This window comes from Desmodus rotundus, chromosome 6 (genome assembly GCF_022682495.2).
Source record: "Desmodus rotundus isolate HL8 chromosome 6, HLdesRot8A.1, whole genome shotgun sequence".
Classification (NCBI taxonomy): Eukaryota; Metazoa; Chordata; class Mammalia; order Chiroptera; family Phyllostomidae; genus Desmodus; species Desmodus rotundus.
The window spans coordinates 74,841,263-74,904,714 of record NC_071392.1 but is presented as its reverse complement, the minus strand read 5'-3'; the positions used below and the strand labels follow the sequence as shown (position 1 = coordinate 74,904,714).

Sequence of the window (63,452 nt, the reverse complement as noted above, 5' to 3'; positions counted from 1 at the left end):
CAGGCATTTCTCACTGGTGTCCTAGTGGCTGTAGCGCCCCAGCATCAGAGTGGCTTTGTGTCATGGAAGGAGTGCTTGCTGTTTGCCTTTGACCACACTCAGCTCCTCTCTGCCATCTCTTCCTCACCCTACTCCCTGCCAGCCGCTCATTCACTTTTCCCGTAAAGGGTTCTTGGGTTCACATACACACCCCCTGACAAAGCAGTCCAAGCCTCATATACCCCCAGTCAATCTCTCTCATTCTCGCCCCACCCGCCCACCCCAGGCACACACGCGTGCACACACACACACTCACACTCACAGCCTTTTCTGTCTGGAAGCGCTGAATGGGGCTGGTGAGATGGAGGGTAGGTTGGGGAACACAGGTTGTTGTTCACCAGCTCCAACACTTTTTCCAAAGAATTATCTTTGACTTTATAAAGAGGCTGAGACTTTGGTGAGACGTTTCCCCCTTTGTCTCATAACTGAGCCCTTACCTAAAACAGGTTTTCCAGAGGAGTCGAGGTAATCCTGATGCATACTTACACCCTTCGGTTCCAATTCTTAGTACTGTAGAGAAATGGGAGACAAACAGCTTCATTTATTCAATTTCTGTAAAGCATTTCATTGCATACGTACAATGTGTTAGGTCCTGGGGCCAGAGAGGTGAACAAGGTGATGCTAGCCCCGAATTTAAAAAGTTGAAGGTCCTTTGGGGAAGACAGACAGTAAAGAGTTACTCTTAAAATCATTACAATAGAACAAGTAACTAATAACGGTTGTGAAAAGTGCTAAGAACAAGATGTGTAGAATGATATAAGAAGGTTTGGTTTGCAAGCGGGAGTGGAGCCAGAGGGATGGGGTTTTGGAGAGGCTGGCTGAGAACAACCCAGGCCCCTCGCACTTCCTTTCCTGGCTCCTGCACAGTGATGGATGAGAGAGAGGCCAGTAGTTTATTTCCCCTGGCAGCCGCTTTGCTGGTGTGGTGCAGGGTACCGCGACTCCTGCTATTTAATAAAGAACGCTGCATGTGTCCTGGGTAGATGGATGAGCAAATATTCCTGATCGAAGAACCATGTGGTGTTCCTGATATGAATGGACAGGAGGGGATGGGGCCGAGGCTGAGTCTGGGAGACTGGGATGGGGAGTCAGGTCTGAAATTTGGGAATTGTAAAGCACATCAGCTGCGTTGTTATCCTCCCTTAGGGCACAAAATTCCTCCACACTGTGGGTGGCTGCTGCCCCCTGATGGGCACAGGGACACAATATCATTTTGTCCTGTTTGGGTCCTAAGTACTTAAAAGGTAGCATTGTAGGGGGTGTCCTAAAGGAATGTTGGATCAGCCTTCTCTGGGTTCTTTTCCTGGTGCACACCGCAGCCAGGGCTGGGAAGTCCTCCCCGTAGCTGGGGCCCTGAAGCTTGTGATGAAATCTCTGGGGATGGAATTTTGATTGCTAAAGAGGTGAGGGGGCAGGAGAGGAGGAGAAAAAAACGGAGGAATGTGGACTTTCAACCCATCTTTATTTGAATGACCCATCCCATTTCCTTTGTCTATTTCTCTCTCTTTATCCTGGATGGGATTAACCCTATAGCCTTAAAATTTTGTTTGGTATTTCAATACTTTTTCTCCTGAGATATGTGTTTCAAAACATCTGTGGCATTTTCTTTTAAGTATATATTTATTACTTACTTGGAGCTAGGGCTTCATAAATCTGATGTTGTGTTCTCCCTTTCCCCCCATTACTGTCAACCACTCATCCATCCACCCAGGGTTTATTGAAAGTAAATGGGGAAATTTACTTTCCACAGTACCATTCATATCTTTTGAATTTTCACTACCATGTGTTCAGGTTATACTATTAAAAAGTACTTATTAAAAAACACACTGGCACTTCTTCAACTGGATGTTCTGCAGGGTGCTGGCGTCTTACACACAGGTCAGTTTCTGAGCCCAATGGGACAGCAAATATTCTCTGTGTTTCAGGATCCAGGAGCACCCAGATCTACTGACCAATGAGATCCCCTTAGCTTGTGTCTGTTTGATAAGCTGACCTGAGAGATCTTCCCCTCTCTCTGGGAGGACCTAGGTTATAGGTGTCTGTCTACTCTCACTGACTGTATTCTCCCTGAGGGCAGGGACCCTGTCCTTTGTTTTTCTCACCAGTTTTATCACTAGTGCCTGGCACATAGTAAGAGCTCAGTAAAGATATATTGAAAGAACGATGGCGTACAATCTTTTTCTATGTGTACCTTAACAGCTGTAATTTGCGAACCATTATAAGCAGTGTATAGTTATCTGTTACAGTGTGACAGATGTCTCACATTCTCTGAGAACATGCGAATTATTTGATGTTTGTGATGTACTTGTGCCTATGTGCATTCTGGATGCATTTTATATACGTAATCTGGGAGTCTGTGGTGGCACTTCACAAACTAATATTTATTTATATGTCAGATCCTGGGTTAGGTCGCGAGCAAAAACGACTTCTGCCTTCACTGGTAAACTTGGGAGCAATGTCCTGGAAATGAGATTTTTAAGCTGGGTAAAACGTAGCGCTGCCCTGGCGGGAGGCGAGTGGAGGTGGGAGGAGCGGTACTTGGACAAGGGGTGGAGCCCGGTTCAAGAAGCTCCGCCCCTGGTGTCACTTTTTTTTTTTTTTAAATTCCGGAACGTTTTTTCCCTCCCACCACGTTTTCCTACGGACTCTTTTGAGTAAAGTGCAACTTCCGGAACCTCCGGGCTGCTTCGCGTGGTCCCTGTCTTGAATCCAGCTCGTGGGTTTGCGTGCGTCTGTCCGGTGCGTTCGCGGCCCCGCGAGCTTGTTTCCCGGCTTGATGGCCGGGCTGACCCTGTTTGTGGGCCGCCTGCCTCCTTCGGCCCGCACTGAGCAGCTGGAGGAGCTGTTCAGTCAGGTGGGGCCGGTGAAGCAGTGCTTCGTGGTCACCGAGAAAGGTAGGGGGCGGGGTGGGGGAGGATAGGTCTGGGTTTCTGGGAGCGGGATGGAGGGGGGCCCTCGCGAGAACACCCTCCCAAAGTCCAGCGTACGGGAATTCTTTACCTGCTCTTAAGAGAAGGGTGTGGAAATTGAGTTTCTTTTACAAACTGACTCTGCCCTAAATGAGTCCATAGGGGTCTTCTGTTTCTGAATGTCAAAGCGCTTTCGGTTTATGATGCACGCTCACATACGAGATCTTAGTGGTAACTGAAAATAGCAGCCTTTGCAGTAAAACCTCGGCAAGATGTACTGAGAGTCAGCTGATTGCCAGGTACGGTGCTGAGTGCCACACGCATCTCATAATTTTCTCAGCATTCTTGTTAGGTGAGAGTCTTAACCCCATTTTACAGACGAGGAATCTAGAGCTTAGGGAAATTTGGTAACCTTAGCTTTAAAGTTTGTACAGCTAGTAAGTAGCAGACCCAGAATTTGATCACCAGACCCGGAGTTCTTAATGTTGTTATTCATTTTCTCAGTTATTTATAAATATTTATTGAATGCCTACTATGTGCCAGGCACTGTTGTAAGGCCCTGGGGATACAGAAGTGCACAAAACCAAACACCTTGCTCTTATTTATGTATTAGAGACGGTGAAGACAAGCAATAAATAAACAAAATTTGTAGTAATAATGGTGGTAAATACTAAGGGGGAAAATAAGCCAGGGAAGAAGGATAGGGAGTGTGCGCGTGCGGGCTCATATGTGTTGGGGGTATGTATAAGGTGTGCAGAGTAGCATCTGTTACAGACAGAGTAGCCAGGGAAGGCCTAGAGGTGAGATGGTGAACATGTACCTTTTAGTGGGGAGGAACAGTCTAGGCAGAGGAAACTTAAAGCTCAACGATACTCCCTTGGCTGGTGTGGCTCAGTGGATTGAGCGCCCGCCTGTGAACCAAAGGGTTGCTGGTTCAATTTCCAGTCGGGGCCCATGCCTGGACTGTGGGCCAGGCCCCCATAGGGGATGGGTGGGAGGGAACCACACATTGATATTTCTCTCCATCTTTCTCCCTTCCTCTCTCTCAAAAAATAAATAAAATCTTTAAAAAAGATAGCTCAAGGATACTGGGTGATGGAAGTGAAGTGAGTGAAAGGAAGAGAAATAGGAGATAAATCTGGGTATCAGATCATGCAGGACCTTATAGGCCGTTGCGAGGACTTTGGCTTTTACTCTGAGGAATGGGAAACTACTGGTTTTGAGCAGGGAGTGGTAAGTGCAATCTGGCTTTCATTTTGAAACATGCTGTCAGGCTGTTGTGTTGAGAGTGGGCTGTGGAAAATAGGACAGAAACAGGGAGACCTCTTGCAATAAATAATCCAGGTGAGAGATGATGGTGTTGAACCAGGATAGTAGCAAAGGGTGGTAAAAAAGTGATTGGAATATGGGTATTTTGAAGTTAAAACAGGATTTGCTGATGGGTCAGATGTGGGGTAGGAGAAAAAAAGGAGTCAGAGTCAAGTGTGAGTCCCAGGTTCCTGGGCCACTGGGAGATATTTACCGATTTGCGGGATACTGCTGTACGCTTCACATTCTGTTTGATGCTCATCACATCACTGAGGGAGGGGTGGCATGTATTAGAGTGAGGATGAATTGTAAGGGTTTTAATTGTAGAAGCATTCCTTCCTCTTACCTAGACTTCAAGGCACCTGATACTTGAGATAGGCACCTGATGTTACCCAGAACATGCCTACATTTAGTTCCCTTCTAAGTCACCAGGCTGTCTCTCTAGGTGGCCTTTGCCTTTCAGCAGAACAGCCAGTGGGCCCTGGCATCCTGTGTCCCCCCCCCCATGGTGTCTGAGGATGTGAGTAGGCAGACTAACAGTGTGCCAACCATCAGTCCATCCTTAGCGTCTATCTTGTTAGTAACAGAAGTTAGGGTAGGATTGTTGACATGGCTGTGATTGCTGTGTGAGCCATAGCACCTTCCTGGTCCTTTGTCATTTTAGGTGTAGATATGGCTGAATGAGAGAATGAGAGTGCAATATAGCAATTTTTCTTAAATTGCAGATTACCCATTAGTGAGTCTTGAAAGGAATTTTTAAATGAAGTAGGGATATACCCATATATGGTAAAGCATAAGTACTCATAAAATTTTTTTTGGTTTTATGTAAAGAATATATATGTGGCCTGGGTTCCACCATGAGTTACGTTCATTAGAGTGGGCTGTCAAAACAATTTAAGAATCACTACAACAGGAGAATTGTGTTTCAGGAAAGAACAGGCTGCTGCGTGGGAGTTCTTCTTTGGGTCCTCAGAATATAGGCTATGTGTAACCTTGCCTTTCCTACCTTGTGTATGTGGTCTGGATCTTTAAAGAAACTCTTACCCTGGCTGTTGTCCTTAGTTTGGCTCAAATAAACTCATAAAAATTAAAAAAAAAAAAAAAAAAAGAAAGAAACCATACTTTTCTGTCCAGACAGACTGAATGCACTGGAAAGAGCGCTGCACCTAGTGGGCTGGGAGGGAGGGTGTGGGATGAAGTCTTACTCTGTATTGGTGACTTGGGCACGCCGCTCAACCTCTTTAAGATGGGAACAATTTCACAGAATTGTGGTGAGGATGCAAGTAAATGTGTGGGTGCTTTGCGCAGACATACACAACGTCAGGCATTTATTGTGAGTGCAGGTTTTGGTTTTGGCGCCAGACCCCTTTGTGTTTCGGCTGCTTTGTTTTGGTCGCACTGATCAGAAAGGGCCCTGATTTTTCTCGGTCTTATTTTGTGAGAGGTGAGAGGGCAGGCTTTTGTGAGAAATTGTTCCCAGAGAAAAGAAACCGGTTTCCAGATCACAGTATACTTTCCTAGTTCCAAGTGTCAACTTTAGGGTTAGGTGAGCCAGTGTCTTGTGTCTCAGGGCTTGTAACTGAAGCAGGTTCAAGTGTAGTTGAAAAAGAAGCAGGACATGTGAGCTGTGTTTCTTCTTTGAGTAGTAAACAGACTACTTGGTCCATCTTTTTCCTTTTTGATACAGTAAATTACTTAAAATTTTACTACCCAAAAATGTTAAATTAAAAACATACCAGAAAAGGCAAAGGTAGGTTACAGTTTTCATTTTGCAACTATTCATTTGCTTGGTCCTAATATTCTTCCTTGTGGCAATTATATTGGTGGAGTCCCATGGAAAGAGCATGAGGCTGGTAATGAGGAATTAATTCAGATGCTAATACCCTGGGGGACATTCACCAATTCACTGTCTTCTATGTCAAATTATTCATTTGGAAAGAAGGGATCATAGTATTTCCTTCCCTTACCTTGGTGTGTTCTGAAGATAAGGTGAGATAAGAGATTTATAGCTGCTTTGGAAAGGTTGAATTTGATATTGGTCACTAAGGGTTGGTAGTAATGGTATCTACAGGCTCCCAAAGCACTGTTTATTGTTTGAGGTTCTTTTGTCAGGGCCTCACTCCACCATCATTGCCAATCTGTTGCAAGGAAGAGCTGCATCATTACGTGTCATTTTCAAAGCCACCAAACTTACTGTTCCTACCCTCTCTCATGATGGTCCCTTATACTTGATGTTGAGTTCTTCTTCAGGGCGTAATTTTCATCATGGATCTCCATAATCTTGAGATTGTCAGGGAAGGCGGACGAGGAGGAGTCATCAGTGAAGACACCAGATTAGAAGAGGAAGCTTAACAAGTTCTGAGCAAAGTGGCCAAGGGGCCACTGATGTCAGCCTGTTTCTCTCCCTCCTGAGGATTTTGGCATACTGATGCCGGGCAGTGTATCTGCTACTTGAGGGCTTTGAGAATGGACCTGGGTAGGGCTCTTGGCTGACGATTCTCTCCCCCCCAACCCCCTTACTGCTCAGGGAGTAAGGCATGTCGAGGCTTTGGCTACGTCACGTTTTCTATGCCGGAAGACGTTCAGAGAGCCCTCAAGGAGGTTACCACCTTTGAGGGCAGCAAGATCAACGTGAGCGTTGCCAAGAAAAAGCTGAGGAACAAGTCCAAGGACAAGGGAGGAAAGGGTGAGTTTCCAGTAAACAGAGGGGGTTTTCTCCCTGGGTGAGGAGGAGGTGGAAAGGTGTGCGGTGGAGGTGGAGGGAGCATCTACATTTAAAGCTTCCTGAATTTGCTTTTGATATCCAAAATCATCTATTTTGTTACTCATTTTAGTCTTTTATTTACGTGTAAGTCTGGAAAATCTGGTGGTCCTGGGGGTTGCCGTACTGAACCCTGTGGTAAATGCCATCTGTTGCTGGTAGCTTTTTTCCTGTGATGTTCTGGGCCTAGAGGTGGGTGGTTTTGGAGCACAGCCTCAGTCCATTCTCTCTTGTTTTTCTAGAAAATTCAGAGTCCCCAAAGAAGGAGCAGAAGCCTAAAAAAGCCAAAGTGGCAGATAAGAAAGCCAGATTGATTATTCGGAATCTGAGCTTTAAGGTGAGTGACAGAGAAGAGTAACGCTGCCTGTTCTCAGAGCCTGTTCTCAGAGGGTGGAACTCCTCGCGAGGGTGGTGGATTGGACGGAATGCGTTTTGGGAATGAAGCTGAGTCTTGCTGAATGCAGAAAATGGGCCTGTGTACAGAAGAACGTATTGAGACAGTAAGAGAGCATGCCTTCTTGAGAAAGGATGGGAAGAAAAGCTCCCTGATATCTGTCCTTGCTTCGTAGCTACAAAGGAAGATGTCTTCTATTTGGAAATGTTTGTCCTAGTTTCAAAAGTTAAAAAAGGAGTAAGAATATTCAGGTTGTTATTAACAAACTAACTTAGTAATTAGTGTTTCATGTTTATTTGCTGGGATAATTTCTTTTTCTTTCTTTACTTTTGGCCTCAGTGTTCAGAAGATGACTTGAAGACAATATTTGCTCAGTATGGAGCTGTCCTAGAAGTTAACATCCCTAGGAAGCCAGGTACTAGCAGACCTTCATTTGGTGTGGGTTAGATTAATATTATTTAACATAGTGTTTTTTCCCCCATACCACCCTTGAACTAAGCACCTAGAACTAGAACCATAGTTGGCTGAAGGTGGGCAAAGGGAGGGGAGAATGGGGGACATCTGTAGTAGTGTCAACAATAAAAAATTTAAAAGCAAAGAGCTAGAAACGTGAGCCCCAGATGACGTATATATATAAAGTACTAGGCACAGTGCCTGACAAGTAATAAAAACTCATGTAATAGTGCTGGTGGCATTTTTAGTTAGGTATTTTTAGTTTAGGTTTCCCCAATGGTATTTTTAGTTAGATCAGAACTAGTTTTAGAAGACAAGTTACAGTTTGAGAAAGTGCACTGCTCTCTTTCTGCACTGCTCTCTTGAGCCCAAGACAGCGTACACTCAGCAGGGGGACATAGGCTTTGGCTTGGAGGCTGGCTGGTTGGCAGGATTTGGGCCATCTTGCTGCCCTGGGTTGCTGTAATTTCCTTCTTAGGTCTGTTGGCTCCCCACCTGCTGCTTCTAACATCTTTGCACATTTGCACACAGATGGAAAGATGCGTGGTTTTGCTTTTGTTCAGTTCAAAAACCTCCTAGAAGCAGGAAAAGCTCTCAAAAGTATGAACATGAAAGAGATAAAGGGTAAGTTTTCTATGCCCATACCATTGACCGAGGTATTTCTGGTGTTTGGGTGAATTAGCACAGTAACCCACTTTCTGCATTTTCAAAAGGCATTTGCATTGTTTAGGGTCTCACTGCTAATATAGAAGCTATTTTGGTGAAATATTCCTAATACTTGATCTAGGGTTAAACTCAAAACAGCTCATGTCATCATTCTCTCTTTATTTGGTGATGAGTGTTCTTTTAAATCCCTAATGAAAAATTATCCCAGAAATAATCACTGATAGATGTGGGTGCTGTCTAGGGCATGTGGGGTTTGCAGGGTTTTAAGCATCATTCAGCATCCGCGGGCAGTTAAACTGACAATGAGGCTACTGTGGGTATTGATTTACCAGGTACTAAAGAAGGGGCTGGCACAGAGACGGTCTAACCTCTGAGAGTGGTGCAATTATTTTAGTGTGCCTGTTTTGCCTCTTGCTAGTCTAACTGGAAACTTGTTGATCTAACTGGAAGCATTGTTCTAATTATTTTTCAAAATTCTATCTTATCCCAGGTGTGATGGCTGTGTAGAAAGGCAAAGTTTCTGTTCATTGATAAAAAGGTTAAGATTTAAAAAGAATAGACAGCTACTTGCAGTTTAATTTTTTAAAATTTTTATTTATTTTTAGAGAGAGGGAAGGGGAGGGAGGGAGGATGACAGGGAGAGAAACATCAATGTGTGAGAGATATATCCATCCGTTGCCTCTCACACGCCCCCATCTGGGGACCTGGTCCACAACCCAGGCATGTGCCCTGACTGGGAATCGAACCAGTGACCTTTTGGTTTGTAGGCCAGCACTCAGTCCACTGAGTCACACCAGCCAGGACTCACAGTTCTGTTTTAGGACCACCATCTTCTGAATTGGCAGGATAATTTTTTCCTTTTGTTCTTTACTGTCTCTTTGATGAATAAGAAGTCATTTACAGAAAATAGAAATGTTGAAAAGATGTTACTTTTCTGTCTAACAGGGCGGACGATAGCTGTGGATTGGGCCGTGGCAAAAGATAAATATAAAAATACACAGTCTGCCTCTGCCCCAGGTAAGATGGGGTGCTGGGTAGGAGGGGTTGTATGTTTTGGGGTGAGTTCAGAAAAGACTCTAAAAGTGTAAGTGAACCTCCCTATCAGTGACAATATTGGGCTGGAGGTACCAAAAGCATAAGAATACCCCCCCCCCCCCCCCAAAATGAGACTGAGGAGTAAGAAAAACTTTGAATTCCTACTGGCTCAGAAACCCTGAGCTCTTTGTCATTTCATATAGTCCCATTGGTGTCTGGTCCCAAACCATAGTGTAAGCCCACTCCTGAGTGTGGACGTGAGTGAGGAGTCGTCTGAGTTCACTGTTCCCCCTAGTTGCTCTCCTTTCTCAGCCTTTCATAATAAGGAACAATGGAACGTTAAGAATAGGGAAACTTAAAGCTTGCATTTTATTTAGCAAACAGTTGGCTTTAGGATACCAGGGGCTCAGAGAACAGAACTCGCCGAGATTAAAGTTCATGGCTGGGCTCCAGAGTGTGCATTGTGCTGGCTGTCATGTGGGACAGTAGGCTGTGTGTGGAGACTCAGTTGCTACTTCTCTCGTTCTGAGCCAGGTCACCTTCAGGCCTTTGATGAACGAATGGGACAGACTCCAAAGGAATCTCAGTGATGCGGGGCTTTTGTTACTGTTTTTTTTTTTCTTTCTTCATATTTTCTTTTATTCTATACAGTAAGAAAAATACATGAGATTCATATAAAACTAAAGAAACTAGGAATTTGATGGTATTAGTTACTGTTGTTAAAATAACCTTATTTTACATACTGAGTTAATTCCTAACTTTCTTTACCTCCCTGTGCAGGTGAGGAGAATAGACCTGAACCTAAACATCAGAAATTAGGTAAAGAGAATGGCAGGGAAGAAGAGGGTAGGGGAGAAGAGGATGGTGATGATGATGGTCATATGGAAGAAGAAGAGGATGATGATGAGGAGGAGGATGATGATGATGGTGATGAAGAGGAGGAGAAGAATAAAGAATCAAAGGTGGCCAAGCCTGTGCAAATTCAGAAGAGGTAAGCAACTCGGCTTGTTCTGAGACAACAGAGGAAGATTCAGGACTGTCTCCAAGGGGAAAAATGCCTTCTCCTGCCCCCATCGTTGCAAAATTGCCCTGTGTCGGGAAGTGGGATAGCCCCTTCTGTCCTCCAGGTCCTCAGCTCTGAACGTGCCATTGCAGAGCCGCCAAGAGAGCAGCGCCCGCAGAAAGCAGTGAGGAGGACCAGTCCGATGAGGACAGCGACCTGGAAGGTGGTGCTAGCGGAGAGGAGCTGGCTCAGAGCGATACGGACACTGAAGGGCAGGAGGATGGAGGTTTGCCTGCGCTCTTTGAGTTAACACTGCGGAATCCGCAGCACCGCAGCACCCTGAGGTGTTCTGTCAAGTGGAATGCCAAAGACAAAAACTTTGTATTCTTTCTAAAGAGTGTTTTGTTTTGTTTTTAAAATGAGTTTGGAGTGCAGTTTGAGGGTCAAGATTCCTAGGGAATTTAAAATGTAGCTTATGCTGAGGCACTGCCTCTCTGTCTTCAATATCCAAGTTGAATATCCAATATTCAATATTATTGGATATTCAACTTGGATATTGAGCACTGGATAAACGGGATATTGCATCTAAGATGAAGGTGGATTTTAAACAATTCTTTTGAGCTGAGATGGGGATAAAGGACCTCTTGGGGCAAACCTATTGCTTGCTACGTTTATCAAGAACGTTGAGTAAACTTAACGCATTTATTGAGGGAGCAAGGTCATTACAGAATGAGGAGTGGCCGATGGCTGGTCCTTTAGTGTGTCTAGACGGAGGTTTTTATTTACTTTACCAGGTCTCTCCTTTCTGCTCCTTTTCTGTAAATCTGGCGTGTTGGTCGGCCCATATAAGAAATCTGAAGAAATAAGCTTTTTCCATGAGGAGAGAGTGCTAGATACCTTAGAATCAAAGACACTTTTATACTGAAGGGACTGTGAGACTGTGCATTCTACAGCCAGATTCAGCTGTCTGTTATTGTTCTTTCCCTTGAAAAACTTACAGGAATAGTACATAATAATGAGAGAACGTTAATAAAAAATGCACCATAGAAGAGTATAATATAGAAAGTAAAAGTTCCTCACTAATCTCCCAAGGTCCCCCAAAGTCACTACTGTTGTTTCTTTTGTGTCTTTCCAGAAAGTTTCTGCGTGTATTTAAGCATGTATGTCTTTTCTTAAAAACAAATAGTGAGTCTCCCTTATGGCTAGATCCCCAGCCACTTAGGGCCCCTCCCCAGAGATGACCATTGCTATATGTTTCTGTTGTATCTAAAGGCCATTAATACCTTTAAGGGTAAACATACACACACCATATAGTTATATTATGTTTATGAATTTATGTTATTATTTTCCTTCTCAAGTGTCCTATATTTTTTTTTAATCCTCACCCAAGGACATTTTTCATTGCTTTAGAGAGAGGGCCAGAAGGGGGCGGGGGAGAGAGACGGAGAGAGAGAAAAACATCAATATGAGAGATAAACAGCGATTAGTTGCCTTTCGTATGTGTCCTGAGTCGGGATATACCCTCAACCTCTCAGTCTACAGGACGATGCTCCAGCCAACTGAGCCACACCGGCCAGGGCTGTCCTATGCTTTTTTAATATATATATATATATATATGTATATATAAAATATATATTATTTTTTTTTAATTTATTTATTTATTTTTAGAGAGAGGGGAAGGGAAGGAGAAAGAGAAGCAGAGAAACATCAATGTGTGGTTGCCTCTCACATGCCCCCTACTGGGGACCCAGCCTGCAACCCAGGCATGTGCCCCGACTGGGAACCAGACCAGCAACCCTTTGGTTTGCAGGCTGGCACTCACACCACTGAACCACACCAGCCAGGGCTATATATATATTTTAAAGTTTTTTTCTTTTTGTTTTAGAGAGTGGGGAGGGAAGGAGAGAAACATCGATGTGCAAGGGAAGCATTGATCGGTTGCCTCTTACACACCCCCAGCCTGGGACCTGGCCCACAACCCAGGCATGTGCCCCGACTAGGAGTCGAACTGGTGACCTTTTAGTTAGTGGGACAACATCCAGCCACTGAACCTCACCAGTCAGGGCTACATGTTTTATATTTCTAAAAAATCTGCATTTTCACAGCAGTATATGGGATCTTTTTTCCCCACACCCTTACTACATTGGATTTCATTTATCTTTTTGGTTTTAGCCAATCTGTTGGGGAAAAATAGTATCTCATTTCTTGTGTTCTGTAGATGAGATCAGGTGCATTCAGGTTAGTATGGCTGTAGACTCTTGTGTTCTTTAATTTTGAGTGAGTTAGAGCTGCTTTTCCTGTATTTGCATATCCTTTGTTCATTTTTAATTGGATTTTAATTGATTTATGCAAGATCTTTATATACTTAAGAAGTTAGCCCTTTGTTGTATGGCTTACACTAGTAAGTTTAAGTTTGTTGTTCTTTTTACTGTAGGTGTACAAGTCTCAAAGAAAAAGAAGAGGAAGTTACCCTCTGATGTGAATGAAGGGAAAACTGTTTTTATAAGGTATGCCTTTTTACTCCAAGAACTGCTCTATTTGTGCCACCATCATAGGTTTCTCTTTCTTTCCTCCCTCCCTCCCATCTTCTTCTTCTTCTTTTTTTTTTTTCCCCCTTGCACTAGTTTTATAAGCTAGGCCAGAAAGTTAGATGCCTCTAAGACCATTAGCACATCTGGCTCTGGGAACATGGCAAACAGTGAGAAATGTAGGGGAATCAGAAATATGGACAAAAGGTAAATAGCAGGGTCATCATTTCTTGTCCCATTTAGATTTCATTCTCTGTAGTTGGGGTGGCATCATTTGTAACAAATCACTTCTGCAGCCATGAGAAACATTCTGCTTGCGGGCCTTTGTTTTAAGGGGAGTCTTGGGGAGGGTGACACCACTTGTCCCAAACAATTTCTCTTTTCATGCCTGACTTACCTTCTAAAGTGGTGTCCAGAATAAAGTAAGGCATCCCATCTGTTTCTAGGGAAACTGAGGGAGGGAGTCGGGCGGAGCTGCATTTTATTTCATTGCTATTTCATTGCTATTGTTGCCGTTGCTATTTCGTCCACCGGCTGCGATGGATTGGCATTTTCAGGAAGTCGGGATCTCTTCAGCGTGCCTCCAATGTGCCTTCTTGTTCTTTCTAAAGTACCAATGTGCAGGACCATTTGAATCTTATTTTAGAGACGTGTATTTTATCCTCTTGTACAATCTTTTAAGATTGTTCTTATTGTACAAATTATTTATGTTTCATGTAGGATATTTAGGAAATAAATGTGCAAAAAGACACACACAAAATTAATTGTAATCACTACTCAGAGAACACCCCCACACATGCCCACATCGTCACATTTACAAGATGAGTTCAGCCTGTGCATGCTGTGCCGTAGCCCACTTTCTTCCTTCCAGTGTGTCTGCACAATTTCTTTTTACTGTGTTATATGCAATTGCCATGTAAATAATTTGGTACTCATAGGGGATTCTAACAGGAAGGAAGAAACATCACGCTTAGCAGCCTGTGACCTCACTACCAAGGAGACTGTTCTGTGTACATCTAGTAAATGAACAAAGAACTTCGGAAGGTAAAGGGATGGAAGAAAGGAAACTGTGCACGTGGTCAGGCGAATCAGAGGAAGTCGTGTAGCTGGGATGTGTCTTGTTGCAGAACATGTATTTTTTTAATCTCAGTTACTCCATAAGACAGAATCGTTTATGGGGATGTTAACTGAGTTTAAGAGAAGTAAAATTGTAGACACTTATTTGGGACTTTTTCTTACCCCTGGAAGGCTCTGCATAGCTGGGGAAATGCAGACTCTACAGCGTGTTGAAATTTAGTAGAACAGAATCTCCTTCCAACATTTTTTAAATCCCATGGAGAAAATATGTAATTTTCTTTTTTTGCCTTAGCCAGTAAACTTTACCATGTTTGTTTTTGAGTCATTTTGAAGGATTTTATTTTATTTTTTAAAAATTCTTAATTGTTTAAAAAACAATTTCAGTTACAGTTGACATTCAATATTGTTTCACATTAGTTTCCGGTGTACAACGTAGTGGTTAGACGGTTATAATTACGAAGTGGTCTGCCCGATAAGTCTGGTCCCCCCGGCACTGCACACAGTTATTACAGTGTTATTGACTATATTCCCTGTGCTGTACTTCACATCCCCGTGACTGTTTTGTAACAGCCGATTTGTGCTTTCTAATCTCTTCGTTTGAAGGATTTTCTGACTTCTGTAAAATTTTAACTGAAACCTGGATTTAATAGCAACACAGAGGAGAAAATGGCCTGTCAAATGCGAGACACATTTGACTTTGTTTGTAATGAGGGAAACTAATTTTTGTAGCAAGGGAAATGAATGTGGGCCAATTTAAGTGAAAAAGCCTGTTTGTTGGATAAATGTCGGGTTGGCTCACAGAATCAGAATTGTCAAATAGCAAACCCCAAGAAGGGGATGAGACCGTGGACTTCCGGGACCTCCACTGCAGGAGGCTGTGCTGTGGGTCTTTTCCCTGAGGACACCCCACCATTTTTTTAACTTCTTAAGGTATTACAAATTTTATAAAGTGCATTAATCTGAGCGTACACGTCAGCAAAATTGTTCATGTTTATATACATGAGCATATATTTACAGTTATATATGCATGTTTATGTACGGATGTATCCATATACCCGTGTTGCCACTACCCAGAGCAAGGTACAGAACGTTCTCAGCTCCCTGGAGGTTTCCCTTGGGTGGAGCCCTGCTGTGTGAAGTGAATCGACATCTTCAACTTCTGGTCTTTGTATATACGTCTGTTCAAGTTTTAACTCCTGGGATAGAGAATCTGACCTAGGAAGGTCAAGGGCGAGAGCCCTGTATTAGAGGCGTGGCCACTGGCGGTCACCCCTTTGGGTGCTGTTCCTGACAAGGGAGTGTGGTCATGAGCAAGTGAACCACTCTGGTTGGTGTCTGACTCACTCAGGCTGTGGCCAGAACACGGGATCTCACACTTGTAGTTGACCTTTCTCGTGACCTAATTGTCTTCTGTAGAAACCTGTCCTTTGACTCAGAGGAAGAAGACCTTGGCGAGCTCCTCCAGCAATTCGGAGACCTGAAATATGTCCGCATTGTCCTGCATCCAGACACAGAGCATTCCAAAGGTATTTGCTGTCAGCGGGTCAGGCCCTAAGAGTTGAGGCCACTGCCATGGCACTGGTGCGGTTACATGAGAGCCTCGTGCGTGCCCTTGAGGGGTCCACATTCAGCCCAGGGGTCTGTGGTCCTTGGAAGCACCAAGGACGTTCTGAGGTTGTCATCCACGATGTCAAATTCAGCATCTTTCATGGGGCTGCCAGCCATAATTTTTCTAGTTTGTTAAGGCCCTTGCTTGTTTACTTTAGGGTAGTGAATTCCATGTGTTGTTCTTTAAATTTCACCTGCGATAACATCTCATGGGTATTAATCATTCCACGTTGCTTGACATTACTGGGATCTTTTTTAGTTGCATTTGGTGGAGATGGAAGCTGATAGAAACTTCCTTGCAGTGGTAACAGTCAGAAAGAAAACTATGTAACAGGAGTGCCGCCTTAGATTTTTTTCCCTAAAGCTACTTCTTTTGAGCTTCCAGGGTTGACCACTCCTTATTTCAGTGTGGTGTTGTTAGGTGACATCTTTTCACCCCATTCATAATCTTTGATTTCATCAGTGGCAGTTGTTCCCCTGAAGCAGTGGATTCTGAATTCATTTTGATTCTTGATTCCTTTGCGATCTACCAAAAGCTGTGAACTCTCTCCTCAGAAAAATGCCACTTCTGAGGGTTTGTGGGCTCTGTGGAGCTTATTCATGGATTAATAACCTACATTGTAAATCTTCTTATTTTCCAAACTGACGAGACCTGAGCATTTTCTGGGTTTTACTTGGCTGAGAAAGACGTACATTAGGTGGTGTGATGGGAAGAAATGGAGCCGCTTCCTGGAGATTAGTGATCTAATCCCAGCTAAGCCATAGGCCAGCTGGGTGACTGTTGGCAAATAATTTCACCACTGGGGGCTTCAGTTTCTTATCTGTAAAATTAGTGGGTTTAACTAGCGTAATCACTTAAGGTGCTTTTAGCTCTGATATTCAATTATTCTTCTTGGACTTTCTCCATTTCCAGTATGTTTTTCTAAAAATGGGCAACTAGAGTTGCATAGAATGTCCCAGGTATGGTAGGGTATTGCTTTACTGCGATGTCTTTTGTCCTTTTTTGAATGCACGGTGCATTGGCTGGTATTTTCAGAATGTGGTCTGCAGTTGACTCCATTCTCCACAGTCTCTATTTTGGTCTGTTAATCATAGTTGAGGTAATGATCTTAATAAACATAGTTTTCATATTTCTTAACGCATGTCTTTCCCCAGCTCCTACTACATTTTTCTGGCACTTTTTCTGCCTGTTCCCTCACACAGCCTCAGCCCCCTCGTGCAGTGTATCCCTGTCTGCATGCCCTTGCACTGCCTGGAAGAGCTAAATGTTATCTGCAGGCTTTTAGGGAAGTGTTAAGACTGAACCCAGTGCTGACTCTGGAAATTGCAAGGATAAACTTCTTACCCACTCAGAGGTACTCATTTTTTTCATATTAGACAAATAGGCTAATCTGCCTATTAGAAACATTCCCCTCCCCATATTTCTTTATTGCTTGTTTCTTTATATGAGTATTTATTAATGCCAGGCATTATGGTAGGTGCCAGGGATATAGAAACAGCCAAGAAACATGGCTCTTATTCCTGCGGTGTCCAGTCTTTTGGGGAAGATGCCACGTGACCGGTGCTATAACGGAAATGTGAGTGAAAGACTGGCGGGGCGGGGCACTCGGACTGCCCAGAGGTGGCAGGAAAGACCTCACCAGACAGTGACCCTTGGGTTGGCCTGCTGATGCATTCCTTCAGTTAGTCTGATGCCATTCATTCTTTTTTTTTTAAACTCCCACCCGAGGACATTTTTTTACTGCTTTTAGAAAAAGAAGGAAGAGAGGGTTTAGAGAGAGGGGAAGGGAGGGAGAAAGAGAGGGAGAGAAGCATTGATTGGTTGCCTTTTGTATGTGCCCTGGCCAGGAACTGAACTCTCAACCTAGGCAAGTGCCCTGACTGGGAATCAAACCGGGACCTTTCGGTTTGCAGGACAGTGCCCAACCAGCTGAGCCACACCGGCCAGGGCTGGCATTCATTGTAATAGGGGACAAAAGAGCAGGGCCCCAGTAGCTCTAGGAAATGTAATGTTGTTCCCATATGTGAGGGAATACTAACCAAATATTATGAAACTTACATTTCTTTTTTTTGGAGTTTACCAAAAGGTGAACGTCTTTTTTTCTTTGCTTATAAAAGCTGCTTTTTATCAATAGCGAAAATCGGATGGGCTGATTGACCCTGCATCTAACCAGTGAGGTGCACCTGTGGAAGCTCTGGAGCAGGAGTGAAGAACTGAGCTCATGGGTGTCTGGTTCACTGCTATGTTCATTTGACAGAGGCCTGGGCCTTTGACGCCAGGAGGCGGGTGTCCCCTTGTCTAATGCCTCCCAAGTGACAGTGATGGCCGTGAGATCCGTAATTGATTTCAGGGTTAAGTGATCACTGCCTCGGTTTCTAAATCCTCTGATCGGCATGTAGTAAGTGATGCCAAATAAAATGTTAGGCTGCAATTTCTCCAGCATTTCCTGTGGATATTTGTTATTAAGGAGAGCGATGATAAGACTAAAGTTCTGGGAGCATTAGAAAAGATGAAGGAAGTAATAAAATTTCATTTGTAAGCAGGTGTGCTGTTTTATCTGTCTTTGACCCTTCAGTGCCTGGCACAGTGCCTGTCTCACGATACTTCACAGAGGGACGCTGCCACTCCCGCCATTGCGTGTAGTCTGGGGCTTCCTGCCGGGCCTCGGGAGTGCGGCATCTCACTCAGCTTCATCTCCCTGTGCAGGCTGCGCGTTCGCTCAGTTCATGACCCAAGGGGCAGCTCAGAAGTGCCTTGCAGCTGCTTCTCCAGAGACCGAGGTGAGGAAGACATTTCCTTTACCCTGTAACTTAGGCAGTGGTGGTTCTCAGGGCGACCTCTGGTGTTTATGTAATAAACAGTGAAGTGATAACACCAGAGTTAACATTTTTTGAACATTTAGTTAGGTACTCTCCTTAGGTAGGCACATCATTGTCTTATTTAATCCTCACATCAGCTCTATAGGATTATGTAAGGTTAGTACCGCTATTATCCCTATTTGATAGGTGAGAACGGGCAGAAAGATGTACCTGATACTTACTGATCACTGTCTGTGTGTCAGCCTCTGTCCTAGGCTGATGACACAAAAGACTGGGATGAGAGGGGATCGGGCCGTCTGCGAAGTGTAGCTGAGTGTTTGAGAGAGGAAGTGTGTGGATGATGCAGAGTTTTTCTCTGTGTTCCATAACCAAGTGCACACTGTTTTCAGATAGTTACATGGCATCACCATAGTCTCTTAAATTTTCTTCAGTGGAGTTCACACTACCATTTCATTAGCTTTCTTTAGATTACTAAAAGTTTGCCAGTTTACAGATCATTTCCCTCAATTTGGGCTTACTTTGGGCCTGACCATCGCCCATAAAATAAATTAGTTACTGCTGACTGCCCTAAGTACACATGTGACCTTTTGCACAGCTTTAGTAAATACTTTTAGCTGGGTCAGAACATCTTGGGGTTGGGTTCCGTGGCTTATTTGGGGTCTACTGTTTCCTGTTTCTAGGTGCTCCTTGTCAGATGCTTAGTTGTTATGTGTCATGTGTTTTAAGAGAGAGGGTTGCAATGTGTTAACAGGGCGGTGGGCTGAAACTAGATGGCCGGCAGCTCAAGGTCGACTTGGCAGTGACCCGAGATGAGGCTGCAAAGCTCCGGACAAAGAAGGTGAAGAAGCCGACGGGGACCCGGAACCTCTACCTGGCCCGTGAAGGCTGTGAGTAGTGGAAGGGTGACGTAATGTAAGCTGGGCCTCCGAGGAGCTGGCCTTGTGCTGTGACAGTGACCCAGCAATAATATCTTTGGGGCACATTTCACGTTAAAACCCCAAATGTCCTCTTTAGCAGTGTTACATTACTATTTCACTTTAGCAGATGTCTCTTTCTTTTAGGAAAACTTTACCTGATTTGTAAATGAACCAGTCTCGTTGTCTTTTCTGCCTGCTTGCCTTTAGTCCTTTTCATCAGAGGGCAAAGAGGGAGGAAAACCTCAAATTACCCTTGCTTCCTATCATCATTTTTATTTATTTATTTTTAGACAGACAGGAAGAGAAGGAAAGAAACATCAATGCGTGGTTGCTTCTTGCATGCCCCCTATTGGGGCCTGGCCTGGCCCGCAGCCCAGGCATGTGCCCTGACTGGGAATGGAACCAGCAACCCTTTGGTTCGCAGGATAGTGCTCAGTCCACTGAGCCACACCAGCCAGGGCCCTATCATCATTTTTAATAAGAGGTTTTCTGAAGGAGTGAAAATTAAGACTAAAATTATTCTTTTGGATATTCATGGATCTAAAATGCGCACTGAGCCAAAGGGTCATTGGTTTGATTCCCAGTCAGGGCTGTTGCAGGCCAGGTCCCCAGTAGGGGGCACATGAGAGGCAACCACACATTGATGTTTCTCTCCCTTTCTCTATCCTTTCCCCTCTCTAAAAATAAATAAAATCTTTTTAAAAAAGTGAAGTGCACTGAGTGCCTTACCCTTAATGCCAGAAAGATAGTCAGAAATTAGGTTTGATTAAGGAAAAAAAGAAAGAGAATCCCTACCTCGAGGCCATATGGTATTTGTCAGCCCACTTGCTGCATAGCTGCACAGCCTGGACTAGTAATGTTAGGTCACTAGCCTTCGATACTAGGCCTCTATACGGTGATGTGGCTGTTTTCTGGGCTGGCTTATTTCACCGCTTAGTAATGGCCCCCAAGTATGTGAGAAGCAGCGTAATTCCAAGGGCAGGTTATAGATAGAGCATTTTTGCAATCCAAATGCCTAAAATACACTTCTTTTCAGAACTTTTTCTAGGCTTTTCCATCTGATGTTGAGCATGTTGATGGAGCTTCTTTGAGGGGAGGGAAGGAAAAGAAGAACAAAATTACAAAATGTTCAGAGTGTTAGTTCTTGAGAGCAGCTCCGAGCTGAGAACTTAGCCCTGTAGCCTATTTCTGGTCCTACCCAAATGCCGCTGTGTCCTGGCCAGCATAGTCCTCTGGGCCCTGTGCAAAGAGCTTGCACCATTCAAATCACATTCCTCTTGTTGCTCAGTGAAAATTCCCTGGCTGATGTCTTGGCCTTTTTCCCTCTTTCTGCAGTGATTCGCGCTGGGACTAAGGCTGCGGAGGGTGTGAGCACTGCTGATATGGCCAAAAGAGAACGGGTGAGTAGGTCAGGCATCAGCCTCCACGGTTTGCAGGAGGTATTATATATATCAGTAGATAGATAATAATTACTGAATGTCAGAGGTATTCATCCAAGAGCTGACTATCGGTGACAAGCCATACTTACACTGTTGTTAGAGAAAAAAGATGCACACAGGTGAGACAGCAAGTAACCCAACCTTACATGAGTCTGTTACATTCTGTCAGCATTATATGCCATTATATGAGCTGGATCTTGATTTTTTAAATTTATTTTGAGAGAGGGGGGGAAGGGAGAGAGAGAAACATCAGTGTGTGGTTGCTTCTCGAATGCCCCCTACTAGGGACCTTGTCTGCAACCCAGGCATGTGCCCTGACTGGGAATCAAACCAGCAGCCCTTTGGTTTGCAGGCCAGCATTCAACCCACTGAGCCACACCAGCCAGGGCATGAGCTGGATCTTTCTCTTTTTTAAAAATTAAAATTTTTTTTTTTTATTTTTTAAAAAACTATGCTATTGTTGTTCAATTACAGTTGTCTTCATTTTCTCTCCACCCCTCTCCCCCACCCCAACCAAACCCACCTCCCTCCCTTGCTTCCACCCTCCGCCTTGGTTTTGTCCATGTGTCCTTTATAGTAGTTCCTGTAAACCCTTCTCCCCATTGTCCCTTCCCCCTGTCCCTCTGGCTATTGTTAGATTGTTCTTAACTTCAATGTCTCTGGTTATATTTTGTTTGCTTTTTTCTTCTGTTGATTATGTTCCAGTTAAAGGTGAAATCATATGGTATTTGTCATTTTCCTAATGCTCAGCAGTAAATATTTGCTGAATAGTATGCTTGGAGATCATACAGCAGACAGAGGCTAGGGCTATGTATTCAATGTAATTAGGTGTCAGTATAAATGCAGGATAACCTAAGGAAGGAAGTTCAGAGTGGGCTGGAATAAGTAGGGAAGAAGGTAGATGTGAGTCTTGGGATAGTTAATATGTCCAGTTTGGGGAGGAGGAGGATGTCTCTGGATTATAAAATCATTTTTGGAAAGCTCCATGTTATGAGAGTTTCCACTGCTAACCAATGCCTTTCAATTCCTCTACTGCTTGGTAATGTTAGTTCCCGGTAACTTTTACTTTTGCCCATATAGCTTACTCCTAAAAAGCTAAGCCAACCTGGAATGGCAAAGGGCATAACCATTGACAGAACTGGCTGTGACACCTGAGAGTGCAGAAGATGATGGGCAGCTGCGAGAATGTGACGACAGTGACAGTGTGTCTTCTCTGTGTACGGTTTCCTGGCTAGAGTTCTTGGCCTTTTTTGTAGTGAGCGTCTGGAAATGATGGTATTTGGGGGCACCGCTCGCCCTTTTCCAGTCGTAGCGCAGTGGGGACACGCTTCATTTTCTCTTAGAACGAATTTTTTTAGCGAAAAGCTCACTAGATGATATGCGTTGGAATTCATAGCAGGCACCGCGTTTCCTGGAAGGGATGTCAGACTGACAAACTGAGGCCTCTTCAAATACCCCTTTGCTATTCATTTCCAGAGTATCTGTTTATTTTGTGATTTGTTAGCACCTTTGCCAGACAAGGGGCAGCAGGAGTGAGAGGCTTGATGATTAATTTAAAACTTTTTTTTCTACTAATCTAATTTTAAAAACAATCAGGAGAAGAGTGTAATCCTTCTGATTTTAGAGACAGGCTGCCCTGGGGTCTGTGTTCTCCGCAGGGGGTGGAGGCTGGTGCTTTAGGGGCCGACTTAGTTTCCGTGGTCACAGACAGCCCTTTGCCTCAAGGTGGCAGAGTAGAGACGAGACAAGGTTCTCTCATGTATTTAAATAAATCGCATTTCCTTTTGGAAGGACTAGGCAGTTTGAGTTGGTGGGTAGATCAGAACTTGGCATAGTATTATTTATTATTTACTCTGGACCAAGTTTTGAGGTCAGGATTTTATGTATATTTCCACATTTTGGCCTGGCATCGCTGCTGAGAAGTTTCATTTTGACCTACACTTCCACTTAGAAGGTGAAAAAAATTGTGGCTTAAAAAACATCCATGTAACTTTTCCAGCTGGGCTGGGTTCAGTCAGACTCCACCCATGACTCTGTCAGCTTCCCGCCATCCTGCCTCCTGAACCTCTCTTTCCTTACGCCCGGGCATCAGCAGGCTGCAGGGTGGGCGATTTCCCTCCTTTTTATGTGTGTGGTTATCGGATGGGGTCATGGTTCTTTCCTTTTGGAGAACTGTGAGCCTGCAGTTTTAAAGGGTGGATTGGATTGTTAACAATTTGTTGTTTCTTCAGTTTGAGCTCCTGAAGCATCAGAAACTGAAGGACCAGAATATCTTCGTCTCCCGCACCAGGCTGTGCCTGCACAACCTCCCCAAGGCCGTGGATGACAAACGGCTCAGAAAGCTGCTGCTGAATGCCACCCGAGGGGAGAAGGGGGTGCGCATCAAGGAGGTGAGAGCTGGCCCTGCCTGCTCAGAACGCTGGTGCCCGTCCTGGGTCAGACGGAGCATTGATTTTCAGGCCGAGCTGCCAGCAGATTGACGGATTTTCTTCTGGACACATTGCCAGCACACAGGGCTGAGGTTGGCAGTTTCCGTGCCTGTTTTTCTTTCCTCTTCTAAGAACTGCTTTTCACATCTGACCAAATTGCAGTAGAATGTGAGCATGTCTCTGCCCTAGTGAAGTATTTTAGTAAGCATTTATTGAATCCCTGCTGTGTGCTCAGCATTATACCAGGTGCTGTAATGTTAATTTTCTTGCAGAGAAAATAATCTGTGTGCTGTGCTCTTCAGAAGAGCATTTTATTACCCTTGGCCCATGGTAAGCGTTCCCAGGGCCCCGTGCTGAGCACAGGGAGCTGCAAAGGTCTGCAGCAGCCGTGTGGGACAGACCCTGGGCTCATACCACCGAGACGCGGTCAGACTCTGCCACGTGGGAGCAGGAACCTCTCCGCTTCCCCACGGCGCCCTTTGCCTCCCTGGGTCATAGCGCTTACTTATCACACCGTCCTGTGATTGTCAGCCACTTCTCCAACCAGCCCGAGCTCTTCGAGGGCAAGTATCGTCTCATTGTTCCCAGTCCTTGGCGCAGCACCAGGCACATAGTGGTCCGTTGATCGGAATTTACTGAGAAAGTAACATAGCCAGTGTTATGAACCTGCTTTGCTCTGTTTCATCATTATAAACTTTTCCTAATCTCGGAAAGCCTCAGCAAAACGTATGGTGTTGGTGTTTGGGGAGTTACACGAGAGAATGGGAGCACGTCAGCGCGTACCTGACCCTGCCGTTGATGAAACTGCTACTGGTATAGGTCGGTCGTGGCATTCCTCATTCCGCATCCACAACACCTAGTACGTGTCCACACAGTTACAACCTGTCATCGTTTGCAGAAATTTGTGGGTTTTACAGTATTTGCATTGTATCGAATTTTCTCTGTAATTCTTTCACAGGTGTATGTGTAGTGTCTCAGCAAGATAGTAAGCTTCTTGGGGACGGGAACCTCATTTTATGCTTTTCTTGATTTCCCTGCAGGAGATGGCACAGTTCTAGCACAGAGCGGGTACTGGACGTGTACCCAATGCAACGTCCAAGTGTTCCTAATGCCAGACCTTGCCAATAAATGACAGTTGCAGCTGCTAGGAGTAATAGCATGTGAACGATCAGTTTTCCCAGAATTCCTTACTGTGCCTCAGTGCCCCAGGATGCCCAGTATATTCAGCTAGAGGATTTAGGGAAAGGTCACAGCAGAGGATCTGGTTGCCAAGCAAAGACAGCTGAAGCTTGTTTCTATCTTTCTGATACTGCGTGGTGGGCAGGCTCTTCCCCACGCCAGAAACGTCTCTCTTATCTGAATCCAACAGGCCCTCCATCAGTTTCCTTTCTGAGTGGTTTCTACAGCGATGAGCTATGGGGAATACACTTTATCCTCAGTGATAACTTAATAATGCAACTTCAGGTGCCATGGGCCTCTCAACTTGTGTGTATTGTCAGTAGTTAGCTATTATCATTTTCCCTTGGCAAGTTCGTTTTATACGCATGCTCATTTGTAGGTTTGTGTTAAACTCTCAGAAAGCATGACAGTATGAATTTAATTTGCTCTGTGTGCTCAGTAGTTGTGTTCTGTCTAATGAGATGGACAGTCACAGGTGGTATTTCAGTACAGTTCTCGTGGCGGTGGTCTGGGTGAAGAATCTGTCTCCGTCACAGATTTCTTGTTGAATCTGTTACGGCTCTTCATCCGGTAATTACTGATTCTTTTTCCTCTTCCACTCATAGTGTAGGGTGATGCGAGACCTCAGAGGAGTTCATGGGAACACGAAGGGCCAGTCCCTGGGCTACGCCTTTGTGGAGTTCCAGGAGCACGAGCATGCCCTGACCGCCCTACGCCACATCAACAACAACCCGGCAATCTTTGGCCCTCAGAAGGTGAGCCTCATCCTGAGATGGGGGCTGTTCCCCTGAGGGCTGCTTGCAGAAAACCGATCCTCTCCTTTGTGCCTGGTGCTCTCCCTGACATTTGAGTGATGGGAAAGAGTACCAAGTCGACGGAGGCAATGAGCAGAGACTCAGGTAATAAAGTGATTGGCAGGAACTCTAAACTGGATAGGCTGCTTGCACAACTGACCCCTTACCTCTGAGTAGAGTAAGTGAGCAGCCACCTCCGCCTTGCAAGAAAGAGGGCAATGGTGGGGGACAGCTCAGGTCATTGCACTCAGAGAGTAAGAGATCTATAGAATGACATTCTGTCTCCTTCTGACGCAGAGACCGATCGTGGAGTTCTCTTTGGAAGATCGAAGGAAGCTTAAAATAAAGGAACTGAGGATCCAGCGCAGCCAGGTACAGAACTGAAATTTTTTTTCTGCTTTTGTTTTTTTTTAAATATTGGTTCAAACGCATAGCATAAAACTTAACTGTTTTTAAGTGTATAGTTTAGTTAAAATGACTTTTAAAGGCCATGTTTAAACTTCTGTTCAGTTTGTGGTCTTGCCCCCGTGAAGTAGGTTTCTACCTCAGTACGTTCTTTGTCACCCTTTGCTTTCAGTCCCCTAGAGATCTCCAGGCCACTTTCCCCTCTGCTGGCCTGTCTTGTGATAGCTCCGCGAAGGGAACGAAGGAGGAAGGGAAGCAGACTGATGTTATTCCCAATCAGCAGTTCTTGTACAGTGCTGGCTGATGGTACTTGTCAGAATTAATAGTTAAGATTAAAGTTTTGCATTACTTGTAGATTTAAGCTGCCTCTTTCGTAATTCTTTCTTCTTAGACGGCTGCAGAAATGTGACGCTTGATAGTCTCAGTGCTGTGTTCAGTCCAGTATGGTGCAGAGGGCAGAACGGGGCCTGTGGGACAGGGCACTTGTGTTCAAACTCAGCCTCTGCTGCTTTCCTTTCTTCTAAGATTTTTATTTATTTTTAGAGAGAGGGGAAGGAAAGAAGAAAGAGGGAGAGAAACACCAGTGTGTGGTTGCTTTCCGTGTGCCCCCCCATGGGGGCCTGGCCCGCAACCCAGGTGTGTGCCCTCAGTGGGAATCAAACCTATGATCCTTTGGTTCACAGGCTGGTACTCAGTCCACTGAGCCACACCAGCCAGAGCTGCTTTCTGAGTTCCTTGGCAAGTTACTACTTTTCTCAGCTTCATTTTCTAGTTTGTAAGTGAGACTCCGTCTTGTGTGCTTGAGGAGGATTACATGAGTTACTACATGTACATTGTGTCACGTGTGCGTGGTCAGCACACAGTTAATACTCACTCTCTTACCCACCTTCCCCCAGGGCATATAGGACCAGACGATTCTTGATTGACACTAAAGCTCCTAGAGCTGATACCGTTAGTATACCTGAGCGCAGCTCTACCTGAGCGCTGCCATACCTGAGCGCTGCTCTACCTGAGCGCTGCCATACCTGAGCGCGCACATGCACAAGCGTTTGCAGTCTCTGGGTCGGACAGTGTGAGCATGACCCACAGAGCAGCAGGGTCAGGGTTAGTACAGTGCCCTGGGTGGGGAACCTGGGATGTGGTTTTTGTTGACAACTTTGTTATCCTAAGTTTATTTGCTGTCTTAAGTCATTGCTTCCAGTGATTCTGAAGCTGCTGACTTAAGAAAACAAAAAAAATTCAGATGACTTTATTTGCTGCCAGCATTTATGTACATACTGCTCTTTCTGTGCAAAAGTGCCCCTGCCCCCTGACCCAGAGTCCACGTTCATATCAAAAGTCCTTCCTCAGGGAGCATTTCTCCACCTCTCTCAAAAGAGGTAAGAGCTCATTATTTGTACCTTTGTGAACCTCCTTAAACAGTCCTTGGTTGTTCACTTTGCTTTGTGTGTGTGAGGGTCTCTTATCTCCATTAGTCTGACACCGCCCCTTCCATCTGTGCCCTTATGGCTTGGAAGCCGAGACTGGCGCGCAGCAGGCTTCTGACGGGTCTTTGTGCGTCACTGTGCCCGTCTCAGTTTTTCAGGCGACAGCGCAAATGACAACAGGAGTTTCATGTGAATCTTCTTTTTCTTTTCCCACTGGAGTGCAACGTAAATATGTACCATCCTTTATGCACTTATTCATTTTCTGATGCTTTCTTTATGTAGGTTTGGGTTTCTAAGCTAGGTCCTTTCTCTCCTCTGAGGAAATTCACTTAGCATTTTTCGCAAGGCATGTCTGCTGGTGACAGATTTCTTTAAATTTTGTTTGAGAAAAATCTTTATTTTTCTTTCACTTTTGAGGGATAATTACACTGGATATAGAATTCTAGGTTGGTGATTTCCCCCCACCCCCACCAACTTCAAATATTTTACTCTATCCTTTTCTTGTTCACATGCTTTCTGAAGAGAAATCCAATGTAATATTATCTTAGTTTCTTGTAGGTAGGGGATTCCCCCCACTCTGGCTTCTTTCAGGTAACCGTGAGGTTTCTTTCACGAAACCTAAAGTAAACTCTTTTTATCTTTGATTTTCTGCAATTTGATATAATATGCCTAGATGTAGATTTTTTAGTATTTATCTAGTTTGTTACTTGTTGAGCTCCCTGGATCTGTGGTTTACTGTCTGTTATTAATTTTGGAAAATTCTCAGCCCTTATGACTTCAAACATTTCTTCTGTTTCTTTTTCCTCCTGGTACTCCCATTATACACTCGTCACACCTTTGTAATTGGTCCATGCTACTAGCCGCCTTTTTTCTTGCTGACTTTGCTCGCATCTTGTACATGCACATGCTTTCCCCGATTCTGCACGTGGAAAGGGAAACGGTTATTGTGTGCCCCCACCCAGCAACCATTTGTTACCATGTTAGGGCCTGTGAACTGCTTGTTTTCACTCTCCCATAGTCTCTATGTTGGGATGAACTTTTTCACTAAGCTCACAAATAGCTCCTCTTGAGCTGAGTGTTTCTAGCATATAAATCTCATGCAGAAACCAGATGGCGGTCTCTTGTTTATGCAGCAAAAAGTGAAATCCAAGTCCACGACTGGTGAGCACCAGCAGGAGCAACGGGGGCTGGGAAAAGACCAGCAACAGAAAGCAGCTCGAAACCACACAGAGGAGCAAAGCAAGGCCTCCCCAGAGCGGCAGGGGAAGGTGGGCTCTACGTCATGGTCAGGGTTCCAGACCAAGGCCGAAGTGGAGCATGTGGAGCTGCCTGATGGGAAGAAGAGAAGGAAGGTCCTGGCACTGCCCTCACACCGAGGCCCGAAAATTAGGTGAGATGCAGGACAGTGGCGTGGAACATGGGTGGCTTCTGAGAGGGTTTGTTTTTGCTGAGCTCTTTTCCTCTTCGTGGCCTCTGTTTGGGTGGGCAGGATGCTTAGTGCTGGGCCAGCCCCACATTTTAAGGGTTAAAGCACAAGCAGAGGGGCCCTTCCTGGATCCCACTGAGGCGGGAACAGCGCTGGCAGTGGGGGCCTCCGAGGAGCCTTCCAGGGCGGGCTTCCACACCATCCCCGTCCGCCTAAGAGCCTCCTCCTGGGCGGTGGTCGTCTGCCAGCCGAGGCTCACTGCCTTGGGGTTCCCCTGCTGTTTCCGCTTGGGGCAACAGTTTAGTGCTATGCACAAAAGTCGATCCTTAAAAAAACATTTGTTAAATAACAGTTTTTTGAGATTCTCTTGAGGTTTTAAACCAAAACAAAAACCAAATATACAAACGTTGAGTCTTAGGACATTCTGTTCCAGTATCCCTTTTTAGAGTGACTTACCGTAGGCTCAGAAAAGGCCAGAGCAAGAAAAGGCATTTTATCTTCCTAGCTGAGAGAACCTCAGGAGTACTAATTAGAGGAAGAACTCGGGATGGCTCTTGACCGTACTGTTTCAGGTTGCGGGACAAAGGCAAAGTGAAGTCTCTCCCTCCCAAAAAGCCGAAGCCCCAGATAAACCAGTGGCAGCAAGAGAAGCAGAAATCATCTTCCAAGCAGGTGAGTCTGCGGGTGCGAGGCTTTGGTATGACAGGCCCTGCCGGGGCTGGCGGTCGCTTCTGCGCCTTGACGAGTTCTGGAGAAAGGAAGGGCTCTGGGCTGCAGCCGCACGGCACACTGCAGCTTTCAGAGGGTGTGGAGGTACGCGGTCCTGGAATCGGCTCCCACACGTCAGTTACCGTGCTTCGACATGGCCCTGTTTTACCTGTCGCCCATACGCGCTCCCTGCCTCCAGTCTGTTAGAGTAAACTTCACTTCACTTGTAAAATGTGCCTCGTGTGGAAATGCATATTGCTCAGAAAAATACCTCAGAATGCATCCCCGACTGGTCAGGCTTTAAACACACACAGGGCCACCTCACATCGAATGAACTTAAGAAGCCTTGAAGTTGTCTAGTACACAGCCCATGTTAAAATGTCCCCAGTTACCTCAAAAACATGTTTTTCAGATGGTTTGTACGAATCAGGATTCAAACAAAGTCCACATATTCATTTGGTTTTTATCTCTTAAATTTTTTCTGCTATGAGACCCAGTCTTCCTCATCAGCCCCTTTTCTCCCACGCTGTTAGTGTGTGGAGAGACCGGGTCACCTGCCTTTTAGAGTGGCTGCCCTTGGGGTTGAGCTGCTTTGCTTCCCTGCAGCATCACTTCACTCGTTCCTGTACCGCCGTCTACACGCTGTCTACACGCTGGTGGCGAGGTCCCGAGGCTTGACTGGATTCAAGTTCAGTTTTCTTGGCAAAAGTAACCTGTAGGTCATGCCGGGTGCTTTCCATTGCATCACATCGCAAGGCGTCTGAGGTCTGGGTGCCCCACTTTTGGTGATGCTCTAATTCCCCAGCAGGTTTCGGGATTGTCTGCCTCGCCCCTGCGTTCGAGAAGTCCTCCGTCAGCCTCTCACCTAATGGCTTCAGCACCACTGGGGGCTGCCGTCTAGATCCGTCATTCCAATGTGGGCTGCAGAATGGCGATTTCCTAGTCCTGTCGATCCCTTTGCATTTTTTAGTAGAATTCTAGGAACAAAGAATCTTTCCAACTTTTTGGTTACCGTGAAATACCCCTTGTATGGGAAAGGCAGGGTAAATGTATGATTCTCTTCCGCTTTAGCAGTTTCCAGAATAATGAGTTGGTGTCCTGTCAACCCCCTGTGGTGACCAGTAAGATTTTACAGTATCATGAATTCCTGAATTGCTGAGTTTTTATATGCTTGCTGTGTTTCTGCCACATGCAGTCATCACACCATGTTAGGCCGGTGGAAAACACTGCCACTTGGCCCCCGAGTCCTCGTGAGATGACCCTGCCTTAGTGTCCTTGCTTCTAGTACAGCCAGATGTCCCCGCCCATCTTACAGATTTCTTCCCTGGTCCTAGCTTTCGCATTCACCATTTTTCCGAGGAGCCCTGGTTTCTTTTAGGAGAAAATAACAGTCCTGAGTTCTTGAACATTTGAGGTCAAGCTTTCTTTCTCCTGCCCCAGTCCCTTTCTCTTAAGGCACAAGAAGCACTCATTTCCCATCATTCTAAAAAAATCTGTGCCATCAAAATCTTGGACCTGTTCGTACTGTCTTCTAAAACTGTCTCCGAAATCCCATAAGCAGTGTTCTAGGTGAGGGGAAGGGCAAGCGCAAACATCCCAGCTCGGGCTGACTCACTTGGGAGGCGGGTCAAGTGAACATTCGGGAGTGGCCTCTGACGCCCCTGAGCAGTGTTTTAGGGGGCCCTTCTCTTACGCATTCCTGGTCTGATTTCTTACAATGGATGATTCTGTGATGGTTTTTCTCTCCAAGGGTCACTCCCTGGAAGGCCCCTTCCTGTGGTGGAGAAGAACTCTGTACCTACTTGTTTTCTCTCTTGGGCGGCCTTAAGGTAAAGGGGACATTTGCTGCTTGAAGTTGACTGTCTTTTGTTTCTTTACCTGTTGTTCGTAGGTACCTAAGAAAAAAGCCAAGGGAAGTAAAACAGAAAAGCGCTTCAACCAGTTGGTCGAACAGTATAAGCAGAAATTATTGGGACCTTCTAAAGGAGTGCCTCTTGCAAAGAGGAGCAAATGGTTTGACAGCTGATGATGCCAGCAGACTGGAAAAGAAGCCGGATCGTGTGCTTCTTGGTACAGCTCCCTGGCCCCTTCCCACCCCTCCACCCAGTGTCTGTACTGAGGGAAAGAGATGCCCTGAGTGCTCTGCCAGTTCGTTGGGGGCTCCCTGGGCTGCACACACCTGGACTTTGTGTGGTTAGTTAACCGTAAAGAGAAATATCAGAAAAATGCCGTGATGCTTCTTACACGTTATCCAGATTTTCATGTGAAGTTGTGTCTGTAATTATTACCCATTTTAATTCTCTGTTTCTCAAATGGCAACCATTGTAAAATGCATTCTTGAGTGCTGAATTTTTAAGATGTATATTTTAGTGTCTTTTCTAAATAAGATATTTTGTGGCTTTTTGAGTAACAGCCTCTCATTTCTAATATATGTGAGTCCTTTATTATTTATGAACATTTTTGACACCCCTAACTGTAATTCAGTTACAGAGTCCTGTGTGCTGCAGGAATTGATTAAGACGGAGCAGAGAAAAATCATTTCCAATCTAATCTCCGAGGCTGGAGAAACTTACTTGGAAAGTAATTGAGAGTAGTGGGGCCTGGCAGAGAGCAATATCTGATAACTGTTCGCCAAGTGAGTGGGTTACTGTTGGTAGTTGGTGAGAAATCAGTTTGCAGTGGTCTACAGACAGTAGTAGCCTGGCTGGTGATATAACCTGCGTTTTCTATCATTGGGTGCCTCCCCCTAAGGACTTGGAGAGGGAGGGGGTGGCTGACAGAGCAGTGAGCTTGAGGCCTAGGCTGTAGCCTGACCCGCCTTCACCTAATGGACGGCCTTGAACCAGACACAGACCCTCGGGTCTTAGTTTACTCATCAGTGGAATGATGAGTAAAGGTTTTGTGTGATCCTTCCCAGCTCTAAACTGTATTTCGTATGCATGTTCATATTTTTTCTCTTATTAACCTCCGAGAAGGTAGTGATGACTTCCATTACTTTTCAGAATTTACGGTGTCACAAAAGCTGGGAGGGATGGGGAATATTAAGAGAGTGCAGGTGCGAAAGGATCATGATGGCCTGGAGGGGTGAACTGCATTGGAAACGATGAAAATCACTGGGAACAAACGTAAATTCCCTCGGGTGGGAGACTTTGAGGCAGTCGATTCTGCATTACGAAGGAACAGTATGGCTGCCACGATGTAGTAGGCTGTGTTAGTGCACGTGGGGTGCCACTAGCGCTCTGCGCTGGCCAGCCCACACCTGTAAGACGCATGTAATGATGAAGCTGCTCAAGGAAATCAAAACGTCACATGGAAACTAAACTGGTCATGAGTTGGTTGCTCTTGGTCATGGGTAAATAAAGATTTGTTATTCTATTCTATTCTCTCTGCTTTTGTGAATGTTTGAAGTTTTCCGTGGTAAAAAGTTAACAGTCAGATGAGCGACTGCTGCTAACCTGCCTGAGAAGAGAATTCCTGCAGTATGATAGCTGTGGGTAGGGCCCAGAAGTGTGGAGGGGCAGGTGACTCAGGCCGAAGGAGTCAGATTTGGGCTCAGTGTAAGGAAGACTGTTAATGCAGGTGGGGTGTGAGTCCGCCTCTGGAACAGCCTTAGTGTGTGGTGCAGTAGGTCTGTGATGTTGCCCAGGAGATTCCGGTACCGGGGACTGGGCTAAAAGCCATGCCAACAATCAGTCAGCTCCTTATCGTTTGGGTCCAAGGTGACCTGACATGCCACATGTCCTACCCCGGTCCCTGAGGCCCCTTTCAAGGGAACACCTGATCGTTCTCTGTGTAATGCCCTCCGTGTGCTTGGTCCTCACTGAGTCTGTGTGTGGTTGGGATGGCGTAGCCCTGCTTAAAGCCCTCCAGGGGTTTCTCACCTCACTTGTTTTTGAGGTATAGTGGACATATAACACTGTATGGGTTTTAGGCATCCATTGTAATTATTCAATATTTATATATATTACAAAATGGTCATCCCAGTAAGTCTCGATAACATTTGTCACTGTACATAGCTAACAGAGTGTGTTTTTCCCTTGTGATGAGAACTTTCAGGATCTATTCTCCTAGCAGCTTTCAGATTGTCAATACATTGTCATTCACTCTAGTCGCTGCGCTGCACACCGCGCCCCTGGGACTGACTAATTGTATAACTGGGAGTTTGTGCCTCTTGACGCACCTCGTGCTCCCCCCGCCCACTGCCAGTCTGTTCTCTATACCTACGAGCTTGGGGGGTTTTTTGTTTGTTTTGTTTTTTAAGATTCCACATATAAGTGAAATACTTCTGTGTTTGTTTTTCTCTGAACTTATTTGTCTTAGCATAAAGCCCTCAGAGTCCACCTTTGTGGTCACGAATAGCAAGATTGCCTTGTTTTTTATGGGTGAATATTATGTATATTCACCACATTTTCTCTATCCATTCATTTGTTCTCATTTCACTGTGATTGAAGTTTCCATTTTTCCTCAGAGCATGCAATGCCCTGGGTTCTCTAGCCCGTCACCTGTCCTACCTAATCTTTATGCACTCCGTCCCTTTCATTTGGTTTTGGCCACACGAGCCTGCCTTCAGTTCCTTGGCTCTTTACCACCTCAAGCCTTGGTGTGTGTTTTCTCGGCCTGGCCTGGAGAGTTTTTGCTTGTCACTCACGTCTCCACTGAGCTGTCACTGCCTCCAGGAGCTCTTCCCTGACGAAAGCAGGACTTCCCCCTCCCCTCTGTCCTGCCAGCACTGAATTCTCTTACTCTATTTATTTATTTTTTCTTGTACTCATCTCTACCTGGAAAGACTTGTTTCCTCTGGTCTGTTGAATTGTGAGAGGAACTTACTCGGTCCTATAGACACAGTATCTAGAATCAAGCTGGCACATAGTAGGTACTAATAAATGTTTTTTGAATGAAAAAAATAAAGGGGCAAAGGAAGAAACAGTACTCAGCAGGCCAGAGAAAGAGTTAAATATAGCTCAAAGCTCTTGGTGCCCTAGTCCAGCCTGGTGCTGTAATAAATGATGCTTTCTTCAGAACTATTGCTGACCCAGGGATATGGCTATTTCATCACGGTGCCTTGGGAAACCAATGAATGCTCAAAAAATGCTCTTAATTGGCTTAAAGATGGGTAAAGCAGAGACCATTGAAAAGATTTAAACCTTTTGGAGAGAACTAAAGGACGGGCTTTATCTCCAGGTACCTTGAGACAGCGTGAGTTCGGGAGTTAAAAACGTTCTTGCAGTAACTTGGCAGGGTGACACCTTTCCCAAGTCCGGCCGCTGTGGAGGGTACGACACCTAACTGAGGACCTACACGGAGTCTCCACAGCCTGCCTGTGAGCCGCTCTGCCTCCCCACGGCCAACTCTGACTGCTCAGCAGACACTTTTTCCAGGTATACAGATATCTACAAATTAACATTCAAAAATGTATCTTCATATTTAGGATAGGTGAGAATCAGTGTTCATTCAGATCGTTTTGCCAGATTTCCTTAAATCTAGGTATTTCTCCTGTCAGCTTTAGCAGCCCAGGATGTTTGAAACATTCACCTGCTTGGAATGTTCTTTTTAAAAAGTAGGAGACGAAATGTCCACTTTCTCCACGACCCGGCCCCTGGTGCCGCATCTGTTGGGTTGTCTGGGCAGCCCCACTTCCGGGGCCTGGAGAGCAAGAAAGCAGTGAGAGCTGTGCCCACTTCCCGCCTTCAGAGCCTGATTTTCGTGGATTAACGTGAAGGTGGAGCTGCAGACTGCGTGGTTAAAACCAGCCGCCTTGTCAAGGGTCAGTAGTTTTCTGTTTGGTCACACAGTAGTCTGGCTCAGACATACTTTCTTTAAATAAAGAATCTTAAGGTCGTGTGCTTACTGTTCCTTTATGGTGGGGGTGGGGGTGGGGGTGAGTGTTTTGGAACCAAGTAGAATTTGGCCACCTGCCACTATACACAAGCATAACACAATATTGGTGGGGAAGGAGGAAGGTCTTTATTAAAAGGTTGCCCAATTTGGGGGAACTGGAGGCTCCCCAGTTCCAAGCCATTTTCAGCAATACACAGAAAGAAACCAGCCCCCGCCCCCCTCCCCCCCATCAGTGTCCAGACACCCTGCTCCATTCTTGTAGGTCCTCCTGGGGCCCAAGGCTGTTTGAGAATGGGTCTCTGTCTCTCCAGCCCCAGGCTGTCTTCCTTTCCAGAGTGCGTGCCTGTGGGGCCGGCGTCTCCAGTGCTGCGCCACAGCTCCCTCCCCTCCCTCAGCCAGAGCGCACTGCAGGCTGCAGTGCAAGGGGCTCCGTCTGTGGGGCCTCAGTGTCCAGGGCTGGTCGCCCCCGCGGGCCGGTGAGTGCTCCTGGCCCACACGTCTGTGTGCGGCTCTCAGAGCGAGAGACTGGGCAGACCAGGACCCCTGCCATGAGGCACGGGGCTGCTGCAGGCCTGCTGTTGGCAAGGCGTGCGTCTCGTGCAGGACTCAGCCTCCATGAGCTGGCTCCTGACCATGCAAGCGAGGGGAGTGCAAAAAAGGGGATGAGTTTCCGTGTGTCCTCTATTTTAAATCTTCCAGCCCCAAATCCCACAAGAGGCGGAAGTGTCCAAATTCCCAGCCAATCTAGGCTAGCGTCCCCCACACATGTCACCCTGCACAGCGTCTCTGCCCCTCCTCCTGCCGCCGTAATTCGGAAGCGGGTAGGAGGGTGTCCAGCCGCACACGGGCACAGCGTCTCTGCCCGGGTAGGGCGTCACCGTGTTCACCTCGATGACGCACGTGTGTTGTGACCTTTCCAGCTCGTGCACCTGATGTGCAAACTTCCAGCCACGTTAGTTGTTTACCCTTCCCTGGGGTACGGGAGCCTGTCGGTTGCAATTTCAATCCTCTGCCTTTGGCACTTTCTGACCCCTCTTGGGCGTCGCTCCCCTCCGCCCAGCCAGACCTCTGTGGCCGGATCTCTGTGTTTGGGGGTGGGGGTAGTATTTTTGTTGTTTGACTACTCGGTAGTTTTGAATAACCGCTCCCTGCCCTGGTCCGGGACGTGCAGTCCCTTCCTCTAGACCTAGCCCACAGCAAGGCTTGTTCTTCCAACTTTCTTCAAATGATAGTTGCCGCTTCCTCTGTTACAGAGTTAAGGCATATGAACTCGTTCTTCAAAACACTTCAAACATCCTTTGGTATGTTTTTGCCTTGAAAAGAGGTTTTCTCACTAAAAATTCCGGGCCCAGAACCTCAAGGCTTGGGCCACCCCCTTCTCACCGTGTATTTGGCCTTCAGTCATCCGAGGAGGCAGGGGCTCAAATGCGCTGCAGTGAGCGCTGTCTGGCTGACTCGAATGGGCAGTTCTGTGCTTGGTTCCCTGCGACTCCCGTTTTGTGCAGTGACTGACAGGCATCTGCTAACTGTCACGGAAGAAGCAGCTCTGCCCATGCAACGTGGAAAGTTCTTGATGTCTCTGTAGCCCGCTCACGGCAGTAGCCACATCAGCACACTGAGGATGCCCAAGATAAGTTCGCATTGCAGTTTGTCTCAGGCGATGCTCCACTCCTGCTTTCTGCCTCTCCGCCCTGACTGGTGCTTTAAGGGACGGGATTAGGTTGCTTTGTCTCTCTCAGGCCAAGGAAAGCCTGCCTTTTGCCCAAGATCGACCAATTGAGAAGTTGACCACATGCGTTGCCTTATTTTGCTTCTTTCACTCCTGTCCTCCTCCCTTGCAGAATTACTCGCAGTGTCACTCGGAGGCCCAGCCACAGGGGAGTTATAGGTACATCTGCAAGTACTCTGGCTTCTGGTTCTGAACTGGTACTCACTTGCAGACAAGCCTCTGTGTTTTTGGAGGAATATCCTGGGAAGGCTGTGAAAGGACAAGACTGACCGAGCCTCGTAACCGATTCCGAGAAGAAGACTGCAGAGTCACTGATACCTTCTGGACCACCCCCAAGTGGAGCATCCTGAGAGAGAGTATACCCCGTTTTCTTTGGACCGGTCGGTGCTGTCCAGAGTTTGCTGCCTTTTATCAGACATAGGACTTCACTGCTGTAGAGTCACCTGGAGTCTCCTTCATTGGCCATTGGACAGAAGCAAAATCCTCTCTGTCCTTGAGGGCAGGGACTATATTTTAAACTTTTTGGCACATCTTGTAATACTTAACAATGATTTACACATAGTAGGACACCATTTAATTCCGCTGAAGTCACTGAAGGCCATCTGTCTCAGGGCTGAGCTGGGCTCGTGAAGGACAACAGTCATTTCCTGAGGTGATATATGTGAAAGGGCCCCGAAATACAAAGTGATGGAAAAAGAAAAATAAACTGCTGGTCACGGTCCCTTGAACACACCACCTGTGTTCTTTTCGCACTGCCCATCCACACTGATTTGTCTGTCTCCACTCAAGCCACCCGGAATTCAAGTTCAGGCTCAAGGCCGATTTCTCCCTGGGGACCCCAAGCATCCCAAGGCAATGTGACCCTTTTCTCAGTCCCTGACGCACTGGTTGGCATCCACTCAGTTGACAGACACTGTGGCTCACTGGTCATTTCTTAGCAGGTCTTGTCTCCCCAAGTAGACTGTGAGCTGCCTGATGGCAAGAACTCATGCCCTGCCCTGGCTGGTGTGGCTCAGTAGACTGAGCGCTGGCCTGTGAATGAAAGGATTGCTGGTTCGATTCCCAGTCAGGGCACATGCCTGGGTTGCAGGCCAGGTCCCCAGTAGGGCTCACACGAGAGACAACCACACATTGATGTTTCTCTCCCTCTCTTTCTTCCTCCATTCCCCCTCTCTAAAAATAAATTTTAAAAATCTTAAAAAAAAAAATAGAACTCACACCCTGTAATCCCAGCCCCAGACCTGTGCACCTGGCTGCCTTAGGAATTGGTTACTGAGGATGATGATGAGGTGGAAGGTACTAGACAGTCATTTGCTGAAGTGATGGATCCCCAGCCTGTCATTTTATGTTTTCACTTTCTCTTTTTTCTTACTTAGCCTCATTCTTCACCGTAGGTGCTCAATAAAGTTCACTTCCTCTCTCCTTTTCAACGTCCCTGCACTGTCTGGGCCTCGGTCCACCAGCAACTTCCCTCAGATGCTGCTTAAAGCCTCCGTGGCTAGAGTCCATCCCATTCCTGTCCAGCGCTGCTGCCCGAGGGACTCCGGAGAGACTCAGCACTCAGCACGGGCTGCACACGGAAGGCTGTATTTGCAAAAAGCCTCCTTGCAAGAAAGTGATTCTGCAGTGTCTCCTTCTCACTTTCAGTCTCTCCCCATTTTTCCTTCCTTTCACCTTTCCCGAGTTTGGCACTGCCTTGTCGGCCTGCACTTTTCAACCAAAAGATACCCAAGCATTGTGCTTTTGGCGAGGTTTTCCCTTTGGATGGAAAGATGGAATCTTTGTATTCCAGCCCACGTTGGGGAAGGTGGCGCCTCAGATGGGGGTGAGGTCCAGAACATTGTCACTATCCTATTTGCAATGAGAGGGTGGGATTCAGGTACCCCCTTCTAATAAGATAATATGATATGAGTTATAATGAAAAACATACAGTATATTTGGTCTTTGCCAGGAGAACCAACCATGTGATTTGAGAACTGGAACTTTCACTCCCACCCTCTGACAGGAGGAGAGAGGGGCTGGAGGTTGAACCAGTCACTGAGTTAACGATCAGGCCTACGTAGTGAAACCTCCATAAAAAGGACTGGATTCCGAGGGCTTCTGGGTTGGTGAACAGGTGGAGATTAGGGGAGACTGGTGCACCTGGAGAGGTCATGGAAGCTCATACCTTTTCCCCACATCCTGCCCTCTGCCCCTCTTCCATCTGGCTGTTTCTGAATTACATCCTTTTGTAACAAACCATGCTACAGTAAGTAAACGTTTCTTTGAGTTCTATGAGCTGCTGTAGCAATTAATCGAACACAAGGAGGGGGTGGTGGAACCTCCGATATAGAGCCCATCAGTCAGAAGCACAGGTGACAACCTGGATCTTCAATGAGCATCTGAGGCAAGGCGGGGACAGTCTTGTGGAACTGAACCCTTAACCTTTGGGATCTGATCCCACCTCCAGGTAGATAATGTTAGGATATAGTTGATTGTGGGGCATCCAGCTGGTATGGGAGATTTCCTTAGAGTGGGGGCAAACACCGGCACGTTGAAATTGGTTGCAGAAGTGAGGCTGGTGTCAGAATTATAGCTACTTGACTTTTTAAAGCACCCCCCTCCAGCAGCACAGTGGCCATCAGTTACCAGAGAATGAAGTTGGCCAGCCCTCAACACCACCAGCCCCACAGCAGGGTTCTGGGGAGCAAAGCAGGCTGGTGTTGCTCCAGAGGTGGGTAGCGCCACACACAAAATAATGTGCAACTTAGGGGCAGAGCGCTTGGGCCCCTTCCTAGCCAGCAGTGTCCACTTGAAGTCCAAAAGCATCCTCTCCAAATCAGACCCCAGACCCTCCTCACACATTAGGCAGATTGATGACTCCAATCCCCATTTCAGAGACAGGGAGAACCGAGGCCCCGGCGGGGAAGGAGCATGGCATGGGCCCAGGTCTTCTAACTCCCAGGCCAGTGCTCTGTTCTCATCTGATCTTTGCTGCCCTTCCTTCCCAGGGGCCTCGTTTTCCCGTCTGGTACAAGAGAGTTTCCTGAAAGAGCATGGGCTTCCCTTGTCCTGCTTGCCAACCGTTCATCATCTGTTGAGATGGGGCAGGGACATAGCTACAGGCTCTAGATGAAGTTGAGTATGGGCAAAGGCAGGGTTGGGGGGCTGCCAATCAACCTCAGCTTGGGACCTGGGGCCTTTCTGAAGCTGTCCTAGGACCCTGAGGCAGTCCTGGGACCTAGACCCTCTCTATCCCTTGGGAGGGCTCTAGGGGGTGAGTGGGCCAGGGGTGGTGGGCCCCTCCCCCCGCTACTGGTTTTAAACTTTTCTCCAGATAGAAGAGGGAGAACAAAGGGAGTCATCTTCCTCCCTTCTTTCTGAGCCTTCCTGGGCAGGGTCAGGCAGGCTGGCCGCTGGAGAAGTGGACACAGCTTGCCCGAGGAAAGGTGGACAGGCTGTGACAGGGGCTCAGTCGAGTGCTGCAGAGTTCTGGTCACGCCGCCCCCATCAGGGCGGCTGGGTTTGAGCACCGCTCATTTCAGGCAGACTGGCTGAGCAGGGCTTGTCTGAAGCCCTTTTGTATCTCTTCTCTCAGGTGATCCTGGCAATGACTCTGGCCACTGTGTCCATCCCGGCCTCATGGCTGATGGAAGCAGGATGTCACCCTCCTAAGATTTCTTGGCTGCCTAAGCAAGGACCAGAGCCGGGCTACGAGCTGGCCCAGAGCTCTGTCTCAGGGGCCTGTTTAAAGGAACTACATACTTGGTATTTGAAAACACTTTTTGCCAGCTTCATCAAATGTTTTTAGAGTTAAAAATGGTATCTCTTTTTCATATCACATGGTGAGAAAAGCAAGGACATTTTTCTTCTCAAGGACCTTTTTCTTCTCATGTGTTCTTTGGATGGCAGTGAAGCCTTTTAAAACTTCCTTCATGTAATCAATAATGCCAGGTTTTTATAATGAATTATTAACTTAAAAATGAATTCCATTGCTTGACTAGCTCCTTTCCCCCCAAGTCCCAGAAGAAAGAAACCAGTCATCACATTTTAAAAAATCAATTAATTTTTTAAAATTAAATTTACTTGGGTGGCATCGGTTAACAAGATTATATAGGTTTCAAGTGTAGACTCCTATGATACATGATCTGTATATTGCCTCGTGTGTCCACCACCCAAAGTCAAATCATCTCCCATCCCCATCCATTCATTACACATTTTTACAGTGTGTTTTCCCCTCTCTCTGCCTCTCCTGTGCTACCTCCAGAGGCCTCTTGTACCCCATATACACAATAACAGTAGGTAAAAAGAGAGTTTGAGCTGTGAGTACATTTATTTTGTGATTTCCTTGGCAGTAGCCAGAGCTCCATACCTTGGCTTTGCGTTGCGGTTGCCAGTACCCGGAGGGTGCACTGGCTCTTCTTGGTTTTATAACGGCCTTTCCTGGAATCTGCAGACATCCTCATTCCCCTGGAGGTCAGCTAATGGCTATTTATTTCCCACAGTTATGAAAACCTCTGGGGAGAGACATGGCACTCTGACAAGGACTATTAAAGGGACATTAGGGTTGAAGTGACTGCTCAGGAAATCACATACCCTTGCTTCCCTGCCTGTGGGGACAGCTGCCAGCTGGGCGCTCCTGCCCCGAAGCCAGCTGCATGTGGGTACAGCTGGCCAAGGGGGAGAACCCTTTGCCTCTGCTCTCTTGCTGTCCCCGGGAGGACCAGCGCTCTGAACTCGGACAATAGTTCCTAAGCAGCTAACAACTGCTGAGTGAGTGCTCAGCGTGTGGGGTGCATGCTAAGGATCATCTCATTAGGTAAAATGCATGTGCCATCCCTGTCCCCACAGCCAGAGTCCCGGATGAGGACAACAGAAGAGAAAGCTGGGCAGAAAGGCGAGAGGTCCCTTTCCCTCTGCTTGCAGACCTTCTGGGACAGGAAACCCACTGCCTGCCCAAGAACCCCAGCATCTCCACCAAACTCGGGACACACAGTCCACCCGGACTTAGGCTAACGCACGAGTGAGTCCTCTCTGCACACCTGTTACTCACCAAAGTGGGATTCAGCTGCCTGCCGCTGAACACAGGCAAACTCTGGAGGCAGAGGTTTGATGAAAAAGGAAAGGAGTCTTTTATTCAGAAGCTAGATAATTTTGGAAGAGTGGTAGGCTTCCGTCTGAGAGCCATTCCCTTTAAAACCTCCAAAGAAGAATAACCCTGCCACTGCCACCCCTTGCCAGGCCAGACCAGTCCTAGGCTGGGCTTGGAGTTCCTTCCTTCATTTAAAAATACCATCCTCTAGGAAACTTAGGTAGCTTAGCTGGTTCGCTGTCGCAGCCCTGCTTCAGGCGTCTTTTGGAGTCTGCACGTAGGCATCCTATTCGCTGCGTGCTGCCTGTTCTTCCGCTCGCTGCCTGCTGGCCCATCACCTGGGCCCCGTACCTCCAGCGGTCGGCTCACCAGTGCCTCTGCGGCCCTGCGGAGCAGAATCTTGCAGCGCAGGGCCAGTCACCCGCGCCACTGCCGCTTCTTGTGCGGGGAGGGAAGTCGGTCATGCGCTGGTGCCCACTGTGGCTTTCAGTCCCCGACTGCCTCCCATGTTTCCCAGCCCCTCTTTCTCTGGGGAAGGCAGGCTCTCATGCAGCCTCAGAGTTCCCTCTGTCTCCCCAGCAATCTAGCCAGTGACCCATGCCGCGTCCCCCGACCCCCTTACACACCCAGAGTACCTTTGGATCCCTCAAGGGCCACTGAAATTCTATTTCTGGGTTTGTCCTCCCTGCTGGGGTTCAACCTGCAGGAGGGTGGGTGGGGTGGGTTATGTTTCTGTCTGTCCAGGCCCCAGGGCATATTTGGTAGCCAGCAGGCACTTAAGTGAATATAATGAAGGTGATCTCTATGGCCAGCCCCTCCTCTGTGGGTAGGGGGTGGGCTGAGGGTGGGGCTGCCTCGGATTCCAGGAAGTAGAAAGGTTCCTAGGGCTGGACAGCTGCCCACCTGGGCCAGGGCAGGGAGAGCCTCTAAGGCTCCCAAGGACCTACTCGTGGCCACTGGGTTTGAGGCACCTCTGTGAGATTTAGACAATTTAGTCTTAACAAGGGACTGGTGTCCTTTCCCAAGTGAACCATTTGAACTGTTACAGCTTGGTGAGGGGCCAAAGGGGGGAAGTGAGAGAAAGGCCAAGTCTCCTCCCAAGAGATTTTAAGTTCTGGAGGGCAAGATACATGCTACAACATGATGGGTCTTTTTATTTAAAAATAATTATTTCTTGACTTTTTTTTGAGGGGGAGAGATATTTTGCTCCACTTACTTATGCCTTTGTTGATAGATTCTTGCATTTGCACTGAGCGGGTTTCGAACCCACAACCTTGGCATATCAGGGTGATGCTGTAACCAACTGAATTGCCTGGCCAGGGCTACATGATGGACCTTGAAAATGCTGTGCTTAAATATCTTAGTCCATTCAAGGCGCTATAACAGAATAGCATTGTTGGGTGGCTTGTGAAAAATAGAAATTTATTTATAATAGTTCTGGAGGCTGGGAAGTCCGAGATCACGGCTACAGCAAATTCTGTGTCTGGTGAGGACCAGCTTCCTCACGGATGGGCGTCATTTCACTGTAACCTCACCTGGCCGAAGGGGCAAGGGATCCTCTGGGGTCTCTTTTACAAGGGCACTAATTCCATTCATGAGGGTCCACCCTCATGACCTAATCATCTCCCAAAGGCCCCGCCTGTTAACACCATCACTTCGGGGGCTAGGATTTCAACAAATGAATTTGGTGGTGGGGGCGGGGGTGACATAAACATTCAGTCCTTTTCACTAAGTGAAATTAGCCACCAAAGGAAAATATTGTGTGATTCCACTTATATAAGAGACCTAGAATGGGCAAATGCAGAGACACAAAGCAGAACAGAGGTCACCAGAGGCTGGAGGGAGGAGCAGTGGGAGTTATTGTTTAATGGGTACAGGGTTTCAGTTTGGGATGATGGAAAATTTCTGGAAATAGATGATGGTGATGGTTACACAACATTGTGGATATGCCGGTTGGCCAAAATGTCCGTTTAGTTTTTTCTGAAAAATGGAAGACACATTTTTTGTTTTCACCAATAATTTTATTGATTTGGATATTTTGAGTATGTTGGCCATCTTCTGCATGGTATAATGTTAATTGTTCTCAATTAATGTCTTTTTTAAAGATTTTATTTGTTTATTTTTAGAGAAAGAGAAGGAGAGAAACAGCAATGTGTGGTTGCCTCTCGGGTACCCCCAACTGGCAACCCAGGCACGTGCCCTGACTGGGAATTGAACCGGCACTCAATCCACTGAGCCACACCAGCTAGGGCTCAATTAATGTCTTGATTTGATCGCTATCAACTTCAACTGGTCTATTTGACTGTGAAGCATTGTCCAGCAAGAAATCTCCAGCATAAAACTTTGCAAACTGCTTTTGACACATTCAGTCAGTCACATACCTTCTCCATACACTGCACAAATCTTTTTTTGCATTTCAGTTGAGTTTTTACCTTTCTTGAAATGATAAAGCATAATATGCCAAAAATGTCACCTATCTTCTTCCATGTCAATAGTAAAATGGCTACAAGAAATTCACCAACTTTGGTGTTTTCTTTTAAGTGTACGATGATGTGATAGCTTTCACACCACAATCAAACAAAATTGTTTCAAATGAAGTTAAAGACAACCAAGCACTACTACAAGCCATCTTATGGAAAAAACCAAACAAACTTTTTGGCTAACCCAATATTTAATGTCCATGAATTATACACTTAAAAATGGTGAATTTTATGTTACATATATTTTACCACAATATAAAAAACTTAAAACTCTCCATAAATCACACTGTCTGGAAGAAAAGCTAAATATTTTAGCTGATTTTAATCCTTTCCCCACCCTGAAGATATGTGTTTTATAGAATTTGGTTTATAGTACACATATGATAGTGAGATTTTTAGTTTTACATTTTTATTGTGAATATTTTCCATGTCTTTAAATAGACTGAAATCACTCCCTTTAATGGTTGCACTATTTAACGTTTATGTGGTTGAGCAACAATCTCTGGATTGCCGGACATTGAAGTTGTTCTAATCTGTCGTTATCATAAATAATGCAGTGAGAACATCTTCATACATAAATGTTCGCCTGTGTTTTAATTGTTCCCTTAAGTTAGATTTTTAGAAGGAGAGTTACTCAGTCAAGTGTACGGGTGTTTAACAGTCTCTTCGCACCTAGCACCAGATTGCATTCCAACGAATTTAGACATTTATACTGTGACATGGAGGGGGAACAGTTTTTACTGCACCCCTTATTGGTAGCACTAGCACATGAAATATCATTCATATGAAAGGTGAAAATTATCATTTAATTTATAAGGATTTGATTATTAATGAAGTTAAACATTTTTTTTATGTTTTCAGTCACACGCATTCTGTGGGTTGTCTGTTCCTGATCTTCACCCAATTTTCTATCGGGGCTTTAGAGTTCTCCTTATATATTAAAAATAATGGTCACTTGTCATTTTGTAGCCCAACATCTCCCAGTTTGCTGTTTACTTTTGAGTTTTGGTAAAGCTATTTTTTTTGTAAGCTTAAGCTTTTGAAAAATATATATGAAGTATTGATTTTCCCTTTGGATTTTTTCCAATGCTTTTATGCTTATAAAGTCCTCACTGTCTTTGAAAATATATATATATATATATATATATACACACATTTTTAAACTATATTCTCTTTGAATATTTATTTATTTAAAAGATGTTATTTATTTTTAGAGAGAGGGGAAGGGAGGGAGAAAGAGAGGGAGAGAAACATCAATGTGTGGTTGCCACTTGTGCACCCCCAACTGAGGACCTGGCCTGCAACCCAGGCATGTGTCCTGACAGGGAATCAAACTGGCGACCCTTTGGTTTGCAATCTGGCGCTCAATCCACTGAGCCACACCAGCCAGGGCTATTTATTTATTTTTTAAAGATTTTATTTATTTATTAGAGAGAGGGGTGGGAGGGGAGGAAGGGAGAGAAACATCAGCCTGCAACCCAGGCATGTGCCTCAACCAGGAATTGAACAGGTGTCCTTTTGGTTTGTTCACCGGCATTCAATCCACTGAGCCACACCAGCTCGGCCTGAATTTTTAAAATAGTTCTAAGCTATACATGTGTATTAGTTTCCTTGGGCTGCTGTAACAAAATACCACAAACCAGGTGGTTTTGAGCAACAGAGAAATTTATGGTCTCACGGTTCTGGAGGCCAAGAAGTCTGGTGATAGCTGGGCCGTGTTTCACCTGAAATTTGCAGGGGAGGAAGGACCCTTTCTTCCCTCTTCAAGCTTCTGGTAGCCCCTGAAGGTACTTGGCTTTGGAACCATGAAACTCCCATCTGTCTTCTTATCAGGTTACTAGTCACAGTGGGTTAGGGGCCTACCCTACTCTAGTATGACCTTATCTTAGTGACCATATTTTGCCATGTATAATTCGCACCTATTGTTTTTGTGCGCATTACACATGGGATTATTATACCCATGGTGTGTAGTCATTATACCCATGCATAATGCACATCCTTATTTTTCCCTAAAAATTTGGGCAGAAAAGGACTCATTATACACTGCAAAATACAGTAGTTACATCTGCAACATTCCTATTTCCAAGTAAGGTCACATTCTGAGGTACTGGTGGTTAAGACATCAGCACATCTCTTCCCTCAAAGGATATAATTCAACTCATAAAAACACTGAACCCTTTTATCACCTGGACTCTATTTATTTGGATGTGTGGTGAGAGAGAAAGCGTCTTTTTTCCTCCCAATGGTTAACAAATTGTCTCTATACCATTGATTAAATAATGCAGCCTCCTCTGACAGGACTGTGATGCCTCCTTCTTTGGACACTAGATTCTTGCACAGTAACATCTGTTTGTGAGTATGACCCCTGGTGTGTCTGCCAACTCATATCAGGGCCACACTCTTCATTATCTTAGCTTTATTGTATATGTAATATCTGGTGGGGCGAAATTCCTTCTTATTCATCTTCAAATACTTTCCTTAGCTATTCTTGTCCATGTATTTCTTCTGCTAAACTTCAGAATAACTGGTGTGCTCAACAGCAACAAAGCAACGAATCTCTTTGGAGTTTTCATTGGACTGTGTTAAGTCTACAAGTTAGCATATTCAGTCTTCCATTTAAGAACATGGCATGCCTTTCCATCTACTGCATTTCGCTGTGTATAATGTGCACTTTTTGCCCAAATATTAGGGGGAAAATAAGGATGCACATTATACATGGGTAGTACATGAAATACCTTGTATCTGTTCTTGTGTTTTGTAATTACTTGTTACATAAAATTTCTTGTACCACAATATGTTCAAATATAAATGCTAAAATTCCTTTATAATACCAAAAAACCCCCAACAAGTGTCTAGATGTAAATAAATCAAAATTCAATTAAAAAATTAAAAAGAGATTTTTTTTCCTGAAAGTTTGGCCAAAAACGTGGGTGCGCATTATACATGGCAAATAGGGGCAATTCATTATTCCATGTGTCCTAGAGAAGTTAACACATTTTTCAGATAGAGTTTTCCCATTTGCCCATCAGTAAAGCCAATCTTGGTAGTTTTGCTGCTGTTGTTGCTATTGTGACTATGCTCTCTTCTCCCTGATCCCACCCACCCTCGTTATATTTCCTAATTGGTTATTGCTAGTTGATGAGGAAGCTATTGAATTTTGCATATAGCCACTTTATTAAATTCGCCTGTTAGTTGTAATAGCTTTTCAATTTATTCTTCTAGGCTCTCAGGAGCCTTCTGCAAAACCCAATTCAAATGAATAATTAACTTTCCCGCTGACTCAATGCAATGACCTTCCCTAAGTCATGTCTCTTACACATTTAGGAGTTTGGCTGAAGCAGGCTGCTGTTTAAATGCAGTGTGGCCCTGCCTGGTGGCTCAGTTGGTTGGACGGTCGTCCCACACACCGGTCAGGGCACATAGCTAGGTTGCGGGTTCCACCCCTGGTTGGGGTGCGTACAGGAGGCAAGAGATAAAGTTTCTCTCTCACATTGATGTTTCTCTCTCAAAATAAGTAAATAAAACATATCCTCCAGTGAACATTAAAAGTAAGTAAAATTAAATAAATTAATTAATTAAGTGTGAATAGGGGTCTTGAGAAGTTCTGGCAGCCTCAAAAATGCTTATGTTCTTTAATTCATAGTTTCATTGCTCAAAATACATCCTAAAGAAAGTGATCGGCATTGTGGACCAAAGAATTTAGGCATCAAGATACATTGCAGTGTTTTTCATTTATAACAATGAAAATTGGAGACATCCTAGTTTGTTAACAATAGCAGATCGGTGAGCTCAGTGGCTACTTTGTTTTCACCTGTCTCCTGATCTTCTCGTCCACCCACTCCGCCACAGGCCTCCACCTCTCCCTCACACTTCAGCCTCATAAACCCCGCTGCCTGCAGGAGGCTCTGACTACGTTCTAGAGTGTATCCAAACATGTACACGCCCCAGTCGGAGCTCAGCCTGGTCCTTCTCTGACTAGGTCAGGATCATGGGAAACACTTGGAGACAGAGATTTGTGCCTAATTATTGGGGAGAACTTTGGCAGCAGCATCTGTAAGGGAGTGAGGGGAGATTGGGCGGGAGAAGGAGCACTGTGATGTATATATTGTCCCCTATGGTTTTTCAACTTCAACATGGTGAAAAAGCAAAACATATTCAGTAGAAACTGTACTTTGAATATTGAGGTTTGATTTTTTCCTGGGCTACTGATATGCAGTATGATACTCTCTCTCAGGATGCTGAGCTTCAAAAATAGGCTTGTGTTAAATGATTTTGCCCACTTGTGGGCTGATGTAAGCATCCTGAGCATGTATAAGGTAGGACAGGTAAGCTGCGATGTTCAGTAGGTCAGGTGTATTAAATAAGTTTTCAGCTTATGTTATTTTCAATTTACAATGGGCTCATCGGGACGTAACGCCAACATAGGTCGAGGACAACAGTCATCAGTGGATCCCATGGGGAGATCTAAAGCTGGGATGGCCCTTCAGGGACAAGGGGGCTGGGCTCTGGTGTCTCCTGTATCTACTAGTCATTGGGTAAGGGCTCTCCTTCAAGGAGGGTGTAAACTGGGGAGAGAAGATTTCCTGGAGAGAGACCCAGCTGTAAGCAGCCAACACGCTCAGCAGGGAAACAAATGCCTCCACTTGGAAGGGGGAGTTGGATGGCTGTGCTGCTTCATTTCATGTGTCAACTTCATTTGGCCACCAGGGTCCAGATATCTGGTTAAATGGTCACTCTGGGTGGGTCTGTTAGGGTGTTTTTGGATAAGATTAACATTTGAATCTGTAGACAGCGTAAAGCAGGTTCCTTCCCCTTCCCCCAGTGTCGGTGGGCCTCATCTAATCTGTTGAAAGAGTGAATAAAATAAGGGGCTGAGTAATAACTCCTTCTCTTCCTGACTGTGTTTGAGTGGGGGCGATGGTTTCCTCCTGCCCCTGGGCTCAGACTCAGGCTCAGACTGGAACTGTGCCGTGGGCTGTCCTGGGTCTCCTGCTCACTTACTGCAGCCTTGGACGTCTCAGTCTTCATAGTTTCATGAGCCAATTCCTTATAAAGGTATGAGAGATAGGCATCTACACCTGTACCTGTATATCTCCTATTGGTTCTGTTTCTCTGGGGAACCCAGACTAATAAGTAGCATATCGCAGCGTTCACTATACCTGCTGCTGTGGATTAAAGATGGCTGCAAATTCTTTGCTACTCCTTCCACTGGGAGGGGGAGTGTGTTTTTCCTTCCCAGAGTGTGAGGTGGCTCAATGACTTTTTTTAGGCAACAGAATGTGGTAGAAGTGACATTGTGCAATTTCTGAGGCTGAACTTGGAAGATCTGCCTTTGACTCCTAGAACACATCCGATTGGAAGGTAGCCACCACGAAGTCCAGCTATCCTAAACCACCATGCTGTGAGGAAGCCCAGGCCAGCCACACAGAGAGAGGGAGGCCGTGTAGAAGAGCGCCAAAGTGCCAGTTTCATGTGAGTGAAACCATGGACCGTCCAGCACAGCCAATGGCCAAATGTAGCCAAGTGGATGATCCCGGGTGCAGCTGTGTAGGGCAGAAATACCCACCTGGACCCTGTCCATCTCTCAACCTACCAGATACTGTGGTTTTCAGACTGCTCATCCCAAACTCTGCCTGTGGCTGGGGTCATCTCCTGACATGTATGTCTCCCTCTCCTTCGCTTAAATCCCCATTATAACTCCTCGTAAGCAGTAGGATAAAAACCCAACTTCAGCCTAGTGTTCTAACGACTCTTCCTAGTTGGGCCCCTGTTTACTTGACCAAGTCTTCTTGCCCTTTTAACCAAACCTCAGATCTCAGCAGCGGAGAACTCTTGTAGTTTTGCCCTTCCCTTGCTGTCTCTCTCTTCCATGTCTCCTCTCCAGAAAGTCTACTCTCTCCCTCCCCTGCCAGCTGACTCTCAGCTCAGAAATCACCTCTTTGTGGAAGCCTTTCTCCTCACCAGCCCCAACACTCACCGTTCACACTGGACTGGCGCTCTTCCTGAGGGTCCATCGCTATCATGATACCGCCTGTCATTATGTGTCATGTGTTGTCGATGTCTTCAACCAGCCTGTGACCTCCTGGAGAACAGGTGTTACCTAAATCCTTTGTGAGACTCCAGTGGAGTACTATTTTAGTAGTAGCAGTAATAATAATAATAATAAATTTAAAAAACAAAAAAAAATCATCGTTATCATCATAGTAGCAGATAACACTTCCTGAGTGCCTACTCTGGGTCGAGTAGTTCTAGATCCTTTTACATGTACTCATTCATTGCATCCTGGCACTGAGAGATAAGTTATACCATTATCTCCCATGCTTGGTTTACGGATGAGAAAATGGAAGCACAGAGAGGTTAAGTCGGCTACCCAAGGCCTCCCATCTGGTAAGCGGCAGAATCCAGATCTGAGCCCAGAGTCTGCTGCAGAGTTTGGGTACTTAGTATCATGCCACAGGCACTCAATACGTTATTTTGAATAAATACATGGGTAGATATATGATACAGCTTCTGTATTAGTCAGGGTTCTCCTGAGGAGATTATTCATCTGTTTACCGATCAATTGATCAGTTGGGATATCTCATGAAGAAGTGGCTGGTGCAGTTACGGAGGCTGAACGTCCCCTAGTCTGCCTTCTGTGAGCTGGAGATCCAGGGAAGCCAGCGCAAAGACCCGAGAGTCAGGGAGCCAAAGGAGTAAAGCCCAGTCTGGGGGCAGAAGACGAGATGAGATGTCCCAGCTCCTGCTGTGAGGCAGGAAAAAGGGGCAAATTCCTCCTCCTGCCTTTTGTTCAGTTCAGGCCCTCAATGGGTTGGATGGTGCCCACCCACCCTGGGTCCACTGATCCAAATGCTAATCTCATCTGGACACGCCCAGAAATAATGTTCAAGCCGGACACCCTTGGCCAGTCAAGTTGACGTACTGAATTAACCATCACGTACAGTCTTTGAAACCACATTTATAGGGAAAGCTTACCATCTACTATTGAGGGAAACAAGTACCACACAAAGTTGTAAGTACAGCATCCTTTCAGCTACGTACAGAAGACTGGGGGCAGTGTGCCCAGTTTTACTAGTGGTTGCCTCTGAGTAATGGACCATTAATAATTGTTTCTCAACTTTTTAATGCTTCTCTGCACTTGTCGTATTTTCTACAACGAGTACGTATATATCATTGTGAAAAGGAAAAGATTTAAGAGAGCAAACCCAGAGAGCTCGGGCAGTCCTGGAATCTCTTCGCTGCTCAGAGGAGTCAGTGTAGAGGGTGCCCCTGGTCGCGGTAACGTGGATGGCCTCTTCCTGGAGACCCTCTGCTGGGACAGTGACCGCATGCCTCCTCTCAGTGTGGGATACCCCCTCGAATGGGAGAATTGAGCTGCTGCACGGCCAGAGTTCTGCCTGGGACTGAGGTACTGAGGGGTCTTGTGGGGTACCCCCAGCTATGACCCATCCCAGCAGTACTGGGCAAGAGAAGAAAGGAGGGGCATGTTGGAAAGGGCAGGCCCTGAGAACAGGACCTTGGATTCCTCCGCACCACCTCCCCTCTGCCCTTCTTCTCTGCACACAGCTCAGGTGTGTGCTGGGCCCTGTGAGGTCCCCATCTGTGAAAGCACCTGGAGAAATGGAGGGGACACAGCACAGTCCTGTCTTCCTGTTGGGGGCTGGAGGGGTGGGGGTGCTGATCAGCAGGGGAGGCCCCGACACTCCCTTTCCACAAGCAGGCCTTGTTCCTGGTGAATCAATGTGGCCTCCACATTATGGTCCAGTTTCTTCTGCCTCCTGGACTATCTCTGGACAGCCAAGGTGAGTTGCCAGGGAAAACCCTGGCTTCCCAGGAGAAAGGCCAACAGATAAAATCTAAATAAAATAGAATCCACACCCTGTTTTCCAAACCCCCAAACACAGTTAAAGCCAAACACTTCTTGGTCACAAATAATCTATCTTGGCAAAAAAAAAAAAAAAAAAAAAAAAAAGCATGAGCAATATTATAGTTTCCTGGCCCCCACTCTAATATCAGTGAATAAGAGAAGAGATGGTTTTGTGTCCTGAGGAGACAGCCAAACTGGAAAGAAATTTCACCCCTCCCCCACGCTAGATTGGGGTGGAGGCTGTGCCTCTGTGCTAAGGGCAGGCCAGTTCCAGCCCTGGGGCTGGGGCACAGTGGGCTGGCTTCCAGGCCTGGTGGGAGGACTCACGCTCAGAAAGAGCGTTTTGAGGCCTGCCCTAGGCCCAGAGGAGAGGGAGGCTTCTGGCCTCACCTGAAGTGAATGTATACCTTTCTCCCTTTCCCCTCCCTTCAGGCCCAACCTGCTGTCAGGCTATGGCATTGCCGTTCTGCCTGGGCTACCCAGACATCGGGGCCAATGAGTAAATTTAGGGGCCCCGAGACTATTATTCTTTTAACAAACATTATTGGTCTTCCTTAGGCCCAGTTATTGGAGTCATACTACTAGAATTTTCCATCTGAGGTGTAGGGTTCAGTGATTGCAGTATTAGTTGCTGTAGTATTTAGTGCCTGCAGTATTCAGTATCTGTAGTATTTAGTATCTGTAGTGTTTAGTGCCTGTAGTATTTAGTATTTAGTGTCTGTAGTATTTAGTATCTCTAGTGCTGGGTGCCTGTAAGTATTCAGTGTCTGTGGTATTTAGTGCCTGTACTTAGTATCGGTAGTATTTAGTGTCTGTAATATTTACTCTCTGTAATAGTTGGTGTCTATAAGTAATTAGCATTTGTAGTATTTAGTGCCTGGGGTATGTAGTGGCCATAGTACTTAGTGGCTGTCGTATTTGGTATTTATCATTTTTAGCGGTCATTTTATTCAGCGGTTGTAGAATTTGGTGATCTCCCGGAATTCAGTGATTAAGAATGTGCTCTGAGCTTCCTGTGCTGCCTCTGAGCAAACTGCCCTCCCAGCAGTTCTTCTGTCTGCCTTGTCAGTTCACCTGCTCCCTGGGCCCATGTCCTCGGCTCATAAGCAATTTTTCAGTCCCCTGGCACAGCTCCATTTAAAAATGCACTTCTCCGCAGTGCCCAAAAGATTTTTCTGCTGTTTTTCAAAGTTCAGCTATTTCTGAATCATTTCTTATACATTTCCCCTCCTTCCCCTCTCCCTTGCCCCCACATTGAAGTTCTTTTCAAAGTGGAATCTGTGGATTTTTCCATCCCTCACCTCTACCTACAGAATGAGGATGTGATTTGGCATAAGCTTTGGGACCAGACCAAGCAGATGTTTGTCCAAAGGGATCACTGGGAGGGAGCTCTGCAAGGTCAGAAGAAGGTTCCAGGGTCTGGGGGCGCTGGTGTGGAGTGATGGGCTCAGGCTCCACGGTTTCGTGGCCCAAGCCCACCCCCTGGCGGGTGGCATCACCCAGCGGCCTCCCTGAAGCTGAATTCCCTGATGGATAACAGTCCCTCACTCCACCAGCTGTGGTGAGGTTGCACCGGGGTCAGCTCAGTGTTCAGGGTCGGCATCCGCTGCTGAGCTGACAAGTGACAAGCATGGCTGGCCCAACTGACTGGTGGAGCTGCGGTGCCCCTGGGGTAATTTGAGAAGCAAAGGGAAGGCTCTTTCCACCTTTTGTCTACCAATAAGAAAACCTTCTATCAAGACCCCCAAGTCCATTATCAGCATCCTAACTGTGCTAATGTCTCTTTTTTTTCTTATCTTAAAATTAAAATCTGGCTGGAAGGGGAATAACATATCAGGTCCCCAACCATTGGTTAAATCTCTCTCTCACTCAACAAATTCCATTTAGTTCTACAACATTTACTGAGCACTTACTAACCTACTATATGGTAGACAATGGGCTTCGTGCCTCAGACTCATATTTAAATGAGAAATAGTTTTTGCAACCTGAAAGAACTTCTCACCATCCACTCACCCCCAGGGCTTGAGCAGGGGTTTCCCTGGGTCCCCATTTGGGGCTTTAAAGGAATCAGACTGTCTAATTGGGATCTGTCTTGTCTTCTGCCTTCTGGCTGGCACTTCCTTTCTTTCGAAGCTTCCTCCCTCAGACCAGCCCGGTAAGCTACCACTCACACCCCGGAGCTGTGGCTGCTGCTAGTGGGGCTGGTCCCAGTGAACTGGGAGGATGGCCGGCCACTCCTCATTTTCTTGGTTTCCCTTTGTCCTATAATTCGGCATGTGCTCTGAAGGGCCTGAAAATTTCAGACTTTTATGACAATTTAAGAGTTGCAAAGGCAGGAATTTAGCCTGGTCCCTGGGGTAATTTAGATTCTCAACCAAGCCCTTTAGCCTTTTTGATTAAAATAGAGAAATTTAATATCATGAAATGATGGCCCCAAAACGCTCTCCCTCAGTGCATTTGCCCCAGTCACCTCAGATCTTCCCTCTGATCGCCCTCCCTTCACATCCAGCAGACCCGGAGCTCTGTCCGTTCCTCCTCCCGTCTTTTCTCCTCCTCTGCTGCCCCCGTTCAGGTCCCCACACAGCCCCTCATCTGGGCGATGTCTGCAGCCTCCTGACTGGTTCTGTCCCGCATTGGATATGCCCTCCTCGCTGCAGCCAGAGTGACCTCGCTAAAGAGCCAAGGTAGCCGTGTATCTCCCTGGTTCAGACCTTCCACTGGTGTCCACCGGCCTCAGATCAAGTCCATCTGAAAGTGGTCCTGCAGGATCTGACCTGGCCCTACTGCCCCTTTTGTTCTGTGTGAGCTTTATTCAGTTGTTCAGTGGGCTCAAGCTCCCCACCCTCCACCTTTTAAAGTTGACCTATAATTCACATACCATACAATTCACCATTTTAAAGCGTCAGATTCAGTGGTTTTTATTACATTCACAAGGTTGTGCCACCACCACCACTATCTAATTCTGCAATATTTTTGTCACCCCCAAAAGAAACCTGAACCCATCAGCTCTCACTCCTCATTCCCCCCTCCCATCCCTGCCAACTACTGATCTGCTTTCTTCCTCTGTGGATTTACCAATTCTGAACATTTTATATAAATGGAATCACACAATGTGTGGCCTTTTGTATCTGACAATTTTTTTTCACTTAGCATAATTTTTTCAAGTTTCCAGAACCTTTCACTTGCTCTGGGAACACCAAACACAGTCTCAGTCTCTTCCCCAGCCATTCTATTTCCACATGACCCTTCACCCGGAGAACCCCGGCTCAGCCCTCAGATCTCAGCTCACCTCTTCTTCGGGGACGCCTTTTTTTAAAAAAAGCTCTTATTTATTTACTTATTTTTAGAGAGAGGGGAAGGGAGGGAGAGAAACATCAATGTGAGGGAGAAACATCTGTCAGTTGGCTCTCGCACACTCCCAACTGGGGACCTGGCCTGCAACCCAGGCATGTGCCCTGACTGGGAATCGAACCAGAGACCTTTTTGTTCGCAGGCCAGCACTCAGTCCACTGAGCCACACCAGCCAGGGATCTTTGGGGGAGCCTTTTATTAAAAAAAAAAAAATTCTTACCTGAGGATATGTTTTCACTGATTTGAGAGACAGAGAAACATTGATGTGAGAGAAAAACATCAATTGGTTTCCTCCCATACGCACCTGCACCCCAGCTGAGGATCAAACCTGCAACCTAGGCATGGGCCCTGACCAGAAATCAATCCCATAGCCTTCTGGGTTCAGTGCTCCAACCAACTGAACCACCTGGCCAGGGTTTTGGGGAGCCTTTTCTGACCCAGATTTCTGACTCCAAGGTCTGGCTGGCACCCCTGCTTCATGCCACAGCAATTTATATCCGTACTCCTGCCAGTGTAAGTGTCATCGTGTTGTCTTATTAATCTGTTTGTTGTTGTTTTTGTGGCTTTTGTTATCTCACTTGTTCCTGGTTTGTTGTTACTCACCTATTTTGTTCTGCTAGACTGTAAGCTCTGTCAGGTCAAGGACCCGTTGTCCTGCTGGCTCCCGTGTCCCCGGGGCCTGGCCCATAACAGCCCCCCATGAACATGTGCTGCATGGAAAAAGTCAAGCCAGACCTGTTAGATCTTTGGTAGAGTCCACTGGTGATCCAGCACGGACACCCTGAAGCTCACAGGGAAGCCTCTTATTCCTTCCCTTTCTCCTCTCTGGCATCAGGTTGGAATCAGGGGTGTGCAGGGAAGGGCTTTGGTTGCACAAGACCCTCCATCTCAGAGAATCAGGACAGCGGAGGGCGGGGGTGGACCGCCGGCCCAGAACCGTGGCGGGGGTTTGGGGCGAGGCATTCCAGAGACGCAAAGTGTGAAGGCCTGGCTCTAAGCTCCTGAAGGCCGGCCTGGTTGTGTTTGTCCTGTGTCCCCATCTGAAGTGCTGGGGAAAAGTGTCCTTTGTGTATCTGGTGAATGAATGAATGGGGACAGGCCTCAGCTTTGGGATTTTCAGCCAAAAGCACCCAGACCTCCTGTGGGGTTGCAGTGCCAGAGTGAGGTTCTACCCAGGGCCTGCTATACTGTACAGTGTCTGTCCTTCCTGTCCACACTGGCACCATGGGGCCTCATGGCGGGGACCTGGGAGGGAGCTCTGCCCCAAGACAGAGCTGTGCTGGGGCCCACGGAGGAGGGGACAGAATCCTAGAGACTGGGCCAAGGACTCCTGGAGTTCTGTGCCCAAAAGGCAGTCATCCCCTTGGGGATGGCGTTGTCACTCCCAAGGGCTCCCCTACAGGCTGAGGCATCTGCCTCCAGTCAGCAGTGGCTCAGAAAGTACAGCGGGGCCCTTGTTTCCTGAGGGGTCAGTGCTGTGGTCCATTTGCACGCTGGTCGTTGACCTTTAAGGCTCTATCAAATGTTCACTGCGGATATTTGTGACACGGGTGTCGGTGTTGCCCGAGACTAGAGGGGCAGGGCGGGCAGGAATGCTGAAGATCCGCATGTGGTCCATTACTCATTCTTGAAGCATTCACCTTGTCTCCTCTAACTCTCAGGGAGGGCAGTGGGGTGAGCTGATATTAATATCTCTGTTCTGTAGATGAAACAGGGCCCCTCAATTTTTGGGGGTTGTCTGTGCACCAAGGAGCAGCATTCAGTCTAAATATTGTACTTAAACTGTTAGATTAGTTGTTTTTTTTTGTTTTTTTTTTTTTTTTTATCAATGAAAGAGAGAGAGATTTGTTGCTCTACGCATTTGTGCAGTCATTGGTTGATTCTTGTCTGCACTCTGACCCTGGAAGTCCAAGCGTGCTGCATCCCGTGGCGCTCCAGCCAGCAGAGCTACCCAGCCGGGACTAAACCTGGGTTTTTAGACCTGGGCGTAGAATAGTAATGTTGTGAGCAGAGACTTTCCAAATATCCCCTCAAATGTTAATGCTCAGACAAAAAATTACTGGTTTGCTAGATTCCATTATTTTATTACTATTGTCTGACTTGGCAGCCGACAGTAACAGTGTGTGGTAAAGTAGACCCTACTCACGGAGTCGTAGTGAGGATAGGAGTTAAACGTGCAGTACTTACTAAAGAATCCCAATTCACGGGGCGAGGGTCAGTGAGCTGGAGAGCAGGGGGAAGCCTTTGCGGGGGAAGGGAGCCGCAGGCAGGCGGGCGGGCAGGCAGGGCGCCCACCGGACCACAGTTGACTGTGGCCTCCGCAGCGCGGCGCCCAGCCCTCCCCAGCCAGCGCCCTCGAGGGCGGATGTTCAGTGGCCTGGCCAGAAGCGCGGGTCCCGGTAAAGCGAGGATCGCCGGGGTCGGGGGGAGGGGGTACTGGGCCAGGCAGAGGGACCTAGGGGCGTCCGGGGCACGTCTCTCCCCTACTCCCCAAATGCTTCGCTGGGCTTGGCATTTCTGACTCTAGGGAAGAACATAAAGAGAAAGGGGTGGTGGTGGTGGTGGAAAGGCAGCAGACAAAACCGACAACAATACAGGGAAATTTGCTGAGCGGGTGGAATTCTCTCCCCAGCCCAGCAAGTTAGCACGTGGCCCGGAGCCTGCGGGGTCCGGAGCGCGCGGAAAACGGGGACGCGCCCGCGCCGCCTCGGGCGGCGCGGGAATCCGGTGGGAAGACCTGCCCCGGGGCCCGCCGTTGCCCTGTGGCCGATAAGAGGGCGCAGGGTGGGCTCCGGGAAGAGCAGGGGGTGAGGTCGCAAAGGAATGGACGGGAAAATAAATCTTCCCCGGGACTAAAGGAAAAGAAACTGCGGTTTCACGAGGATTTGGAGATGAGCTGTCTCCGCCAATTCGATTCTACCCCCGTGAGGCTCCTAATCCCCTAGCCTGACGGACCCACGTAAGGCTGCAGAGTCCTTCCCCACGCGGCCCCCCGGACAGCCACTACGCACGAAATGCGCCGAAGTCGGCGCACGGAATAAAACTTGTTTTTAAAACGTGTTGTATTGGGGTGTTGACTCGGAGGCACGTTATCGGGGCTGCTGGAGGGTTTGACTGGGGGGTGCCCTCCCACCTGAAACGTTTACACACGGAGTCACAGAACAGTAAGTCTAGAGTAGATGTGCAGTCCAGCACGCGGGTTTTTCAGCTGAGGAAACTGAGGCCCAGAGCAGTGAACGCTTTTGTCCAGGGCCACCCGCATCTCAGCGTGGAGGACCTGATTACTTCTCCCACGCGGCGGCTCCCCCCGAGCCCCGGATCTCGCCCCCTACCAGCTCCTTTCGTCTGGGCGTGGGAGCACAGAGGCGGAGCGGGAACCCACGGCCCGGCCCCGCGACGCCGCTGTTTCTGGGCGGGACCGAGGCGGGCGGCACAAGTGAAGCGGGCGGGCATCACAGGTGAAGTTGTCGGTCCCCGGCGCGGGCCCGGAGGTCAAGGCTGGGCTTTTTCCGGCCAAGCGCCGCCTGGCGGTGAGGGTTGCGGGATGGCGCTAGGGGTAGCGTGAGGGGTGGTCTCCGGGCACGGCATCATCATGGTTGGAGGGGAGGGTGGGCCAGCTGTCGTTGGGCAGCCACCAGGCAATGGGAAGAAATCCACGGTTAAATTAGCTTAAAGGATTAACAGCCAGGCATGGGAGACCCTCGGTCTCTGCCGCCCAGGGTCCAGGGCTACCTGTTTTAGACCTTGAAGCTGCCTTTTCAGCCGCTTGGCTCTCTGGCTCAGGGTCATGAAATGTGGTAGTCACAAAAGACACACACACACACACACACACACACACACCCCAGGATCAGGGCTCTTTCTCTGCTGTTTACCCTCATTAAATATTGTATTGTTTCAACAGCAATTTACACATAAGAAATCAGAACAGTGATCCGCACGTCAGCAGCGAGCTTACACCTAGGAATGTGAGAGGTGCGTCATCGCTCTGATGTGGGGGGAGAAAGGCTGGTGCCCAGGTCCTGCACTTTCCCCTGTCCGATCCCAAGCGCCCTGTCATGTAAACAGTGCAGAAACTCCGAGAGGTGCTGGAGAGCTTTGGGGACTTGCCCAGTTCACCCAGCTAGAGTGACAGGGCACGGAGCAGGTCCCAGATATCCTGAGTTTGGCCAGCTGTGATTTAGCGAGGACCCCTCCAATCCCTCCTCCTCCCCCTTCCCAGACCTGTTAGGATTCCTAAAACTTTGCCATTATAGTCCCCAGCCCCCTTTACTATGGGAGGGTTTGGGCAGCTTCAAGAATGTCCTCTTTAAAGAAATCGTGCTAGAAGGAAGCCTGCGGTCGTCACTGTGACTGTGGAAGCATTCTGGCACCTGCAGAGGTGAGGGGGTCGGGGAAGGCACGGCAGGAGCCCCAGGACCCCAAAGACCACCTCTGCGCGTTCCCCACAGCCCTGGCAGTGCAGTGGTGTGTCCCCTGGTCTACGAGCTCCTCTGTTTTCTCCTAAGGCTTTTGTGTCTCCTGGGCCTAGCACAGTGCCTGGCACAGAGTAGGCACGCAAGAAATGGTAGCCAAACGGCTATCTTTAATGCAGCTCCTCACACCCCAGAATTTAATTGGCCTGCCCCAGAGCCTGCTGGGATCTGCCAAAAGGCTGCCCTTCCCTAATAATCCCAGCGCCTGGCAGCTGAAGGTTGAGGATATTGATAAAGGAGCCTGCAGGATTTCTCTAGAAACGTTTTTCATAATCTATGCTCCAGGAGGGGATTTGGGAATTCCTTAAACAGCCAATGTGCACTTGACTGTAAACGCCTGGATGCCAGCTCTTCAACATGTCTATTGAAAGCATCCATCAGCCAGGCCTCCTGGCTGGCAGTGCTGGGCAGGGTGGCTCCAGGCTTCTAAGATGCTGCACTGGACCACTTGGATGCTGCCTGTTCAGGGTCAGGGCCTCCTTCTTCCCCCTGGGCCCCCTTGCAGGCTGCAGCTGGCCCCTGACACAGCAGCTGCTTGTCCTCCCTCCTGGGCCGGGGACACATCTGAATTTGGCAGTGCCCAGATTAATCCCTATTACCTTCCCTGCTGACTGTGCAGGAGCTAAGCAATTTCTCTGCCTGCCCTCCCACTCTCCACCCCCCGCCCCCCTGGGAAAACAAAGCTGAATGTTCCTGCAGTCTATGTCCTCACTAGCCAAGGAGATTGTGGCTGGGTCGGGTTCTAGGAAGAGCGAGGCCAGAGTGTGTTCTTAGGAGGACAGAGAGGCACCCAGGGATCTCCTAGATCCCCAAACGGGGCAAGTGGAGCAAGGCTGTGGGGCCAAGTGATGCAATACGAACAAGCGGAGACTGATGAACAGCTAGGGAGTGGAAGGAGTGAGGGAGGAGGAGGAAAGGCCCTTTTGCAGGAGATTTTGTTTCTGTTAGCTTTGAAATTGGATTTCAGGTGGAATCAGGAGCAGAAAAGCAATAAAGAAACAGTGAAGGAAGAAAATTGAGATGTCAGGCAGCTAGTGTGTGCTTCAGTGACCTGCAGGGGACCTCTTCCATGCTCAACCCCAGGCCAAAGGTAGAATGGCAGGAGTCACCCCACCCTTAGAGACGTAAGAGAGGGGCTTCCTGAGCAACGTTTTTCTAAGCGACAACATTATTCTGGAGAGCAACCACCATGGAATTCTGGCTTATTTCTGTATATGTTACGCCTAGTATAGAGCCTGGTGTATAGTAATTAGTGAATAAAGCTATGTGCTAGGAGCTATTCGAAGCCCTCGACAACCCTTTCTCAAGGTAATCAGATAGATACTCTTATCTCCGTTTTACAGAAGTGAAGATGGAGCACAGAGAGGTTGAGTTACTTGTTCAGAATCACAATGAGAAAGCAGCTGAACTGAGATTCAAACCCAAGCAGACTGATTCGAAAGCCTGGGCTGTTACTTACAGTGCTCTACAGAGCCCTGAAAGAAAGAGCGAAAAGAAAAAGAAGATTTTAGTCATGGACTTGAACGAGACTCTGGATGTCATTTGAATCCAACTCTTTGCTGTATCAGCTAAGGACCAGAGACAGGGAGGAGACTTATCTAAGACCCTTGGCACTAGCCAGCTACTGGCAGAGTGAGGATTAGAACTCAGATCTCCTGACTTCCAGTCCCTGGAGCTTTCTGTTCCCCCAGCTCTTGGAAGAGAACAACCAGTGCCCTCCAGGGTTTGTAAACTTTCTCTTAAATAGCATCAGTGTCTACCACGCTTGGGAAACCAGAGGGAACCGGACCCCATTTTCTCTCTCTCCAGTCCTCCCCTGCCATCTTGCCTAGCCAGGCTGGCTCCTTCGAGCGGATCTGAGTTCTTCAGGCCTCGGCAATGCAGCCCAGCAGGAAGGGCAATGCAGCCCAGCAGGAAGACGCTGAAGTCCCAGACCCTGGGAGGCAGGCTGGAGGCACTGCTGAGGGAAGCTGGGCTCTCTCTGAGTCACCGGCTCTTCCGGGACCCAGTCATGGACTGTGGGTGTCCAGGGTGGACTTTCCATCCGGGGGTGACTGCATAAATCCCCAGTTCTGTGGTAACCTGAACCCTTACAGTTGTCAGGGTGATTTTTTTTTTTTCTCCAAGGCATTTTTCTGGATCACTAATGTCTAGTCCAGAAGATAGTTTTGATTGAACATATTTAAAACTCATTTTCCCCCAGACAAGACAAATTGAATTTGTATCTTCCCATATGGGGCTTTTCAAAGAGATTGGAGTAGGGCTGCCTTGGGTTCTCAGAGTGACGTCGTCTGATTACTCCTGGCATTCTTTTCCCATTTATGAGAAGTGGGTAACTGCAGAGAGTCCAACTGGGAGAAGGACTGATTGGGGTTTTCTCCTACAGGAGAAAAACAAGTCCTTTCAGATGGATGAGTTTCTGGCATCTGCTATTTTTCACTGCTGCCCTCCAGAACCTTCTGGAATAGAAGCCTCCCAGCAGCACACAACCTGATCATCCAGGGAAGACTCTGCCCAGGCTGGGGAGGCCAGAGTGAAATGACTGGGTCCCTTTTCTTCCGGCCTATGCAGGCTCTGATAAACCCTGTTCCGTTCACCTCAGACATTGCTGGGAAGGAGCTCCAGTCTCCTAAAACCCCGGTGAGGGGTTCTGGGGCCAACACAGAGCAGGTTTCCCAGAATGCTCTGGGGCTGGGTCACTTCCCCTCTGGTCAGTCTGTGCTGCTGAGCTCCTAGGCCTTCCCCAGTGAGTTCCTGGGACAGGGCTGGAAGAGTGGGGTCAGGGCTCATTTTTGTAGAGGGTGTCATTTACCCCGTCATCTTGCATTTTGCTGAGGACACAAGCAGAGACTCTGCATGAGGGAGGATCGTCTGGAGGTTTCTAGGGGCAGATTCCGTGAGTGGCACAGGAAGCAAGGAGCACTGCCCGCTGTGTCTCTGACCAAGCTTTTTAGTGTGGAAGACAGGCACAGAGGGAAAGGAAAGGGGGGCAGGTGGAGGAGAAGAGAGTTCTTGGGAGAGAACTCCCAGCATATCAGGTTGGAGTTTCCACTCAGGCTTGAGAATTCTCTAAACATGTCCCCTTTCTCTCTGAGAGCAAAGCCCCAGTCCGACGCATGGCCCAGGCACCAGCCCCTTTGAGGACAGAAGGAGCAGGGGAGCGGTGTTTGGGGGGTTCTGCAGCAGGGCTGAACCACCTGTACGGGTGCTTGTCCCGAGCCACAGACTTCTCTGCCAGGGGCAGGCTGGGGCTGCATCCCTGGGACATGCTTGTGGGTGAGACCAAGTGACAGCGTGCTGGGCTGGGCTCTGGTAACGG

At 47.0% G+C, this 63,452-nt stretch overlaps 1 protein-coding gene across 1 annotated transcript; it reads left to right on the top strand.

Moving 5' to 3' along the window:
- The first annotated feature begins 2,704 nt into the window (after positions 1–2,704).
- On the top strand, positions 2,705–32,700 carry RBM28 (RNA binding motif protein 28). The gene is made up of 19 exons (XM_024554947.3): positions 2,705–2,933; positions 6,784–6,942; positions 7,260–7,354; positions 7,751–7,826; positions 8,396–8,488; positions 9,476–9,547; positions 10,346–10,556; positions 10,721–10,854; positions 13,003–13,075; positions 15,590–15,699; positions 18,489–18,562; positions 19,353–19,488; positions 20,854–20,918; positions 23,189–23,347; positions 25,171–25,320; positions 25,657–25,731; positions 28,325–28,581; positions 29,190–29,289; positions 31,217–32,700. Exons 1-19 carry the CDS (start codon positions 2,816–2,818, stop codon positions 31,349–31,351), a joined length of 2,292 nt encoding a protein of 763 aa, XP_024410715.2. The 5' UTR covers positions 2,705–2,815; the 3' UTR covers positions 31,352–32,700.
- The last annotated feature ends 30,752 nt before the right edge of the window (positions 32,701–63,452 follow it).

Bases quoted from the DNA above. Each gene is read 5' to 3' on its own strand.
- RBM28 (XM_024554947.3), top strand. From the start codon at position 2,816: ATGGCCGGGCTGACCCTGTTTGTGGGCCGCCTGCCTCCTTCGGCCCGC. The intron at 7,355-7,750 runs GTGAGTGACAGA...TTTTGGCCTCAG, and splicing joins TTCGGAATCTGAGCTTTAAG to TGTTCAGAAGATGACTTGAA. The intron at 8,489-9,475 runs GTAAGTTTTCTA...TCTGTCTAACAG, and splicing joins GAACATGAAAGAGATAAAGG to GGCGGACGATAGCTGTGGAT.